A 57,327-nucleotide genomic window follows, 5' to 3' on the forward strand; every position below is an offset into this window, starting at 1 on the left:
CCCTTGCAGACTGAGCACGTCTTCCCCACCCCACTCAAAGCTGGCTCTTTCCTAGACTTGTTTTTGACAAAAACCTGTGCTGCCCTGCTCCCCATCTCACTCCCAAAACTGTCTGCTGCCAAAACTCCACCAACATACACAGATTCTCCATCAACAACCTCCAATCAAGGATCAGACCTCCCTTTCCTTTCTGGGAGTATTATTGGGTTCTTCCCAGAAAAGCTCCAGGGCAACTCTCTGAAGTTTCGTATACACTACACTATTTTCATTAAGTACTCTTTTGCTCCTCAGTACAAATATTTCTGAACTGAGGCCAGTCCTGCTCTGCATTCATGCCCAAGCAGCACCTGCCTCTCCCCAAGGGCTGGATGGGGCTCTGCACCAGCTAGAAGCCCCAAGCATCTGTGGGTGTTGCATCAAATGAGCCCAGCCTTGCCTAGTCATCTGTGGTGGAAGCTTGTTAATAAAAGCCTGAGACAGGAGAGAGGCTTGTCTGAGAGGCAGTTGCACCGACAGCACCAACAAGCAGCTGGAGAGCATTCACTGGCCTCGCTGCTACAGCCCTGCAGCTCAGCGTTCAGTCATGCTACGGAGAGGCTTCCAGGCGGCAGTGATACTTGGTCACCATGGAACTCTTCCTGGTGCCACCCACCTCCTGCCCAGATTCAACCCTGCCTCAGCCTTCGGATCCTCCATGGAGTCCCTGGTGAGTGAGTTCTCAGTTCAACCAAATGCACAGCCCTTCTGGAGCCCAAGGATATAGCTGTTGTTGTTGTTGTTGTTGTTGTTGTTCCGTCGCTAAGCCGTGATTCTTTGTAACCCCATGGACTGTAGCCTGCCAGACTCCTCTGTCTATGGGACTCTTCAGGCAAGAAAACTGGAGCAAGCTGCCATTTCCCTTCTCCAAGGACCCTCCCGACCCAAGAATCAAACTCAAGTCTTCTTCATTGCAGGTGGACTCTTTGCCATCTGAGCCACCATGGGGACCAACCCAAATCTCCTCTTCCTAGATCATGGCCAGGGCAGGTGAGCATCTTGTTGGGAGCTATTTGATTTGGCAAAGGAAACCAAGTAGCCCAGCTCCCAAACTAAGACCACCAGGTCACTTTTCTCCTGATCTGAATCTTGTGTGGCCACCCATCACTTTCCTCCTCGGGGCTCAGACTGTTGGGACATCCGCACGTGACAGATGCTGTGTGTGGCCTTAGCAAACAGCTGGTCTGTTGCCCATGGCTGCAGTTGGTGCATGAGCATGTGGTGCCACAGAGGACTCCTCTTCACCCCATAGAAGGTACCGCACCACTGCAGGTGCCCAAAACATGTTTCAGAAGAGCCCCCACTCCCCACTTCGCCGTTGTTACTCACTTCAGGGTGAGGACAGCTGTGGACAGAGCTGAAGTAGCCCCTGAGGTGCGTAATGATGGTCCTCACCTGTGGTCCCTCTCCCGCCCCCCCCCCACCCACCCCCTGAGGTAGACAGTTGCTCAGAATGAGCTCTGAGCTTCCCAGGTGGCATTATTGGTAAAGAATCCACCTGCCATGCAGGAGACAAAAAAGACACAGGTTCGATCCCTGGGTTAGGAAGATCCCCTGGAGGAAGGCACAGCAACCCACCCCAGTATTCTTGCCTGGAGAATTCCATGGACAGAGGAGCCTGGCGGGCTGTGGTCCATGGTGTCGCAAAGAGTCGACACAACTGAAGCAACTTAGCACACACAGAAAGAGCTCTAGGCCAACCATCAGCTCACATGCTCATAAGTTTGGCAACCTTAGCCATATTTCCTCAGTTTTCCCATCTGTACAGTGGGACTAATACTAGCCATTCTCAGCCTCAAAGAACAGCTCCAGGTGGTTTTCATTTTTGTTCTTGTTTGGCTGCATTGGGTGTTAGTTGCAGCACATGGGATCTTCTTTGCGACACACAGGATCTTTCATTCTGGCACTCCAACTCTCTAGTTGTGACACAGGCTCAGTATTGCAGCACACAGGCTTAGTTGCTCCTCAGCATGTGGGAATTTAATTCCCTGACCAGGGATTGAACCTTCAACCCCTCCATTGCAAGGTGGATTCTTAATCACTGAACCAGCAGGGAAGTCCCTTCTCAGGTTTTAAAACAGGGCAATTATACTGCACCATCAAAGAGCTGCTGCCTCTAATTGTCAGCCCCAATGCCTTTCCTTCCCTTCCTTTGCACATTAGTGTCCCCTAGCCTGATAGCTCAGTTGGTAAAGAATCCACCTGCAATGCAGATCAGATCAGATCAGTCACTCAGTCGTGTCTGACTCTTTGCGACCCCATGAATCGCAGCACGCCAGGCCTCCCTGTCCATCACCAACTCCCGGAGTTCACACAGATTCACACCCATCGAGTAAGTTATGCCATCCAGCCATCTCATCCTCTGTCGTCCCCTTCTCCTCCTGCCCCCAATCCCTCCCAGCATCAGAGTCTTTTCCAATGAGTCAACTCTTCTCATGAGGTGGCCAAAGTACTGGAGTTTCAGCTTTAGCATCATTCCTTCCAAAGAACACCCAGGGCCGATCTCCTTCAGAATGGACTGGTTGGATCTCCTTGCAGTCCAAGGGACTCTCAAGAGTCTTCTCCAACACCACAGCTCAAAAGCATCAATTCTTCAGCACTCAGCCTTCTTCACAGTCCAACTCTCACATCCATACATGACCACAGGAAAAACCATAGCCTTGACTAGACGGACCTTTGTTGGCAAAGTAATGTCTCTGCTTTTGAATATGCTATCTACGTTGGTCATAACTTTCCTTCCAAGGAGTAAGCGTCTTTTAATTTCATGGCTGCAATCACCATCTGCAGTGATTTTGGAGCCCAGAAAAATAAAGTCTGACACTGTTTCCACTGTTTCCCCATCTATTTCCCATGAAGTGATGGGACCAGATGCCATGATCTTCGTTTTCTGAATGTTGAGCTTTAAGCCAACTTTTTCACTCTCCACTTTCACTTTCATCAAGAGGCTTTTGAGTTCCTCTTCACTTTCTGCCATAAAGGTGGTGTCAGATATGCAGAGCATATCTGAGGTTATTGATATTTCTCCTGGCTATCTTGATTCCAGCTTGTGTTTCTTCCAGTCCAGCGTTTCTCACGATGTACTCTGCATATAAGTTAAATAAACAGGGTGACAATGCAGGAGACCCAGGTTCAATTCCTAGGTTGGGAAGATCCACTGGAGAAGGGATAGGCTACCCACTCCAGTATTCGTGGGCTTCCCTTGTGACTCAGCTCGTAAAGAATCCGCCTACAATGTGGGAGACCTGAGTTTGATCCCTGAGTTGGGAAGATCCCCTGGAGAAGGGAAAGGTTACCCATTCTGGCTTGGAGAATTCCATGGACATGGGGTCACAAAGAGTCAGACGTGACTGAGTGGTTTTCACTTTTTCCCTTGCCTGATCACTCTCAGGAGTCCCCAGGGGTCATTTCCCTCAACACTGACAGAAGGGATTGAGAAGCCCAAGAACCCAGGAGCTGGGTTACATTACGTACAGGTACCGCAGCCCAAACCACAGCCCACCTTCCAGAAAGCCATCTAGTCTCCCCAATCTTTCCTGCCCAGGTCTCAAGATTCTGTCAGGAGATGAAAAAGAGTAAGAATTATGCCCTCCCCAATGCCAGCTGGGGTCCAGACATGCTGAGCCTGTATCATGAATTCCTGGAGAAGACCAAGACCAATGGCTGGGTCAGAGTGCCTTCCTTCAGATCCAACAGAGACCACATCCAGGGGTTCAAGCTCCCACTAGACTTATCAGCTAACTCAGGTAAGGCCTGGCCTAAGAGCAGCCCTTGGCAGGCACATGCCCCAGCCCACTGGAATCAGTTCAGCCAGCCCCTTTTCCCAAGGCCAGAGACTTTTGGGGAGGAAATTCACAAGCTCTCTGCCAGTTCTCAGCCAGAAGTTCTTTCTGACAAGTCCACCTCTCACGATGCAGCCCCAGGCACATGGATGAGGAAAGCGTCCTCTCAGCCCCTGCCCCCTCCTCCCCTCCTCCTGGGGGATGAGAGCACCCTAGTAACCACCTGTGCTCTCAGCCCAGAGTGTACCCACCGGAGAACCGCTGCCTCAGCCCTCCACCCATCTCCCTTCTCACCAGGGATGCTTGCCTTACTGTCAAGCCTTATCCCAAGTCCTCCTCCCCACCCCACAAAGGTCTGAGGATTCCCCCTTGCCCACTGCAGACCTTCCACACCGTCCCTGTTCTGCTAAGCCCAGAGACTCCTGAAACACCCACATGTCAGAGCAATAGAGCTTTCCACTTTGATCTCTCTGCATGTGCATGGACTTGGACGGGTTAACATGTCTCTCTCACTCACATAAGTGTTCTTCAAACCAAGTGCCGACTGGATGGTCCATTCAGTTTATGGAAAAAACAAAGTTGCATCAAAAATTTTTGAAGACTTTGGTTTTCATCCAAGAAGGATATGGTTCTTATAGTTGCCTTGGGGGGAAAAAAAAAGCAGTCAGAACTTTGGGGGATTCATATCCACTTATTTTTCTGTTCGGTATTTTTATTTTGAACTACATGTGAATTAAATGCCTTACATTTTAATTTTCAATGTTTCAGTTCAGCTCAGCTCAGTCGCTCAGTTGTGTCCGACTCTTTGCGACCCCATGAATCGCAGCACGCCAGGCCTCCCTGTCCATCACCATCTCAGTGTTTAAGGTCTCTTAAAGTCTGACTTGTCTCTGACCCTACATCTACTCTCAGCCAGGGAACTTCGTGAGTGTTTCTTCCTCAAGATTCAGGGCTCCCAGAGGACAGGGCTGTGTCCCCTCAGACCGAAGACCTTGAGGACAGGTCAGAGCCTCACTCTCCAGTTGAAAACTCCCCAAGAGCAGAGCCCACATGTCCTCTGGTTCTCTCCTCAATGGTGTGCCAGAGGCCAGCTCCATCTTTGCTGCTGAATGACTGACCCTGCCTCCTGACTGGCCCCTCTGCCCTCACACACTCCCTCCTTCAGCTGTGTCACTGCCCATCTCTCCCCAGACAAGAGTGACGGGCGCCTCTTCACCAGGTGTATTGAGAGGGAAGGACAAGGCTACGAGTATGTCATCTTTTTCCAACCATCCGAGAAGAAGTCCATCTGTCTTTTCCAGCCGGGCCCCTACCTGGAGGGAGTCCCAGGGTAAGATAATGGGCTAACCCAGGGGGGACATCTTTGGCTGCTTCCTGGGCTTGGCCAAGGTGGTGCATTAGGCTCGGCCAGCCTCTGGGCTCTGTACCTCTGTCTAGGGAGGTGGGTGGAGAGTGGGAGGCACTGGGCTTCAGTCTCGCAGTGTCAGATGTGGAAGGATATTCTGTCATCTGGTTCAGTCCCCATTGGGCAGATAAGAGACAGTCTCCTTATTCCAGGCCTGGGAATTTTTCAGTAAGAAGGGGCCTTAGAAGCCACTCTGAGAGGAGTGTAGTGGACTCAGAAGATGACAAGGTCTGGAGTTAAGGGCCAGGCTTCCAGTCCTGCTCTGCCACTGCTTGTATGAAGACCCCAAGCAAGCAATTTAACCTCTGTCTCCTGGCCTTCAGTCTCCCGGAAAAGACAATGGCAACCCACTCCAGTATTCTTGCCTGGAAAATCCCATGGACAGAGGAGCCTGGTGGGCTACAGTCCATGGGGCTCTACAAAGAGTTGGACACAACTGAAATGACTTAGCATGCATGCACTTCAGTCTTGTTACCTAAATCTTGGGGCAGTAATATCTACCTCCCAGAACAGCTAAGAGAAATGAAGGGCCTCGGTTTATGGACTCATATGTATGGTTTATGTACTCATAAACCATAAAGCACAATACAGCTATCAGGCTATCTCTCCAAACTTCACCTTTGCCCAGTGGGCAAACTGAGACGCACAGAGGTAAATGATCTTGCCCAAGGTAGCACAGGCAGTTAAGGTCAGATCCAGGACTCTAACCCAGGAGGCGGGACTCCAAATCCATCGCTTCTTCTGTACTCCACTGCCTCCAAACCGGGAAGAGACCCAGGAAAGAACTCACACTGGGCGTAAATACATTCACGCTGGACATAAATACACATTCAGACGGGCCCTGAGCCTCTTGCTTAAGGACACTGGGTCACCAGGTCCACATTTGTCTGCCTTCTTGATCCCTGTTCCTGCTTTAGACAGTCACTGAAGGCTAACTGTGGAGTCAGAATCCTTGCAAGGGAGAGGAGAGAGGGGAGGGAAGGAGAAACGTAAGGGTCCCAAGACCTGAGACAGACTGAGTTGCAGTAAAACAGAATTCAAAGAGATTATTAGATGTCAGCACCTCTGCAGGCCACAGATTCTGACTGCATCCCTTTTGTCACCTTGGCCATCCTGAAGGTATCTTCCATGGGGACTTCCACATGAGTGCGTGCAGACACTGGGGGACTAGGTCAGAGCTCTACCCAGGCCACGGGTCCCCTCCCTTATGAAGAGGAAAACCCCCCAAAGGGGCAGGGATAGGGTGGAATGTGGCCTTTTATTTAGGGGCTCATGGAGGTGGGGCTGGAAAGGCAGAAGAGGACCCCTCGACACTGAGGCTAGAAGATTGAAGGGATCCAAGATGGGGTCAGCACTGAATTAGAAACACCCAGGTCAGTCTATCTCCCTGTGTAAGGAAAAATCTTGTACTTCCTGCTGTCTTTCTTTCCTGTGAGCCTCTTTCACTCTCACACAAAACACTTCACTTCTGACACTTCAGTCACCAAATGGCTGGAAGCTCTCCCAATACCAAGAAATTCTCTGTGACACCAACTGGGTGGGGAGCCTACGATAGAACTCCATTCTGACACTGTCTACCTGGAGATAGTGTCAGACCCCCCAGGTTAAAGGCTCAGTCCCACAAGACTGCTTCCACCCTTCTTTAGATGCCGATTGCTAGTGTAGGTGCACAGGTTACCCACAATTTCTGATCTGGCAGTAACTGATGGTTCCCAGTACACTTTACTCTGGTTGGATGAATTTACTAGAACCATTCACAGAACTCAAAGAAACACTTACTTATGTTTACCAGTTTATTAAAGATATTGTAAAGGATGAACAAGCTTCCTTAGTAGCTCAGTCAGTAAAGAATCTGCCTGAAGTCCAAGAGACCCAGGTTCAATCCCTGGGTGGGGAAGATCCCCTGGAGAAGGAAATGGCAATCCACTCCAGTATACTTGCCTGGAAAATCCTGTGGACAGAGGAGCCTAGCGGGCTACAGTCCATGGGGGTCACAGTCAGACACAACTGAGCAACTAAACCACCACCAAAGGATGAACATCCAGATGGAAGAAGTCTGTAAGAGAAGGTCTGGGAACACATCGTGAGTTCAAGAGCTTCTGTCCTTGTGGAGTTGTGGTGCATCATCTTCCTAGTGTGGATGTGTTTGACAACCCATACTAACTGGAATTCTTATGAAGGCTTCAACACATAGGTATGATCCATCATTAACTTCACTTTCAGCCCTTCTCCCTTCTCAACAGAACTAGAGGTTGTGGCGGCAGGACTGAAAATTCCAAGCTTCTAAATGGCAACCCACTCCAGTATTCTTGCCTAGAGAATCCTGTGGACAGAGGGGCCTGGGGGCTGCTGTCCATAGGATCACACAGAGTCGGACACAACTGAAGTGACTTAGCATGCATGCATGCATTGGAGAAGGAAATGGCAACCCACTTCAGTATTCTTTCCTGGAGAATCCCAGGGACAGAGGAGCCTCATGGGCTGCCGTCTATGGGGTCGCACAGAGTTGGACACAACTGAAGCGACTTAGCAGTAACAACAGCAATCATGGCTTGGTCTTTCTGGTAAAGAGCCCTCAACCAGGAGCTCACACAGAGTCACCTTGTTAGAACAAGAGACATTCCTATCACACAGGAAATTATGAGGGTTTCAGGAGCTCTGTGCCAGGACCCAGGGGCAGAGACCAAGATCCCCTGGAGAAGGCATAGGCTACCTACTCCAGTATTCCTGGGCTTCCCTTAAAAGAATCTGCCTGCAAAGCAGTAGACCTGGGTTCAATCCCTGGGTTGGGAAGATCCCCTGGAGGAGGGCACGGCAACTCACTCCAGTATTCTTGCCTGGAGAATCCCCATGAACAGAGGAGCCTGGTGGGCTACAGTCCATGGGGTCGCAAAGAGTCTGGCACAACTAAGCAACTAAGCACAGCATATATACATATTCTCTTATCTTACAAGTACCCGTCCAGCCCCAAGGCAATGAGGCAGGGTAGAATAACTGACCAAGAGCTACCCTGGAGCATCTTCACACTTGCCACTGGGTCCTGGGCCCTGAACAAAGAGGGAAGAGCAGGCGTACTGTTCTTTGGCTACAACTCTTCCCCTATTTCAAGCCATGTGGGAAGGGAACTGGCTTGAGGCGTATGTAAAGTTTTATAAACATTACCTCATTTGATTTGATGGGACACAAATTATTTTTATTCACAACTCACAGTGAGAAAACTAAGACTCAGAAAGGTTTAGCAACTTGCACAAGATCAAACAGGTAGTGAAGGTGGAGCAAGGAGTCAAACCAGGCGGGTGTGGTTGCATGGCCCCCAGTACTTTCCACCAAAGGGAGCAGAAGCAGGGGTGTGGGAAGCTGGCTGGTGGCAGGCACAGCAGGGTAACCCGTGATAGCACAGCAGGGAAGCTGACCTGGTCTGTGGAGAATCGGGGTCACACTGTTGAAAGTCAGAAACTGGAATCTCTTTCGAGTTATCTGCTTTCTAAAACTCGGTGCCTCTCTATTTTCCCCAACTTAACCAGCAATGGAGCTTTGGCATGAAGAAAGTCAGGTTACACAAGTGAGAACAAGAATTTGCACCCTCTAAATAAAGCAAGTGTTTGCAGCATCTGCTGAAGCTGGCTCTCAGCTTTCCACAGGCAGTGCCGCTCGGGAGTCCATCTTGTCATCACTGAATAGATCCTAGGTCAAGTTTCATGGTTACCCATCTTGAAAATGTGGGCTCAACACTGGCCAGAGTGACTGGTGAGGTGAGAGCTGCCCAAGGTCAGCTTAGAGACTAAAGCCCAAAAGTTCAGGGATTTTTCCATCCCCTGAAGGAGTGCACTTTTCCAAACTACAGTAATAGCTACCAGCAATTAGGTGATGAATCAAAAAAAGGCTTCTTCCATTCATTCTATCAGAAAAACGTTTTTTTCCTGGTGAAATACAATAATGGTATCAGTGGTTGCTAACACAGGCTGTAGTAACATGGAAGAAAAACCAGCTGATTTTGACTGGTTTGATCAGACAGGATCCAGATCCATTTCCTTTCCTTTCCTGGGGAAAGATGGAAGTGGGGGAGGCGGGGGTGGTGGTTTCTGTCTCTGGCCTTACTCCCTGCCCCTTCCCCCAGGTTTGTCCACGGAGGGTCCCTGGCAGCCTTGATAGATGAGACCTTTTCTAAAACTGCTTACCTGTCTGGAGAGGGGCTATTAACAGTAAATTTCAACATCAGGTTCAAAAAGTAAGTATGGGGTACTTCCCTGGCAGTCAAGTGGTTAATACACCTCACTTCCAATGCAGAGGGTGTGGGTTCAATCCCTGGTCAGAGAACTAAGACCCCACGTGCTACACGGTGTGGCCAAAAAATTAAACAAACAAACAAAAAATCAGATCATTTTTTTTAAAGTAAGTACAGATCTTTGGGGTGTGGGCCATTGAGGGGGCAGTTGGGGTGCAGAAGACCTGTCATGCTCCTTCCCCAGCCACACAGTCCCTTGGTCCCCTGGCCAGATCAGAACTTCTGCCATGCAACTCTGGTTGCTGGCAGATGGGCCCTGAGCCGGGAGCCATTTAAGTCCTTGAGACAAGGTAAGATGAAGAGAAGTTTGGGGGAGGACAGAGAGTTGAGGGGCAGGGCCCAGGGGCTTACATGAGCGGGGGCTAAGCCACCTCCTCTCCCAGCTTGATTCCCCTGGGCTCTCTGGCTGTGCTGAACGTCAACGTGGAAAAGATCGAGGATCAGAAGATGTACCTGTCCTGTGTCACCCAGAGCAGAGATCAGCAGACAGTTTACGCTAAAGCCTCAGGTAAAGAGGACCTCAGCCCCGGCCCCTGGCCCTGTCCTGCTGGCGCTATGCCCGGAACAAACAGAAGGGGGAATGCTAAGGATCCAATCACAAGGTGGGCTCCAACTTTTTAGAGTGGGATTGGGACCTGCTGTACACACAGGCAAAGTGAGGAAAAACCTAATTAGAACTTTTTTTCCCTGTATATGAGTGGCCCAGCGTGTCGCACAAAGACAGGACCCAGATACTGAGTAACTGGGTACCAAAGCTGTGAGCACCCCATCAGCTCCTGCCATCCGTGCCCTGGCCCCTGCCATTTGGCTCACCCTTCTCTTGCAGGCACTTTCCTCCAGATGCACCTGGAAGAGGATTCATCTCGACAATAGACACAGTGCCTTCAGGAGAGCCTAGCAACGACCACCTTGCCTACCAGGGACCCACCGCAGAGCAGGGAGGGGTGCTCAAGAAGTAATGGGTGAAGTGAAGGGGGGTGCTTTCCTTGCATAAATAAAGTCTCACAGCCCTGTTCTCAGTCCAAGATGCTCCTATAGTTGAAACTCAAGATTCTCCCGGGGCCTCCCACATACCCACTTTCCCATTCAGCACCAAGGGAAGCAGTGTACTGAGGCCTGCCAGGCGCTGGGTGAGGTGCCAGGCTCACAGTGATGAAAGACAAGGCCCTTGGTCTCAGCATGCACGGCGCAGGGTGGAGAGCAGAGCACCCCCGTCTGCTCCTCCCACCCCGAGGCCCTGGTTATGACACAAAGGAAGGAGAGATCAACTTTCCTCTAGGAAAGCAATCAGAGGTTTTCTAGAGGAAGCTGTGCTTGAACTGAGTCTCAAAAGTTAAGTGATGTCCACCAGGCAGGCAGGGAAGAGGAGGATATTCTGAACAGGGGCTAGTCCAGGCAAAGGTACAGTGACTTTGGAGAACAGCAAGGTGCTGAGTGGGCAGGAGTTTAGGGAAAGAGAAGGGGGCAGGGCAGGTGCAGGCCATGGAAGGTGCCTTAAACCGAGCAGTGGACCTTGAACTTTGTCTTATAGGAAACAGGGATCCTTTAAAGGGTTTGGGCTGGAGCATGGTATAAAGTTTTGTTTTTTGGAAAGATGACTCTGGTGACAATAAGAGGTCAGCAAGACTGAAGGTGGGAGCACTGGTTAGGAGATCCCTGTGGGGCTCCAAACAAGAGATAGTAAGGACCTAACATGGTTCAAAGCAATGAAGATGAAATATGAAAATATTGCAAAGAGTACAGTTTCTGGCTTGATGGTTCCAGGCAGCATCACTGGGCATACAGGGGAGCAGGCGTGAGGTGGAGGGAGATACTGAGGTCAACTTCTCACGAACTGAGCTTGAAGTACCCATGGAACCTCCACCATAGCGGGAGCAGCAGCAGGAGCCCTGGATATTATCATTTGGAGCTCAGAATTGATTACATACTGACTCAATCTGTAAGTCATCGATATAAAAACTGACATGGAATCCCACGGAGTAGATTATGCAGAATGAAAGTGAGGAGGAGCCAGAGAGCATGAGAGCCACAAGATGAAAGAGGAAGGAAGGACAGGAAAAAGGGTCAGTGACAGAACATGTGGCCACACTAAGGCTTAAAGCTGGGACAGAGAATCAAACACCCACTAAGGAGGCCAAGAATAGGACAGGTGGGAACGTCGTTAGATCAGCAATATCAAATGCTAACGAGAAAGCGGATAAGAATTAAAAAGAGGCCTTTGGACTTGGCAGTGAGGAAGGTGGTGGTCTTTTTTGCCAGGAGATAGGAGCAAAATCTAGATTGTGGTAGATGAAAAAATGAATGGGAATGACAAACTGAATGGAGATGAGTCTTTCTGGGAATTTTGTTGATGTTATTATGTTATTTAAAGAAAGAGATTTAAGTGTATTGAGGAGAGAGGTGTCATCTCGCAGAATAGCCATCTGGTCTTAGGGCTGGATCAAGAGCACAAATGGTGGACTTTCCTGGAGGTCCAAGGGATTCTTAACCAAGAATCCACCTGCCAATGCAGGGGACATGGATTTGATCCCTAGTCCTGGAAGATCCCACGTGCTGAGGGGCAACTAAGCCTGTGAGCCACAACTACTAAAACTCTGACGTCCACAAGTGGACACAAGTGGAGGCAGAAGAACATCAACATGACTCTGAGACCAGAAGGAAGGAGTTGGAGGTGGTACAGAGAAGGATTAGAAGTTGACAGGGGCACCTTGACTTTCTCAGTGAGGTAGGAGGCAAGGCCACCAGTGGAGAAAGAGGTCTGGAGGAAGGGCAATGATTTGCATAAGCCACAGTGAGGATCAGGAAAACAAATTGACCAATACATGGGGGCTAAGGCATGCTGAAGGCCCAGATACTGGTGAAAGGCAGGCCTCTGGAGTGGCACCAACCTGGAGTGAAAGAAAGGTGTGAAGCAGCCGGCAAAACCAAGGGGCCATGGCAGACACATCAGGTGAGAACAATGGTAAAGGAGGAAAAAGACTGATATGGCTGGTGCACATTTCTAGGGAGGAAAGGTTTGATGTGAGAACAGCTGTGTCATTATTCAGTCGCTCATTAGTGTCCAACTCTTTGTGACCGCATGGACTGCAGCACGCCAGGCTTCTCTGTCCATCACCAACTCCCAGAGTTTGCTCAAACTCATGTCGATTGAGTCGGTGATGCCATCCAACTATCTCACTTTCTGTCATCCCCTTCTCCTCCTGCCTTCAATCTTCCCCAGCATCAGGGTCTTTTCCAATGAGTCAGCTCTTCACATCAGGTGGCTAAAATATTGGAGCTTCAGCATCAGTTCTTCCAATGAATATCAGGGTTGATTTCCTTTAGGATGGACTGATTGGATCTCCTTGCAGTCCAAAGGAATCTCAAGAGTCTTCTCCAACACCACAGATCAAAAGCATCAGTTCCTTGGCACTCAACTTTCTTTACAGTACAACTCTCACATCCATACATGACTACTGGAAAAACCACAGCTTTGACTATATGGACCTTTGTCAACAAAGTAATGTCTCTGGTTTTTAATATGCTGTCTAGTTTTGTCATTGCTTTTCTTTCAAGGAGCAAGTGTCTTTTAATTTCGTGGCTGTAGTCACTGTCCACAGTGACTTGGGGCCCAAGAAAATAAAGTTGGTCATTATTTCCATTGTTTCCCCATCTATTTGCCATGAAGTGATGGGACTGGATGCCATGATCTTAGTTTTTTGAATGCTGAGTTTTAAGCCAGCTTTTTCACTCTCCTCTTTCACCTTCATCAAGAGGCTCTTTAAAAAAAAAAAAAAAGAGGCTCTTTAATTCCTCTTTGCTTTCTGCCATAAGAGCAGTGTCATTTGCCTATCTGAGGTTACTGACATTTCTCCGATAAGTCATGTCCAACTCTTTGCAACACCATGGACTATAACCTACCAAGCTTCTCTGTGCATGGGATTTCCCAGGCAAGAATACTAGAGTGGGTTGCCATTTCCTTCTCCAGGGGATCTTTCCTACCCAGGGATCAAAACCCCGTCTCCTGCATTGGCAGGCAGATCCTTACCACTGAGCCACCTGGGACACCCTTTATTAGGTATGGTGATGCCAAATGCTGAAACAGATAAAGCTTTGCATCTCCATAGTCTAACCCTTTTCGTAAATAGACTGTGGTTTTCATTCATGTTAGGTCTAGTGTTTGGTTTTTAGCAGTCATTCAGTAACCTGACTGACAAAAGCTGTCATCTTCAACACGCAATTTCCAAAGTCATCCTGGGTTGACGCCTAGTTGCCAAATGAGAGAAGAGAGGATCACAGGGAGGTTTTCAGAACCAAGCCTCACTGTGTTTCCTCAGTCACAAGACTCCGCCAAACTGAAAGGAAGGTTAGCTGGAAAATATGGTCTAACTCCATGTTGTGGAAGAAAGGGGAATGGGGTTGGTAAGTAGCTAGCCACCACTGCCTCAGTTTGAAAGGAGAATCAGCAGAGGAGGGTGAGTCTGTGTCCAAACTCTCATCCTGCCAAGTAAAGAATTCAAATTCAGGGGGTTCAGAGAAAACGAGGTTTTTGTGGCATGGAACAGGGTCAGAGAGTTGGACACAAATTCAGCAGTGGTGGGTGGATCAGGCTCTCTTTCTAGTAACTAGACCACATACTTCCTAAGTCATCAGTCTTGAATGACAAGCAAAAGATCAGTTGACATGGATTTGAAGGGACTTGATCCAGTGCCTTCCAAAAACTGGAGATTTACTAGAAGCCACAGCCAGAAACCTTGTGGCAGCTATTCCCTCCCCAACATACTCACATAAAAATCCTTTCTCAAGGACTTCCCTAGTGGCCCAGTGGTTAAGACTCTGCACTTCCAATGCAGGGGGCATGGATTTGATCCCCAGTTGGGGAACTAAGATCCGACATGCTGCATGTCACAGCAATAAAACAAAACAAAAAAACACCTTTCTCTTGTGCTTTCACGGTTGCCTTTGAAAACCAATTAAACCCAGAGTCTAAATCAGTGTACACCAAAAACCTATTGTCCTTTGTTATGATCAGTTCAGTTCAGTTCAATCACTCAGTTGTGTCTGACTCTTTGCGACCCCATGGACTGCAGCATGCCAGGCCTTCCTGTACATCACGAACTCCCAGAGTTTACCCAAACTCATGTCTATTGAGTCAGTGATGCCATCCAACCATCTAGGGCCTAATCTTCATTTATTTATTTTTTTAATATAAATTTATTTATTTTAATTAGAGGCTAATTGCTTTACAATATTGTGTTGGTTTTGCCATACATCAACATGAATCCACCACAGGTGTACACGTGTTCCCCATCCTGAACCCCCTCCCACCTCCCTCCCCACACCATCCCTCTGGGTCATCCCAGTGCACCAGCCCCGAGCATCCTGTCTCATGCATTGAAACCTGGACTGGGGATTCGTTTCACATATGATAATATACATGTTTCAATGCCATTCTCCCAAATCATCCCACCCTCGCCCTCTCCCACAGAGTCCAAAAGACTGTTCTATACATCTGTGTCTCTTGCTGTCTAGCATACAGGATTCTCATTACCATCTTTCAAAATTCCATATATATGCGTTAGTATACTGTATTGGTGTTTCTCTTTCTGGCTTACTTCACTCTGTATAATAGGCTCCATTTTCATCCACCTCCTTGGAACTGATTCAAATGTATTCTTTTTAATGACTGAGTAATACTCCATTGTGTATATATACCACAGCTTTCTTATCCATTCGTCTGCTGATGGACCTCTAGGTTGCTTCCATGTCCTGGAGATTATAAACAGTGCTGCAATGAACATTGGGGTACACTGTCTCTTTCAATTCTGGTTTCCTTGGTGTGTATGCCCAGCAGTGGGATTGCTGGGTCATAAGGCAGTTCTATTTCCAGTTTTTCAAGGAATCTTCACACTGTTCTCCATAGTGGCTATACTAGTTTGCATTCCCACCAACAGTGTAAGAGGGTTCCCTTTTCTCCACACCCTCTCCAACATTTACTGCTTGCAGACTTTTGGATAGCAGCCATTCTGACTGGCGTGAAATGGTACTTCATTGTGGTTTTGATTTGCATTTCTCTGATAATGAGTGATGTTGAGCATCTTTTCATGTGTTTGTTAGCCATCTGTATGTCTTCTTTGGAGAAATGTCTGTTTAGTTCTTTGGCCCACTTTTTGAATGGGTCGTTTATTTTTCTGGAATTGAGCTGCAGGAGTTGCTTGTATATTTTTGAGATTAACCCTTTGTCAGTTGCTTCATTTGCTATCATTTTCTCGCATTCTGAGGGCTGTCTTATCACCTTGTTTATAGTTTCCTTTGTTGTGCAGAAGCTTTTAATTTTAATTAGGTTCCATTTGTTTATTTTTGCTTTTATTTCCAATATTCTGGGAGGTGGGTCATAGAGGATCCTGCCGTGATTTATGTCGGAGAGTTTTTTGCCTATGTTCTCCTCTAGGAGCTTTATAGTTTCTGGTCTTATGTTTAGATCTTTAATCCATTTTGATTTTATTTTTGTGTATGGTGTTAGAAAGTGTTCTAGTTTCATTCTTTTACAAGTGGTTGACCAGTTTTCCCAGCACCACTTGTTAAAGAGATTGTCTTTTCTCCATTGTATATTCTTGCCTCCTTTGTCAAAAATAAGGTGTCCATAGGTGCGTGGATTTATCTCTGGGCTTTCTATTTTGTTCCATTGATCTATATTTCTGTCTTTGTGTCATTTAAACACTTCCAAGAGAAGAAATATATTCCATCTTTCCCATACAGTCAAGAAAAGGAAGAAAACCAAAACAGTTGTATTTGAAAACTCAAATATAACTTGCTTCTTTCTTTTCTCAGTTGGCAACTGGATGTCAACACTCAGGATGACTTTGGAAGACAAGTGCTGAGGATGGCAGAGGTTCGATACACCCTGTCACTTCTCCACTGGGGCCAGTTTCTAGCAGAAAACAAGCATAAGCTGCAAAACATACAGAAGTAGGAGGGTCTCAGGCAAGACCCACAGACAGGCTGGGAGTGACAGCCTTGATGGGAAAAGGCCTGGGGGGCAGGCAGGGATCTCCAGAATGGAAACAAGATCACCAGCTGCTGGAATGCTTCTCTAACATTGAGAGCATCGACAGATGCCTCTCTTCTCACAGAGGGTGAAGTATTGCAGCTTTCTAGGCAGAAACAAGGGGAGGTGCCACCTCCACACTTTAAAAGCCAATTCCATGTGTAGTGCATTCATCTGGAATGCAACTACTACTCAGGTAGATGGGGTGGAATCCAACAGGCCATCCAGCCAAATGTGGGAGCTTATTTTGCTTGAAGCAAAGGATATGTGTTCTCCAAATATCTGAATCAAGGGCCAAGAGAAACCAAAGAGTGAATAAAGCAATTATAAGACTAACCAGTTCCGAAAGCAAGGGCTATCAATAGCTCATATCAGCTCCCCCTAAGGTCTTCCTGAAACTAAGATCAGAGAGTTAGGTCATCATCAAGGGTCCTGGGTGAGGAGCCAGAGCTGCAAGACATAGTGTATCACCAGTCCTATCACCTGCCAGTACCTGCAGTGGGTGCGGGTGGCCAAGTTATGCTGCCTGAGGCCACTGCTTAAGGACAAGGGACAATTTAACCCGAAAGCCCAGGGAGTCTTGTAGTTGTCTGCTGACCTGAAGGAAAAGTCTCTCCCCTCTGTGTCTCTTCTTCTGGCTTGAACCCAGGAAAGCACTCTGTACTGCCCAGTCCTCTAAGTGTCCTTCTACAGTGGCACTGGCAAGAAAAAGGAGGTCAAAGTCCCAGGTCACCTATAAAGTTCTTGAGTGGCAGCAATGGTGCTGGGAGGGGGGGAAGCCACCCTGTGGGTCCTCATTCAACGAAGAAGCTCTGCTTAATAATGAAGACCCCTGGAGTACAAGAAAGAACAGAGGTTCTTTAAGATAGAAGATCTGGGTTCTAGTCTCATCTCTGCTACTCTTTGGCACATCATTTCTTTTGGGGTCTGTTTCCTGCTCTATAAAAATGAAAGAGTAGATGAGGTGACCTCCAAGTTCCAGGTCTGATGTCTTATTGTTCTAATTAAGTCAGCTTTCAGCTCCCTGATGTGCCAGTTATTTGAGTGAGTGCTCTCAGATCCCCACCCTCGTCCTACTCTGCTCGGACTGCAGAGGCCCAGTGCCTGCAATCTACATTTCCCAGTCTCCTTTGTCATCGGCTTTGAAAGGCTCTGGTGGCAGACTGGAAAGCGGGAAGTCGGGAGATGTAAGGGTATTTCTCACCCTTTTCTGTTTTGAGAGGCAACTCAAGTAGTGGCGTAGATCCTACGAGTAGTTTTGTAGATCCATGATTACAGATCCTGCTAGACAGCCCTCACCTTCCTATTTTGCCATTTTTATTTTTCCACCACCTTGGTGACAGGTTCCCTGTGATAAATGCCCTCTGTTGAACCACCTAACAGCTGCTTGCAACCCCATGGACTGTAGCCTGCCAGTCTCCTCTGACCATGGAATTCTCCAGGCAAGAATACTGGAGTGTGTAGCCATTTCCTTCTCCAGGGGATCTTCCTGACCTAGGGGTCGAACCCAGGTCTCCTGCATTGCAGGCAGATTCTTTATTGTCTGAGACACCAGAGAGAAGACTGTCTTCCTTACCAGACCCAGACTAATACAGTCAGATTGTGGATTGTCTACGGTCAGTTTACAGTCCCACTGGTGTACAGCCTAGCTAGTGTACAACCTTGCATGCCCCCTTAATTTAATATCTACCAAGAAGAGAAAACGGAAGGCAAGAGGAAGGAGGAAAATGAACAGTCAGAGATTGAGCACAATACTGGCTAAATCCAAATCTCTGCCCATTTCCCCGCTGCACACAACACAGCTGAGCACAGCTGGGGAAAACCTACACAACCTTCCTGTCCAGTCTCACTTGAAAGTCATGATCACTATCCTAAGTTACTGTTAGTTGCTCAGTCGCGTCCAGCTCTTTTCGACCCCGTGAACTGTAGCCTACCAGGCTCCTCTGTCCACGGAATTCTCCAGGCAAGAATACTGGAGTGGGTTGCCATTCCCTTCTTCAGGGGATCTTACTGACCCAGGGATCGAACCTGGATCTCCTGCACTGCAGGCAGATTCTTTACCATCCTCCTCCTCTCCCACTCTGCTGGGGCATCTGGGACTCAGTTGTTGGATGGCTTTTCTTTTCTACCTACAGTTTATCAAGTCTTCTGACTTTAAATTCCATTTACATTTCTCTCGGTGCCCACATTTATACTTCCAGTCTGGGCCTCTCCTTAAGCTCTGGATTCACACATCTACCTGCTTACTCAACATCTCCATTTTTTTAATTATTTATTCTTAACTGAAGGATAATTGCTTTATAATATTGTGTTGTTTTCTGCCATACATCAACATGAATCAGCCATAGCTATACATATGTCCCGGAGAAGGCAATGTCACCCCACTCCAGTACTCTTGCCTAGAAAATCCCACGGACGAAGGAGCCTGGAAGGCTGCAGTCCATGGGGTCGCTGAGGGTCGGACACGACTGAGCGACTTCACTTTCACTTTTCACTTTCATGCATTGGAGAAGGAAATGGCAACCCACTCCAGTGTTCTTGCCTGGAGAATCCCAGGGACGGGGGAGCCTGGTGGGCTGCCATCTACGGGGTCACACGGAGTCGGACACGACTGAAGCAACTTAGCAGCAGCAGCAACATACATATGTCCCCTCCCTCTTGAACCTCCCTCCTACCTCCCACCCAATTCCATCCCTCTAGTCAGTATCTCCATTTAGATGTCTAACAGACAGCTCAAGTTTAACTGATCTAAAATTGTTGCTCAGTCGCTCGGTTGTGTTTGACTCTTTGCATCCCCATGGACTGCAGCACACCAGGCTCCCCTGTCCTTCACCATCTCCCGGAGCTTGCTCATGCTCATGTCCAGTGAGTCAGTAATCCCATCCAACCATCTCGTCCTCTATCATCCCTTCTCCTCCTGCCTTCAATCTTTCCCAGAACCAGGGTCTTTTCTAATGAGTCAGCCCTTCACATCAGGTGGCCACAGTATTGGAGCTTCAGCTTCAGATCTAAAATTGAGCTCCTCATATTTTTCCCCTCAGCAAATGGCAACTCCATTCTTCCAACTGTTAGAGCCAAAAACCTTGGATAATTCTCTTTAGATAAGGATGGATCCATCATGAAATCCTGTTGATTCTATCTTCAGAATGTAGCCAGAAACTGACTACTACAATGCTGATCCACGCCCCAATCATCTTGTGCAAAGATTATTTCAATATTCTTTTATCTGTTTTCCCTACTTATGCCCTTATCCCTCTCATTCTACTCTCAACACAGCTGCTAGAGCAACCTTTTTAATGCATAAGTCAAGTGGTATCACTCCTTAGCTCACCACAAGGAAAAGCTAAAACTGTTACAGTGGCTTCAAGCCCCATAAGATTCTGACCTTACTATCTCTCTAAGGTCATCTTCCCATCATTCATTCTGTTCCAGCTACACTGGACTCTGCCCCCTTAAACACTCCAGGCATGCTTCTGCTGCAGGGACTTTGCATTTCAATTCCTTCTGCTTAGAATGCTTTCCTTTCTCCTTCCTTCATATCATTACTGAAATGTTACATTCTCAAGATGGCCATCCTTGACCCCACTATTTAAAATTGTATGCTCTCCTGACACCCTCTATGATCCTCCCCTACTTTAATTTTCTCCCCGACACTGATTTTCATCTGACAAGCTGTATTTTTTACTGATTCATTTTTGTCTATGGTTTTTCTTCTCCCACAAAAGTATAAATTCCATTTGGCCAGAAGATTTCTCTGTTCTCTGCTATATCCTCAGAGTCTAGTACACAGTGCCTGGCATGTGGTAGGTAGTCAATAACTGTGGATGGATGGATGAATGAAACTAAAGAATCAAACTTGCCTGAATCCTACCCTTCCTCTGAACTTATCACAGAAGACAAAAATGTCCTTATTGTCAAGTAAGATTGAATTGGGGTTTCTGTTTTCATGTGCTTGTAGCAGAAGTCAGTCTAACTGATACCCAAGTATGATCTTTTTCACTCTTTTAGTTTTAGGGTTTTTTTTGTTTGTTTGTTTTTGTTTTTTTTTTAATTTCTGTTTAATTCCCTGGGTCTTTGTTGCTATGCATGAACTTTCTCTAGTTGCAGTAAATGCGGGCTACTAGTTGCACTGCGTGGGCTTCTCATGGCAGTGGCTTCTCCTGTTGCAGAGCACAGGCTCTAAGTGCATGGGCTTCAGTAGTTACAACACAAGGGTTCAGTAATTGTGGCACATGGGCTTAGCTACCCCTCAGATTGTGGGCTCTTCGCGGACCAGGGATGGAACCCGTGTCCCCTGAATTGGCCAGTGGATTCTTAACCACTGGACCACCAGGAAAACCTCTATGTATGATCTTAACCTTCATGCTAACTCTGAAGTTTAGATACTTTCTCTCCGTTTTTCAGATGGGAAAGAAGAACTCCTGAGAGATTAAGTTACATGCCAGAGGTCATACATTTAGTAAGTCCCAGGGCTCAAATCCCCAGCCTGACTGATGCCACAGCTGCGAGTTCTTGGCTGCAGCATTCCACACAGACCACTGTCCCCAGAAACGACACCAAGGCTGAGCTAAGTCAGAAGCCTTTGGATTGAAGGGTCTGGGTGCTGCCAGTCATCTCCATAAAGGAAACTTTTGCTCCCTGAAGACTCTTAAGTATCAGATGTCAAAATAATAATCTTGTTCATTTCCCGAATTTCACAATTTGCCTTGTTGCTGTCCTTATCGTCTGTCTGCTTCCCCCTTCTATGTATCCCCAGCATTTAACACAATGAAGGGATAAATGAACTAATTCAGATACAATTCTGCTTGAAGTGAAAATGTTAGTCACTCAGTTGTGACTGACTCTTTGAGACCCCATGGACTGTAGCCCGCCAGGCTCCTCTGTCCATGGAATTCTCCAGGCAAGAATACTAGGGTGGGTAGCCTTTCCCTTCTCCAGAGAATCTTCCTGACCCAGGGATGGAACCCGGGTCTCCCGCATCGCAGGCAGATTCTTTACTGGCTGAGCCACCTGCTTAATATCATTCATTCATTCACAATTCTGATTGAGCATCTGACTTGTTCTAAGCACTGTCTTTGTGATGCTTACAGTCTACTAAGGGAAGAGGATATTAAACAGTCACAGAAATAAATCACACACACAAAAAAAGAAACTGAACAGGGCCATAAGGGAGAAGTATGGGGCACTATGAAAGCAGACAACAGAACATCCTAATTTCAATGGGAGAATGTCAGTGAGGACCTCCAGATCTGAAGGGTGAAGGGGAAGTGGTCCTCAAAGATGAATGTCCTAAGGCGGGAATGAAGGATGGTGAGCGTTCCTGAAGTACAGCTGATGGTCTCATCTTGCCAGTGGTGGCCTGTGTTTCCTAGAATCTGCCTTCAAGGACAGGAAGGAAGGGGGAGACACTATGTTTACAGTTTAACACACATCTGACAAGCCTGACCTCTGCTCACTGATGGAAACAGCTCTGTCCTCAGTGTCTCTATGTCCAGATATTTCCAGCTTGGTCACTTTTCCCTGGTCCAGTGTAATTCAAAGAACCAGTCACTGCAGTCACTGTGTTTGGGAGCAACTGGGATGTTTCCAGAACTAAACAATGGGGGCCAAGGCAGGATTCCAGCAGGGAGGGCTTTGCAGAAGTTACCGTTTGTGTGGTCAGGGCTGTAGGTTTCACCTAGGAGGGTTGGGTGGTGCCCGGGTAGCATTAAGGGATGGAGGCCACTGCAAACGAATGGCTGTCTCCCTTTTCACAGCAGCCCTCCCCAACTCCCAGCAGAGAAGGCCCCAGGGCACAGGGCTGGCTTGCTGCTAGAAACCTGAAGGAAAGAGTTAAGAAGGCCGGGCTGATGGACTCAAAGACAGAGCTGTGTTTATCCAGGAAAAGAGGTCGTACGTAGACAACGGAGGCCCCTGCCAGCTCCTCCCAGGACTGGGCTGGGGGAGCAAGCTGGAGAGGAAGTCGTTCCCCTCCCGGCTTCGAACGGCTCCTGGTCCGACGCCAGGACCCAGAGGCGGCCCACAGGTGAGGCCTGAACTCTGGGCGCCAGGCCGAGCCCACTGCTTTGGAGCTCAGACTCTCAGACAGAAAGTCAGAACATCGCACTCCCTGGGAGTGCGGTGAGCCGGGCGGTAAGCGCGCTGCGGAGGGCCTCCCGGAATCAGGTCAGAAGGTGACGGAGAATCAATGCTGTCTTTGTGCTCAGCGGTTTCCTAGGGAGAAAAGGAGTGGAGAGTGGGAGGGGCAGCCCAACTACTTGATCCGCTGCAGACTCGGGATGCGGTAGAACTGGGAGGTAGGGAGCCGGACAGCCAGGGCTTAAGTCGGGGGTGGCATCCTGTGCCCCCAAGAGGTGCTCTTCTTGAGCAGGCCGCGGGTGCTCTCGGGGCAGCAGTCAGATGTGCAGGCAGGTTGTTTCTGGCCTGGAACGACCCCGGAAGGCGAGGGAGGAGCAAGAGGATACAAGTGGGGCGAGGGACGAAGGATGGCTCAACCTGCAGAAACTTGCGCAGCCGCAAGGAACGGGAGCCAAGGGGTGGGGGTGGGGAGGGGAGTGGAGGGAGTCCCAAGCGGCGCCAGATCAGACCCTGGAGGAGAGCCCCAGTGTTCCGGAATGGGCATGGGAGAAGAGGGTAACACCCCCCCCCCCTCCCCTAGGGCCGCGGTGTCTCTTGAGGAGGAGAGTGAATATGAGGGAGTTTCAGCTCTGGGTCAGTGTTTGAGACTACAGACCTTTTGATAACGTGGTGTTAACTCGATTCTTCTAATAGGAGTCTAGGGTTCCAGTGGGTGCGTTAGGCCTTCTCACTCTGAAGTGGGTGTACATCTTTAGTACCAGTGAAAGCAGTGGGGGACTCTGTGTACTCGTATGTCCGAGGCCTGACTGTCTAGCCCTGGACTCCATTTCTCTCCGGACCCCCAGACTTTGTCGCCCTTTGTTTTTGCCGCTCAAAAAGGGCCTAGTGCGCCGGTTGGGCCCCCAAAGAAGGGAGCGGCAGCAGCTCACCCGGTGTACGTTTGCAGCATCATTCACCTTGGGCTCCCCTTCTTTCCTTGCCCAAGCCTCCACGCTGGACTCGGATCCTCTCGGCCTCGTGGAATTCGGACTTTCAGCACTCCACCACCACCGCCGCCGCCTCATGTGGCTCTTGGAGAAAGCTGGCTACAGGGCAGGGGCCGCGGAGCCCAGGGCCCGATGGGCGCCCTCCAGTTTGTTTCCTAAGCGCCGCACCCCGTGCCCGCTGGCTCACCCCTGCCCCAACGTCCTCACTCCGGATCGCATCCCACAGTTCTTTATCCCGCCGCGGCTCCGGGACCCAGGTGGCGCGCTGCCCCACAGCGGCGGGCGCGGCCTCCCCGCGACCTGTTCGCTGCCACACCTGGCGGGCCGCGAAGGCTGGGCCTTCCTGCCCGAGAGCCCGCACACGCGCCGGCGCGAGTCCCTGTTCCACTGGCCACCGCCCACCCCCGCCGGCGGGCTGCCCCCCGCGCCGTCCCGGCTGCACGTCTCCGCCCCGGACCTGCGCCTCTGCCAGGCCCCCGACAGCGACACGGCCTCGTCGCCGGATTCGTCGCCCTTCGGCTCGCCGCGGCCAGGCCCTGACCGGCCCCGGCCGCGCTCGCTGTCCCGGGTGCAGGCGAGCTCGGCGGGCAGTAGCCCACACGCCTCGCGCCGCGCGGGACCGCCCACGCCGCCCCTCTTCCACCTCGACTTCTTGTGCTGCCAACTGCGGCCGACCCAGGAGAGCGTGCTGCACCTCGAGCCCCGGGGAGGGCAGCTGCGGCTCTCCGCCGAGTACCCGGCCGGGCCCGGGCGGCTGCGGCTGCGCCTGGTGAGCGCTGAGGGCCTGCCGCGGTCGCGGGCCGGCCCCGGGAGCGGCGGCGGCGGCTGCTGCGTGGTGCTGAGGCTGCGGCCGCGCGCCCGGCCGCGGGGCCAGCGAAGCCGAGTGGTCAAATGCAGCACCAACCCCATCTTCAATGAGGACTTTTTCTTCGATGGGCTCGGCCCGCCGGACCTGGCCGCCCACAGTCTGAGGGCCAAGGTGCTGGACAGGGGCGCAGGATTCCGCAGGGACGTGCTGCTGGGGGAGTGTGAGACGCCCCTGATTGCCCTGCTGCCGCCCTTGGGTGCTGGGCTAGGTCCCGGGGCTTCCCTGGTGCCTGCCCATCTCAGCCTGTAGCCTGAGAGACTGTCTCTTCCTCAGGAGGGCTCCACCGGGTCTACAGTCTCCATTCTTTCCATCTGCCCAGCATGTATTTATTTTTGCAAATAAAATATCTGTCTCCCCTTGTTTGCACTTTGCGCTGTCAGATCTGCAGCCTGCCCTCCTCCCTCTGCCCTGGCCCTACAAGGGATGGAGGAAGTTCATTCAGGTTTTCTGATTTGGAGCAGACCTTAAGAAGTGGTTCTCAAACTTGAATTTGAGTATCACAATTACCAGACATCAGAAATGCTGGATGAGCTTGTTAAACACAGGGAAAGAATCCTGAGCTCTGTTCCTGACTCAGACACTAGTTCACTAGGTATGACCTGAGTGGGTCCGAAGTCCCTGCTCAACAAGGCCCCTATCCCTTCAGGGGGCCCTCCAATCACTGAAAAGCTCTGTGACTGAAGCCCGCATAACTCTCCTTCCCCTGGGGGTTCCTGGGGGGTGCACAGGGGAAATCAACACTCCCCACCCATCTAGCACCCCACTCACACCCACATCTGATCTGAAGAGAGAGATGAAATTTCTGGGTCTTGGGAGTGAGTCAGAGGATGTCAGACTAGCAAACTATGCCTTTAGGGATCCTCTCTCCTGCCTGCTCCTGCCATACCTAGGCCTCCCTGGGGAGTAAAGCCGCACTTGAGTGCTGAAAGACCAAGATATAAGGTCACAGGGATTGAGGTCCTGGGGGCAGAGGGGGTCCCACCGGACTGTGAGAGCTATTCTCATGGATGCTCAGAAAAGGCTACCCAGGTGAGTAGGGGCAGAATGTGGAAGATGGATACGTGTAGGTCACAGTGTATTTACCTCCTACCTGAACGTCCCTGACGTCAGCAGTGACCTTCTTCTCTCTCACCCCTCCTTCTCTGAAGCTGGTTCCTCTTGGCTCGGGGCAGGCTTGGAAGAGGAAAACAGGGAGGAGGAGAGGGAGGGAGGGAGACACCGTGCCAACCCAGCTTGTTTTTCCCACCCCCTTGGGCCATTTCTCACTTTGCCAAGTGCCCATAACCAGGGCCAAGCCTTCGTTACCTATATAAACCTCAGCATATATAATGCTAGCATTACACACACACACACACACACACACACACACACACACACACCCCATGCTCCTCCATTCTTTCTCCCTCCCCTGATTAGGTCCCTCCCCAATCCCCCAGGCCAGGGAAAATCCTGCTCCAGATGTCCACCAGGTGGTAGCATTGATCAACTAATATTAAGCACTAACAGCTACAAAAAATATGATCGCCATGAAATGGCAACCCACTCCAGTATTCTTGCCTGAAGAATCCTGTGAACAGAGGTGCCTGCTGGGCTGCTGTCTATGGGATCGCACAGAGTCGGACACGACTGAAGCAACTTAGCAGCAGCAGCAGCAGCATGCAAGGAATCTTATCCAACAACTTGTAAGCAACTCCCATGAGAGTTAAGTACTATTGTTAATATTGTTATCCAGTGTGACCTCAAGTTTTACTAATCCAGTGAGGGATAGAACTAGGATTTAAACCACAGTCTGGCCTTAGAGTCTGAGCTCTCAGTCACCTCACTATAGTGGTGCTGGAGAAGACTCTTTTGAGAGTCCCTTGGACAGCAAGATCAAACCAATCAATCCTACAGGAAATCAACCCTTAATATTCATTGCAGATGACACCATCTTATGGCAGAAAGCCATAAGAGAAAATAGCCTCTTGGTGCAAGTGAAAGAGGAGAGTGATAAAGCTGGCTTAAAACTCAACATTCAAAAAAAGAAGATCATGGCATCTGGTCCATTGAGTTCAGTCACTCAGTCGTGTCCAACTCTTTTTGACCCCAAGGACTGCAGCACGCCAGGTTTCCCTGTCCATCACCAACTCCGGAGCCTGCTCAAATTCATGTCCATCGAGCTGGTGATGCCATCTGACCATCTTATCCTCTGTTCTCCCCTTCTCCTCCTGCCTTCAATCTTTCCCAGCATCAGGGTCTTTTCCAATGAGTCATTTCTTCCCATCATGTGGCCAAAGTATTGGAGCTTCAGCCTCAGCATCAATCCTTCCAATGAATATTCAGGACTATTCAGGATTTCCTTTAGGATTGACTGATTTAATCTCCTTGCAGTCCAAGGGACTCTCAAGAGTCTTCTCCAACACCACAGTTCAAAAACATCAGTTCTTCAGTGATCAGCCTTCTTTATGATCCAACTCTCACATCCAACTCTCACTACTGGAAAGTCCAGAGTTTAGTTTTGACTAGACCTTTGTTAGCAAAGTAATGTCTCTGCTTTTTAATATGCTGTCTAGGTTGGTCATAGCTTTTCTTCCAAGGAGCAAGTGTCTTTTAATTTCATGGTTGCAGTCACCATCTGCAGTGATTTTGGAGCCCAAGAAAATAAAGTCTGTCACTGTTACTATTGTTTCCCTTCTATTTGCCATGAAGTGATGGGAGGAGAAGGGGACGACAGAGGATGAGATGGTTGGATGGCATCACCGATACAATGGACATGAGTTTGAGTAGGCTCCGGGAGTTGGTGATGGACAGGGAAGCCTGGTGTGCTGCAGTCCATGGGGTCGCACAGAGTCAGACACGACTGAGCAACTTAGCACATACACACATGGCAGGTGCTGGGCTTTGGATACAGCAGTGATCAGAACAGAAACGGGAGCTGTTACACAGAATGGAGTCAGTCCAAAACAGAAAGATAAATATTGATATCAACACATATATATGGAATCTGGAAAAATGGTAGCGATGGACTTATTTGCAGGGCAGCAATCGAGACTCAGGGCTTCGCAGGTGGAGCTAGTTGGTAAAGAACCCTAGAGAATCCCTTGGACAGAGGAGCCTTGGGGGCTACAGTCCATAGCGTGACAAAGAGTCTAACACAATTGAAGTGACTTAGCATGCAGGCACAATAGAGACACAGCATAAAGGACAAGCTTGTGGACACAGGGAAGGAAAGGAGAGGGTGGGATGAATTGAGAGGGTAGCACTGAAACATATACATTACCACATGTAAAATAGCTAGCTAATGGGTAGTTGCTATATGACACAGAGGGCTCAACCTGGAGCTCTGTGACAACCTAGAGGGGTGGGAGGGAGGTTCAAGAGAGAGGGGACATATGTATACCTATGGCTGATTCATGTTGATGTATGGCAGAAACCAACTCAATATTGAAAGCAATCATACTCCAATTAATAAATAAACACTGAAAAAAAACAGAAATGGGAATCAGACAAGTTACAAAATGAATAAGCAAAATGTAAAAATGTTACTTGGTAATCTGTTTTAGAGAAAATTGAAGCAGGAAAGGGGCAAAGGAAGGAAGTCAGACAGAGAGAAGAAGGGAGGAATGGAAAGAGAGAGAGAGACTGAAACATTTCTTTTAAACCACAGTACTTTGTACCCGTAGGTCCTGTATTTTACTCATTATGCCAGTTAATCATTGCAACCACTCAGAAAGGTGGGTTCTGTTCCTATTTGACCGAGCAGATAGATCGGAGAGGTTAAGTAAACCTGCCTGAGGAGCAGCCCTGGCTGCAGGGAAATTTCAGGACTGTGGCTTCCTCCTCACCTCCTACTGCTGCTCAGAGGTGCCTGAGAGGTGAGAATTCAAGTCCATTCCAGTCAGGAGCAGTTCACTCAGCGTCCACAGCGGCAACCTTCCCCTCCCCACACCCTGGGGACCACAGAGTCTCAGGAGGAACTTCCTGGCGAGCTAAAGCCACAAAAGCATGCCCTGGGGCCACTAAGATCCGAAGACTCCCTCCAGTGTGCAGACTGCTCTGGCCTCAAAGTATGTTCAGACACAAGTCTGGACTGATATTATTGTCCTCCTTTTATTTTTTTTAATTAACTTATTTATTTTAATTGGAGGCTAATTACTTTATAATATTGTAGTGGTTTTGCCATACATTGATGTGAATCAGCCATGGGCGTCCCTGTGTCCCCCATCCTGAACCTATTGTCCCCCTTTTAATGATGTGGTAATTGAGGCCTGATAATAGTAGGCTGCATTCTTATCTGTCTTTTGGCTCCAAAAATCAGAGCTCCTGCTTTTCAACACTCCTTGCTGCATCCAAGCCTTAATGACCACAAATGCTAACTGACAGGCAGGGGGACATGGAACGTTCAGGGCCAGGAACTAGGGCCACATTTCTACTGTCCCTCCACCTACAGTGGCCTTTGTGACAGGAAAGGGGAGAGCTGGTGACTGAGCTGTTTATAGAAGTGGGATGTCTTTTCTTTCATGGTTGAGGGGCCTGGGCCCCCTTCCCGAGTCACTCCAGTGCGTTGAGTTCTCCCCAGGCATGGACCTCTTAGGGAGGACCTAGAGGAAAGTGTTCCTAATCTCTGGGTCAGGCTTGCCAGAGGGGTGGGCCTCGAAGGATGGAGCTGAGGTAGTATGTGGCATGCAGGCTGCCCAGGTCCCCGTACTTTCCACCTTTCCACCCCAGGCCCCCCCAGGAGGGCAGGCCTGCCCTGAGCTTTAAGTGGTTTCTGTGGTTTAGGGGTGGGGAAGAAGGGAAAGAGAAGTTGGTGACTGTTCCCCAGTTCCAAGCCGCCACCACCACCCTCCACCCCCTCTAGGCTGCTTGCCCCTCACTTTCAGATTCCCCTGATAAGGGAACTTGGGCACGTGGCGGGTGAAATGATTCTCTGATCCCTATCAGCCTCTTCCTTGCATAAAAATGTGAGGAGGAAATAACCAATGCCCTGCTCTGAAAGAAGAGGCATTCTGGATTCCTCCAGAAAGGGGGCTGTGATTGGAGCAGAAGAGAGGAAGGGTAGGCACGAGGGGACTTCCCAAAAGGGTGAATTACCTTCTTGCCCCAGGGAGAAAGAACACCAGACATCCATGCTTAGGGCAAGGAAGGGGTAGAAATGTCCAGGAAGTGTGTAACTAGCTTAGGTCTAGGAGGACCCTGTCTTCCCAACCACCAGTCACTTCCTCCCCCACCTTACACAGTGACCCGAAGCGGCGGGGCTGAGAGAGGCAACCAGACCCGTGGTATCTGGGGCAGGCAGGGCTGCCTGGCTCCATGCCAGGGCCAAGTGCCCATTGCCAGGCGCTCTGCATGGCCTCTGCTCTGTGCCCATGCTTGGGAGATCAGGAAGGATCCTGAGAGACCCAGAGTCAGAAAGGAAAGGAGGCTTAAAGAAAAGAAAAGAGAGAGATGAAGCACAGAAAACAGAAGAGCCTCAGGCATGGGGGGTTGGCAGAGGGAAACACAGAGAGAGGGTCCTGAGTGGACGCAAAGCCAACTGTGGGTGGGGAGGGGCTGGCAGAGCAGCACTCCCAGTGCCCCTGGCCCCTGCCTCTCACTGGCTCCACTGATCTGTCTGGGGGTTCTTCAGAGAGCTTTGCTTACTGAAGCCTGCCCAAGGGGCTGCACCCCAAAACAGACCAACATCCTGTTCTGTGCAGAGAAGTGTACACAGATGCGTGGGCCATGCATTTACCAAAAGGACATGAGGATAATCAGAGTCTCAGAGACACAGACACACGCCCTCAGACTCTCGGTACGAGAAGGTCCCCAAAAGTTTCCACTTCACTCTTCCTCACTCCCTACCCCCTTGTCAACCATCCTGGGAGCTGGAAAGTCCTTCTCTACTTCTAACCTCTGTCCTGTAAGCTGCAGCCCTCGGAGACTCTGGGAGCCACCTGGGAATGGAGGTGCCGCTGGGAGCCGAGCGTGAAGCTCCAGGGTGGGGCATGAGTGGAGGATGGCGAGATGGGAAGGCAGGCCCAGGAGGGGACAGCTACCCGCCTCTCCACGCCAGGTGCCACGTGCACCACGTTGGGGGGAGTGGGCTGCAGTCACGAGGCTGAGGCATGTCTGGCTCCTGCTCTGCTGTTTACCAGCTGGGAGTGAAAGCAAGAGGAGGTGCCAGGGAGCCTCCCCACTGCAGCCTGGCCCCTGGCCAGCCGGCCTGTTGGGTAACCAGGAGAGCCAGGCCCAGCTAATCAAACTCTGGGCCGAGGCTGTGCAGAGGATCAGTGGCACCCAGGACCCTCAGAAGCTGTATCCTGTGGCCTCCCCAGAGCACTTCCTCCGTGGGGGCTGCCAGACTGGGGGTGGGGGGTCTCCTTCCTGCAACTACTGCATGAAGCATGTCTCCTCTCCTCTCCTCTCCCATTGCTCCTCTGCCTCAGCACACACCTCCAGGCCTGCCCCTAGCACCCAGCAGAGCAGGAGGCTGTGAAGGCATCAGGGAGCCAGGGAGTTCTAGGGAAAGTCAGCAAAGTGCAGAGGCTAAGCAGGCAGAGGCCTCAAGGAAACCAAGAACTGCTGGGATGAACCCGACCTCACCCTGTAGAGAAGGCACCATCCCCCAAATAAGCCATCCCATCTTCATCTCTTCCCTCCCCACCTCCCCTTCACCAGTCACCTGTCTTGGTGGCTCAGTGGTAAAGAATCTGCCTGCCAATGCAGGAGACACAAGTTGGATCCCTGGGTTAGGAAGATCCCCTGGAAGAGGAAATGGCAATCCACTCCAGTATTCTTACCAAGAAAATCCCAGTGACAGCGGAGCCTGGCAGGCTGCAGTCCATGGGGTTGCAAAAAGTCAGACACGACTGAGTGAGCATGCACGTCTTGGTCAAATAGAAAGCACATGATTCTAGAGTCACAAAGACCTGGGTTCAAATCACAGCTCAACCACTTACTGTCCTTGTACAATCCTTGGGCAAGTTGTGACTATCTTCGAGCATCATCTAGCTTATGAGCATCACATAGGTATCTGAAGCAACTATGCTTGCTCCATGGTGGACACTGGGAGGGTTGGAGAAAATCATGGATTTACAGAAAGTGACTGGCAAAGGGCCCAGCACACAGTAGGTGATGCAGAAAGGCCAGTGCCCTTCCTGTCACCTATTCTGTCTCTCCTCAAGGCCCCAGACTCTGTTCCTCCCATCTCTCCCTGTGTCCCCTCCTGATGTCGGGACGCTCTGCCAGCCACTCCTTTCCCCTGCCTGCTGTCGGGCCAGGTGCTCCCTCCTCCTCTCTCTTCCCTCCCCTGGGCCCTGCTCCCTGCCCTCCTGGGCAGCCAGGGCAGCAAGGACGGCACCAAGGGAGTTGCCCCATGGACAGGGCCCCACAGAGACATCACCGAGCCTCGCAGGGTAAGAGGCCCTGCAGCCTTACAGGCAGGTGGAAGGGGCTCCCAGGAGGTGCAGAGGAGAGATGGGAAGGGGCTGGTCGGGACGTTAGAGGGTTGGGGCAAGAGAAGAGAGGAGAGAAAGATGGGTTGGCAGGGGAAGGTAGGCTGGTGAGGCACGGCAGGTCTTGATAGAGACTGAAGGAGACATGGGAGGAAGGGCTGGGGACTAGACAGAGGAGAGAAAGAGGAAGGAGAAGCAGGAAGCACATGGAGGGGAAAGAAAGGGAGCCGTGAAGAAGGAAGAGACAGGTGGGCTGGGGCAGGAGAGGAGAGAAGAGAGTCAGGGAAACTGGAGGGAGGAAGGGCCAGCATGTGGGCAGGGTCTGGTTTCCAGTGAGAGCGCCCCCTGGGAGGAGGGGCAGACACTGCTCATCTGGCTGGGACCCCAGGCAGCAGTACGAGGCCGACCACTCCACCTTCTGTTCATTCAGCGACGGAGGAAGCTGTCCTGCCTCTAAAGATGACAAAGGTCAGGGAAGCAAGCAATAGAACCCTGTCCGGTGCCCACGCCCACCCCCAGCACTTTGCTCCCCACTGGCTCAGGGTGTGGGGTGGAGGATGCGGTTTCATTTCTGCAGAAAATGTGGGACGCTCGGCCAGGGGTAGCAGGGGGGGACCGGGGGGTGTGGAGAGTCAGGCAGTCCTTGGCCGCACGAAGGGTCTAACTCAGAGACCGCTCAGCAGGATCCCATGGCCACATGCTAGGTCAGGTGTGAGCCCTGAGGCAAAAAGTGGTGGGGCCACCTGGTGGAGGAAGAACTCCACTGCCGGGGCAAGCAAGGGGAGCTCCCCCACCCCAGGCCTGCTGTGAGGTTCAAGGCTAGAGGCTAGAGAGAGGGTGCCACGTCAGGGAGGAAGCTGGGTGGGGCCAGGCAGGATTGGCGGCAGGCGGGAGGGGCCGGATGGAGCCACTCCCTCTCTGCGCAGTCCTCCCCCAACCCTACCCCACCCCAGCTGAGCCCAGACCTTCAAGTCCATCACTCCCACCCAGTCCAGTGGAGGAACTGGCTTACGGGGGCATCTCCTGGGCACAGGGACAGTGTGTGAGCCGGGAGGGTGAGCAGAAGGGAAAGATGCTGAGCATTAGACAAGTGCTGTGCTTAGTCGCTCGGTGGTGTCCGACTCTTTGCGGCCGCATAAACTGTAGCCCACCAGGCTCCTCTTCCATGGGGATTCTCCACGCAAGAATACTAGAGGGGGTAGCTATACCCTCTTCCAGGCGATCTTCCCAACCCAGGGATCCAACCCAGGGATCCAACCCAGGTCTCCGGCATTGCAGGTCTCCCGGATTCTTTCCCATCTGAGTCACCAGGGAAGCCCACTGGGCAAGTAGAAGGAAAAAGTAACAGGAGAGCACAGTCAGAGGTCAGGGGAAATACAGGGGGCTTAAGGCAGGCCTGCAGCGTTTACTGAAATGAAAACTGGCCTTGCGCTCTGTGAGGAGCTGCTGTGTGGATGTACAAAATGCAGTAAGGTCTGGCAGGGGAAGCTTCTTCACAGGGACTCCTTCGGTAGGTGTTTAATAAAAGTTAACCATATGAATGAATGACATGCTCTTCCCTGCTCCAACCAGGCTCTAGCTGAAGGCTTCCCCCTCAGCAGCTGCTCCTCTGGAGGTCTGTGCCTCCCTGCCTCCCTCCCACATCAACCCATCTGTGCTCCCTACAGCCTTCTCTTCACCTGGACCAGCCACACACAGCAGGAGGCATTGCTTCTTCTGCAGGCTGGGGGGCCAGTGGAGCCAGAGCCTGCAGGAGGCAGTGTGTGTGCTGGGGATGTCTGTGCTTGCAGCTCTCCCTTCTTCCTTCTAAGCTCTCTCTTCTTCCTTCTAACACCCTCACTAGCCTACCCTCAACCCCTACACCTCAAAATTCCCAGGTGCTGCGGGCACAAACAAGCAACCAAGAGTTTTAACTCTGGCCGCTTGGCTCCGTGGTAAAGAATTCTCCTGACGATGCAGGAGACGCAGGTTTGATCCCTGAGTCAGGAAGATTCCCCTGGAGGAAAAAATGACAACGCACTCCAATATTCTTGCCAGCAAAGTCCCATGGACAGAGGAGCCTGGCAGGCTACAGTAGTAGGGTTGCAGAGTTGAACACGACTGAGCATGCTTGTGCAGCCAGCAGAATATTTACTGTGTATCTCTAAGGGGCAGGCACTACAAAATAACAATATGAACAAGGCAGACACAGTCCCTGCCTCCATAGGGCTTACTGTCTAGCAGGAAAGCTCCCTCTTCTTAGATCATGAACAGTTATAGCGGTGAGATGATGTGATGAGTGCCAGGAAATCAACTGCTGGAGCTGAGTGTGTCAGCACAAGGGCGGGAGGGCTTCTCTGGGGAAAAGACCTGATTGGGAACTTGGGGGATGAAAAGTTGTCTAGATTGAGGAGGGGCCAGGGAAGGGCCTTCCAGGCAGAAAGAATAATGTGGGGAAGTCCCAGAGTGGCGAGGAGCCTGGCACATTTCAGGATTTGAAGAGGCTTTGCATGACTGTAGGGCAGAGTGAAGAGAGCAGTGCAGTGGAGGTGGTCCCACCTTCTCAGACGCCAGGTTCTTCCAGGAAGGACTGGGGTAGGGGTGAGGGCCTGAGCATTGGGGAGGATCTCTTGATCCTCCGTGGTCCTCAACTTTTGGCCCTGACCCCCTCTCTTCTCCTTACAGAGCTGCTGGCTGCAAAGAAGACCCACACCTGTGAGTAGAGGATTGGGGCAGGAACTGGTGCTGGGGTGTGGAGAGATGGCAAAGAATTCAGCAAGGGCGCCAGGAGGTCCATGTAAAAGCAAGGCACATGCCTTGCATGCTCGGAGCTGGAGCAACCGGGCAGAGGTGACCAGGTCTGAAAGGAGGTGGAGCTGAAAAACCAGGGACATGGGGAGATGAGGAGGAGGAGTGATAAAACCTCAAGACTGGGGGGCAAAGGGAGGAGATAAGGGAGAAGCCTGAAAAGTGTGAGGGAATGTCGCAAAGAAGTAAGGAGAGCACAGTGAAAGGGAGCCACAGGAAGGAGAAGGAGCTGCTGGACAGAGGCACAGGAGATGCTGGGTGGGGCAGTGGGGGGTGGGCAGTGGTGGAGATCACTAGGTCAGGCAGGGAGATGCTGAGGCAGGGTGGCCTCAGGGACTCAGGGTGCCTGCACCAGGCTTTGTGGCAGCAGAGTCAGGTTTGCTGTGCATCTCTGTGGTTAACACATCCCAAGGCATGAACAAGCCTGGGGCCAGCCTGTGCAGAGCAGGAGAACAGGAAAGCCTTCATCTTGGTAGGAAACACATGGAGAGAAACACTCTGGGTCCTGGAGACATTGAAAGACTGAGGCTGCAACATGTGAGGAAGGGATTAGAGCCCAGGAAGGACTTACCAATGGATACTAGCAAGGAATACCTTCTCTTGGGAACTCTCAACTCATCAGATCTGTCCTCCTACTTCATAAGAGAGGCTACACCCCCAGAAAATGCACCCATTGCACCTTGGTCTCAAAGCTCATGTCCCATCAACGTGCCCTTCCAGGCCCAGGATGCCTTCTCAGAATCCTTGAACTGAGGAGGACCACTCCAGGGCATGAGTGGTCACCTGCCCTTCTCCATGGCCCTCCCTTGGACTGCCTACCAGTTCCTCCTGAGAGCTCACTGCAGTTCTTTCTGCTGCCATCATCGCCTAGAGCTCCCTGTTCCGAGCAGAGAGATCTCAGAAGGCCCAAGCATCACCCTCCTCCCTGAGCTGGTCAGATAGGGGCTGGGAGGCCACCAGGAGGCTACATCCTTCTGAGTGGGGGGTTGCTTTGCTCAGCACAATCCTGATCAGTGCCTCGCCTGCCCCTAGCCACAGGGCCCCACGGAAATGCTGAGCAGGGCCCTGGGAGGAAAGCGGGTCAAGGAGTGACGCGGGTGAGCTGAGGGAGGTGGGGGCCAGGGACCATATGTGGGTGGGGGGGAGAAGGGGGACTTTCGGAGCATCTGGAACTGGAAGAGGCTAAACGCCATTCCTACCCTCAACCCCTTACCACAGAAACCTCGGCCAGGACCACACCCCCTCACCCCCTTCCAACCCCCTGGCCCTGTGCAACCATACCTCCACCCCACCCCCACCCGTGAGGGTCCTCAGGAGAACATGGGCTGACAGCCCCTCCCCCACCCACTGCCAGCTCCTGAGTGCCCAAGGAAGGCCAGCGGGGAAAGGCCTGTGCCAGGCGCCATTAGAGTCCCAGCAAGATCAGAGGCCTCTTAGGAGGTTTGGCCCAGATAATCCAGGAAAGATTAATGCCTCCTCCAGGCCCGGAGACTCTGAAAAGTGGGCTCTGGAAGTGGAGACAGTCGTAAAAGGGGCCTCCAAGACAACCCCAGGAAGGGAGACGCCCAAGAGGGACTCCCAGACTGAGAGGGGCACCTGATTACTAAGGGGTCCTGAAGAGGGAACCCCGAGGCTGAGGTGCCCACAGAGCACCTCATATGAGGCTGAGAGGGCCTCTGAAGTTGATGGACCCCAGAGAAGGATTCCAAGACCAAGAAACTCTACAGAGACTCCCACAGCAGGAGACCCTCCTAAGCAGACCTGAACCAGAGAAAGCTTCCCATTTCTCAAGTGTAATCTGGGGTCAAACACCCTGATTTTGAGTCCTGACTCCACCACTTTGCTAGCTGTGTGACCTCAGACAAGTTACCTAACCTCTCTGTGTCTCACTGTCCTCATCTTTGAAGTAGGGATAATGGTACCTACAACATAAAGCTTTCTGTGAAGACTAGATCATCCACATAAAGCCTTAAGAACCATTTCTGGCACATGGTTAAGCATTATTATTAACATCATCTTCATTCCAAGTTCGGCAGTTTTGCTCCTAAGGAAATTTCTGACCGACTAACCCCTCCTACAGATAGTGGCATTTGTCTGATGGTTATTGCTGCTACTATAATCACTTATGCCCTAGCCCAGGGTATGTACCGTGTGCAGGGAGGGCATGAGCGTGGTGGGTGGTGGGCAGCCTCCCAGACTGCATCTCACTGAGCACGGCTGTTGGCAGTCCACAGGGTCGCAGGTGGCCCCAGGCAGACATTCTGTGACTTACCTCTAGAAATAGCCCCGTCCCTGGAGTCACCTGGCAAAGAGGGTCAGGCTCTCGGGGATCCTCGGGGGGAGGGGGAGTAAGGACCTGGCCCCAGGCTCATGTGAGCTCCATTCCGGCTCCCCAGCCAGAACTACCCTGGCGGGTGGAAACAGCTTTTACGCGTGTGGCTGTCGCCTGTGGTTTTGGAATTTTCCAACGCCCCCTGCGATTGGCTGCCCCGCCCCTCACACTCTGCCCCAGGCCCAGATTGGCCACATGGGGCGCCTGTCATCCTACCCGCTGCACCCCAGGGGGGGTTGGGGGGTGGAGTTGGGGGGGGTTGTCACTCGGCCACCTGTGTGGTGCAGATCTTAAACCCCCCGGCCCAGAAGCACTGGGGGAGAGCTAGGTGCAGAGCTGCGGACTGAGGCTCTGCCAAGAGGGCCTGGCCCCTACCCCTGCTGTCAGCTGCGCCCCATCCCTGGACCGCCCCGGCTGAGAAGGACAGGGAGCCCAGGCGGCAAAGCCCAGGACTCAGTCATGAGAAGTAAGTGAATGGGCCTCCTGGGAGCGGGGAAGCCTGGGGCCCATCATCATTCCCGGGCCTTCTGAAAAGGAGGGAACAGTGTGGGCAAAAGCCGAGCGCTCTTCCCTGGCAGGGTGTGTCCTGGTCAAGGCTAGGATCTGTTGGATGGAGTAGTCGTGGAGTCTCATTCCTCAAACGGTTCTCTTAGAGCAGTTGCAGTAAAGGGACTATTGAGGAACTCCTCTGTCATGGGCTCTGGCAAGGATCTCCCAGAGTAGGTGAGGTGCCCCGCGCTTTGTTTTACAAAAAGGGACTGAGACCCAGAGGGGCCCAGTGCTTCACCCCTAGATCACACAGCTGTAGTAGGTGGAGGCTGGTAATTAACAGGCAGCCCAAACTCGCTGTCCCGGCACCCACTGCAGTGTTTCCCTCCACGCCTCCAAACTACCTGTGGGCAGGGTGAGAAAGGAGGCCAGAGGAGCCGCTGTGCCCTGAAGCAGCGGGTTGGCGAGGGTAAAGACAGGGCAGCTGGCAGAGGGGGTCAGAACCCCAGCATCCAGGCCTCTGAGCCATCACACTCCCTGCCCACTGCAGGATCATGAGGACCAAGTGGAATCCAGCCAGGGTGGTGTGTGTGTGTGTGTGTGTGTGTGTGTATGAGAGACCCCTCATCCCAGGTTCAGACACCCATTTGATGAGTAGGATCAGGCAGTAGAGATGAGAGCAAAAAGCCTTCAACTTTACTGGCTTCCTGGCCCAAAGCCATGGGCCAACAGCTGGTGGGCAGATGTCTGGGGTCCCTGTGCCTTCCAGCAGAGCAGGGTGGGCAAATCGCCCTCATGTGGGGAGCCAGAGAACCTCCCAGAGCATAGGGTGAAGGACGAAAAGGGAAGCCCTGGACTCCTGTGGCCTGAGGCAGGAGGCACCCCCAGCCTCAACTGGGGGTCTTCCCACAACCCACAAAAGAGAGTCCATATTATACTGGAAAAACCCACGGGCTGAGTCTAAATACCAGCTTCTGAGCCACCTCTGTCCCTGACTAGCCTTGTCCTTAGGCAAGTCATTGCGCCCCCCTCTCTTATTTTAAAAAAAAGCTGAATTTAAAAACAAAACTAACTTCGGAGAAGCTCCCGTTCTGACCAAGCAGAGAGCGGTGGTCTCCAAGTGAAGCATCCCCCAGAGTAGTGGAGGGAACTTAGAGGAGACACGGAGAGGTGGCCAAGGAAAGGAAAGAGCTTCACCTCCACACTTGGGGTGGAGACTCCCGTGCAGGCGTCCAAGCGGGGGCGGCCAGGAGGGGTGAAGAGACCCAAACTTCAGTTTCCCTTCTGGCTTCTTCCCAGTAGCAGCAAAGGTTAGTCTTCCCAGAAATGGTCTCAAATCAGCCAATCCACCTTGGGAAGAAGCAATGGTCGGATGTGCTTCAGAGCCTGGCAGGAGGGCAGGAGAGCCCGGGACTGAACAGGGGAGACACTGAACAGAGCAGGTCTACGTGACAAACCCACCCCCACCAAGCTGGTAGGCTGGAGAGGGTCTCCTCCCATCTGGGGTTGGTGCCGCCGGTCCTTCTCACTTGGACGTCTCTGGGCACCTCATAGCCCCTCGTGAGTTCCAGCTACCTCCCTGTCCTCTGACCTTCTCTGGGGCGGGCAGAGCACTAGGGGCTTGGAACTGTGACCCACACAAAGACCAAGGTCCAGACACACCAGGAGCAGAAAACGGACCAGTGGCACTCCCCTGGTGGTCCAGTGGCTAGGACTCTGTGCTCCCAGTGCAGGGGGCCCAGGTTCGATCCCTGGTAAGGGAACTAGATCCCACGTGTTGAAAATAAAAGATTCTGCATGCTGCAACTAAGACCCAGTGCAGCCAAGTAAATTTAAAAAAAAGAAAAAGATGAAGAAGAAAGGAACCAGACCAAGAAATAAAGAGAGATGCAGAGGCCAAACTCAAATGACAGAAGATCTATGAAACACATGGGGAGAGAGTGATGTCTAGATAGAGCTACAACTGGAGAAATACCCGGAGAGGCAAAACATTACAACGTGTAGCCTGAGACAGGACTGAAGTGTAGAAGATGGAAAGGCACACAGACCCAGGGGGTGACAGAGAGAAAAGGAGGTGGGCAGGAGAGGGGAGACACTGAATATAGATCAGGTGTAGGAAGGCAGAAGTGGGAGGGATGGAATTTACAGAAGCTCCGAAAGAATGATAGGGTCTCTGCCATCATGACCTGCTGCCGAGGAGAGAGGAAACATCCATTAGCCAGAAGAGCTCCCCAGCCAGCCAGAGGGAGGGTGGCCCCGTCAGCTCACTCCGGGGCATGGCTGGAGTGGAAACAACAGACATAAGGCCCTGGCGTTAGGCCTGGATGGGGAGGTGGGAGGGCAAGGGCTATGAGGTTGCGTTCTCGTCTTTGTTGTGCCCTGATCTTCCTCAAGTCTGGTCATGATGAGGAGGACCCGTCAACCAGAAAGAAGTCCAAGTCCCGGGGTGCTGCAGACCTCACCCAGAGAGCTCAGGGCCATTCAAAGGGCCCCCTCCTTCCTCGAATCGCTGTTGTACCTTTGGCTTCTTCTCTCTGCCCATTCCTAACAGGACTCCCAAACACCTCCAGCTCAGGGCTTTAGAAGGTGGGAGCACCCCAGCCTGTCCCATCACCAAGAAACATGGGTATTGGTGTGGCTGCCCCTCCCAGGGGCTCCTTCCCGCTCCCCTGCCCCTGTCCCCTGATTCAGACGGGGAACAGGGACTTTCCCATGCTGAGAGCTCTCCTAGAGAGGCAGCCCTGGGGTCTCCTCCAATGACTAGTCCTTTCTGAGATCTCATCTCCACTCCTCCAGCTGCCCCCTCCCTGGGACTCCAGGCTCAGAAAGGATGGAGATATCCATCTAGGAGGAGGGATGGCAGCAGGGCTGGGCCACAGGGCCAGAGCCTGGGTCTTTCTGGGGGCCCTGGCCTTCCCACAGCAGCAGAGGCCCTCTGGAAAGGAGACTCGAGCCTCGGGAAGGCCGCTGGCGGTGCGTCTGGGCTCCTGCTCCTTACTGCTTCCTCCTGGTGATTCATCCCCTCCCCCCATCCCCTGGTTGTTTTCACTCAATTCTTTTGTTTCCCCTCCTTTCTCCTGTCCCAGACTGCGGGGGTGGCGGGGGCACCAGGAGGGGGTTTCAGGTGGCTGGCTGGCTTTCATAGCTTTTCAAAACCCCAGACTCTCCCTCGCCCACCTGAGTTTTAGCTTCACTACTTTCTCAGCCCTGGGACCTGGGTGTATCAGCAGAAAATTTTCACTAAGGGCAGACAGGAGCGTTCGCCAGGTACAGCGGCTTCTGTTCTGACCCCCACCCTGCCCTCCCCTTCCTGCTCTTTGCGGCGGGAGCCCACCGCCGTGGTTTCCAACTTTGCAGAAGCTGCGGGAACTGAGAGCTGAGAAAGGAGGGAGGCTGGTGACCGGCTGGGGTACACAGGGATCCCCTGGCCGGAGGTGTGGTCTCTGTGGGGAGAGGGACTGAGTTGGAGCTGGGGGGTGAGGGCCCCTGAGCTAAGAAAAGAGATACAGTCCTTTCTCACTCACTCACTCACTGGTTTCTGCAAAGAGGCCTGCCAGCATGCCTGACCTGAAAGCCAGACCACAGGCCAGAGGAGCTGTGGTCCTGTGAAGGGTCCTAAATCAGGAGCTCGGCTGGGGTGGGCGAACCATGGTTAAAGGCAGGAGGGGGCTGACACCACAGGAGAAGGTATGGGACAGAGGGAATAATGACTGGATCTTTAGACTAGACATGAGGCCCAGCTTTAGTTCCATGGGTGTCCTCCCTGAATTCTGGTCCTAGCCCACCCCCCTCACTTTGCACTTCCGCTGCAGCCAGTAAACATGCCCCCACCCACAATCTGCCTAGTGCATTTGAGTGTCTCATCCTTCTAGAGTGAAAGGCTCAATGGTTGGGGACACTGGCTCTCAGGTTACAGAGACCTGGGCTTGCATACCAGATCTCCCACTTCTGGTGAGGACCAGCAAGCTTGTGCAACCTTGGTCAAGCCACTCACTCTCCCCTGCTCGTTTTCTCGTTCTTAAAATGGGGACGATACAAAGAGTACCTACTTCACGGGATTATCGTGGTCATTAAATGAAAAATGTATGTAAAGCCTGGCACAGAGTAAGAATTCAGCCAATGCTTATGTCTATCATCCTTGTGTGTGCTCAGCTGCTCAGTCACGTCTGACTCTTTGCGACCCCATGAACTGTTGCCTGCCAGGCTCCACTGTCCGTGGAATTTCCCAGGCAAGAATACTGGGGTGGGTAGCCTCCAGGCTTTTCTGTCCATGGGATCAAAAATACTGCAGTAGTTTGCCATTTCCTTCTCCAAGGGATCTTCCTGACCCAGGGATCGAGCCCATGTCTCCTGTGTCTCCTGCATTGGCAGGTGGATTCTTGACCACTCTGCCACCTGGGAAGATGCCACCTGTCATCATCATCCTTAATCAATGTCCTTTGGAGAAAAAGAGAGAGAAAGAGGAGAGAGGAAAAGCCTAGCCTTGGGCAGATAGAGCACCAGGGGAAGATGAGGACCTCAGGGTGCCTCTGTCTGCACCTTTCTCTGCCAGAGCTGGGGTGGTTCTGGGGTTTGAGGGGAAAGATCCCCCTGGGTTGCAGCCCCTCCTTTGCTCCTACCACTTCCTCTCTGTGGCATAGGGCACCTGGACAGGGCCCAGGGCTGGCTTTCTAAGGTGGCACAGGGCCAAGCTCAGGATGCATTCAAAGAGCGCTATCAATGAATCTTGCAGCTGTGAGAAGGGTGAGATTAGAGGAGGCTGGAGGGAGGGGGACAGCCTACTTTGTCTCTACCGTATTTCCCCACATAGGAGGTGCTCAGAGGAGGCTCCCTGGGGATCCTTCAATCTCCAAAGCAGTCCAGAAGAGATTCATTTTCTTTTCCTAGTACTGTGTTGGAATGAAGTTTTAGAAGTCACACCGGTTGGCAGATAAAAGAATGGCTGGGGAGGAGACCACCAGCCCCACCCTTATGCCCCAGCAAGAGGCAGAAGCAGGAAGAGGGACTACATTCTTGCTACTCAGAAATGTAGGGTGAGGACCAGCAAGCTTGGGCACCAACCAAGAGCTTGTTCAAATGCAGAACCTGGGGCCCTCCGACTTCCTGAGTAGGGACCTGCATCTTAACTAGCTCCCTAGGGGATCTTGTTGGCGACTCAGAGGTCTAGGGTCATGCAATCACTAGGTGGTTTCAGGAGGTATCATGTGTATGTGGGCATGTCGTCTCCCTCCTTGGAATTGAGGGGCCCTGGGAGAGAACCTGGGGTCGCAAAGAGTCGGACACGACTGAGTGACTGAACTAAACTGAACTGAACTGGGAGAGAACCACAGTGAGCTACACAGATCTTCCTGAAGCAGCAGGCGAGGGCAGATAGAGTGAGGGCTGTTGTGGGAGCCATGCTGCAGGGGTTGACCTCGAGGCTCCTGACCTCTGCTTAGTTCTAGTTCCTGGCACTGTTAGGCCCTTAGGTGGTAAGTTCCTGGCAGGCCAGGCTCCTGGGAAACAGCTTGAGTAATCCTGTGATTACTCAGCTCCCCTCCCCAACCTGGGTTCCCACCAGCTACTGCTTCAGGGACAGGGCTCATGGGGGGAGGCTGCAAAGGTGAGGTATTCAAGGTGTTTTTCAGCTCCAGCTCACCCCACCGCCACCTCTGCCGGTCCTCTTCCCGTCCTCTCCCCGCCCCTCCTCCACAAGTCACACTCGTGTGCACCGGTACTTTCTCTTTGAGGTTTTGGGTAGATGGCATGGCCGGGGTACAGGTGGCAGGGCCAGGAGGGAGGAGCAGGATAAGAGGGCCTGACCGTGCTGACAGGGCCAGGCCTTGGGCATGGGGGGCAGGACACAAGTGTGGGTTTTTTCTGTGTTTCCGGGGCTCTCTCTCCATCTCTGCATCTGTCTCTGTCGTCTCCTGGTCCCGAATCTCTTGGTCTCTCTAGCTGAGAGGCTGGAGGGTCCAGCTCAAAACCCCTGACCCTGTGTGCCTGTCTCACTCTGTACCTCTGTCTCGGACTGTGGCTGGGGAGTGTGGGACTATGGTTGCTGGCCCGGTGGCTGGGGTCCAAACTCTGGTCTCCCCCAAACACGGGTATTTGTGAAGGTGGTCTGTGGCTGGCCACATCGTCCTATGAAAAGGGCAAGGTCTCAGTGACACTGTTGTGAGGTTCCTGGGGCTGGGACCAGCAGTGGGTCAGGCGGTAGGGCCGAGAGACGTGTCTGGGTCAGCCGTGTGGTCAGCGCATACACGCACACGGATGTGGCTCTTGGAGAAGGGAAGAGGCAGGGAGGCCTGTGGTTGAGTGCTGGGCTGGAGCCCAAGTTCCTACTGTGGCTTGGCCTAGTCTCCCTCCCGCTTACTTTTTGGGTGACCCACGATGGTTTCTGCCCTCTCTGGGCTTAGGGCCACTGAGGAGTGAGATCCCACAATGCTGGAGGGGAACTTGTGGGGGAGAGGCAAGAGCTGACTCCACAGGAGACAAGTACTTCTCTTGGGCCTCAAACGCCTTCAGGGTTCTCTTCCCACTGCTGTGCTCGATGGCAGCCAGCACACAGTGTTTCCAGCTGCAAAGCACTTTCCTCGGGTGAGTCCGTGTACCCCCTGTGCTAACACCCGTCACCCCCTGCACCGGCCACGAAGGCTGTGCTGACCCTGATTTTACTGACAAGGGCACTGAGACCTAGAGAATCCAGTGGCTAAGATGTGCAGGTGTCCCTGCATTCTCTGCCCCTTTTCTAGGTATCCAGTCCTCCCTTGTTCTCTCTTCCCTCCATTCATTCCCATCTGCTCTTAATTTACTGGAAAGAATCTGAAAGTTCTCTTGCCATCTGTCCTAGATGATCAGGACAGCCTATTGGGTGGGTGCTGGGCAGGCTAGTGGGACTGCCTGAGAACTCGAGTCAGGAGAGACTCGAGATCTAATGGACAGATTTCAGACACCCTGTCCCCCATGAGAGGCAGCTGCTTACTCTGACTCGGGTCTAGGCTAACCTGAGGGGATGATGGTTTAAGGGTGACAAAAACAATATTTGGGGGAGCAGTGGGCAAGCCATGGTCACCCTCCCCACCTCACATCAGCAGGCCCTACACCACAACCAGAGTCCAGGCCTAGGCCAGAAGAGAGTTCATAGCACTGGATTTGCCCTGCAGGCAGCGGCTGCTTCCTCTGACCCTTGGAATCAGAGATGAGGGGGAGCTGCGGTCCTAGACCACTTTTACATCCTGCTCCATCCCAGGCAGGAGAAGGCAATGGCAACCCACTCCAGTACTCTTGCCTGGACAATCCTATTGGCGGAGGAGCCTGGTGCGCTGCAGTCCATGGGGTCGCAAAGAGTCGGACACAACTGAGCAACTTCACTTTTCACTTTCATGCATTGGAGAAGGAAATGGCAACCCACTCCAGTGTTCTTGCCTGGAGAATCCCAGGGACAGGGGAGCCTGGTGGGCTGCCGTCTATGGGGTCGCACAGAGTCGGACACGACTGAAGCGACTTAGCAGCAGCAGCAGCCATCCCAGGCATTTTCCCTCAGAGGGGAGGCAGCAGGTCAGCAACGGCAGAGGAGAGAAGCGCATGCCCTTAGGAGTGATGAAAACACCTGAAAGGGAACCCATCCCTGCCCAGTCCGTCCAAAGATTGGCTGGTGGAGAGGCCGGCGGCTCATCCCTGAAACTTAGCAGGGAGCTGTGGGCATTGACAAGGATGGGGCAAAGTAGAAATGGACCTGGGGCCAGTAACCATCCACAGCGAAGGCACCAGGGAGGTAGATTACAATGAGCTTAATGGGAGAGGGGGAGGGTCCTGGCAGCCAGTCAACAAACACTAACACACAAATATGCACAGTGTACACACTGGCTCAAGCAGCTATGCCTGTTGCCTCGTGAATCACATATACCTTTCGTGTACACACACACACACACACACGCGCACACACGAGCACCCCTTCAAGCAGGCAACATGCCCACTGATGTGTGTGCCCCTGAAATCACAGACATGGATCAGCAGAATGGAAAGCTATGGGGAACTGGGAGATAGACCCAGCTCCTGAGTAAGCTAGCTTTGTGAACCTGGGCCAACCATCTGATCTCATCTGGCCTATTCCTTCCTTGGTAAAGGGGAAAAAAAGAGGTCTGAATGATCCGATGGTCTCTAGTCCCAGCCAGTGTTAACATTCATGATTTGGGCTCACACAGCTGGAGGCAGAGGCCCGCGTACACACACGTAAGCATCCATACACAGCCACCCTCTGCTCTGGGCCAGGAACCTGGGAGCTCTGTTTGATCCGCTCCCTGGCTCTCAGACATCCAGAAGAGCTGGCTTGCTGCCCCCACTTTCCTGGGCTCCATCTGGCTTCTCTCTACCCTCTCTGGGCCCCACCCTGTGACCCTGCCCTCTTGGCCCCCCAGTCTCCGCACAGCCCCTCCCTGAGCCTTCACAGCCCGGCTGAGGATGGCAGGCAGCTCTACCTGGCCCCCAGGTGCCTCCCGCCTGGTGCACCACATCTTCCCACCAGGCCCCACAGTCTGCCCTGGGGGGCCAAGCCCCAGTGTGGGGAGGGCAGCTCAGAGGAAGCCCCCTGGGCGGGAAGCAGGTGTTGTGAAGTAGTGAGGACTCCTAGGTCCCCAGGCGGGAGGGAGGCAACTAGAGCTTTTCATCTTGAAGGGCTGAGCAGGTGGCCTCTCTGCAGCTGCTTTCTCTGCCCCCATAGAACTGGTACAACCCCAGCCACTCCGCAAAACTAAAACAGCCTCCACAGATCCTTTGCTGAGTGGCATTTGGCATTCACTCCTTCGTCCATCTTATTGTTGTTGTTCAGTTGTTGTAGCCCGCCAGGCTCCTCTGTCCATGGGATTCTCCAGGTAAGAATACCGGAGTGGGTTGCCATTTTCATCTCCAGGGGATCTTCCCGACCCAGGGATTGAACCCACGTCTCCTGCTTGGCAGGTGGGTTCTTTACCACTGAGCCACCAGGGAAGCCCGGTCTCCCATCTTACAAGAGGACTGGGGTAGGGCAGCAGAGGATACACCACGTCCCTGGATCTGCCTCCCAGGTGCTGGGGTAGGCTGCACCAAAGGCTCCCAGGCTCACCTCTGCTCTTTCCTTCTTCCAGCACAAATTGAAGTGATTCCGTGTAAAATCTGTGGGGACAAGTCATCTGGGATCCACTACGGGGTTATCACCTGTGAGGGGTGCAAGGTGAGTGCTCGCTCATACACAGTCTCTTCAGAGGATAGGAGAGGGGGCTCGGCAGCCTCCGTACTGCCTGCAGGGCTGGTCTCCTGAGATGGCTAGGGAGCTGCCCGGTGGCGCCTTGCCTGGAGAGCCCTGTGCCAGAGGGCCTTGTCTTCAACTTGGGAAGCGACTGCAGGACAGATTATAATGGAGGAGAGAAAACTGAGGGGTCCTACGATCTGGAGGTCCTCAGACTGATCTCGGCCCTGCCAGGGCCAGCAGCCATGGTCTTCACCTGCCTTCCCCAGGGCTTCTTCCGCCGGAGCCAGCAGTGCAACGTGGCCTACTCCTGCACCCGCCAGCAGAACTGCCCCATCGACCGCACGAGCCGCAACCGATGCCAGCACTGCCGCCTGCAGAAGTGCCTGGCCCTGGGCATGTCCCGAGATGGTGAGGCCGAGTGGGCAGCCCCCCAGGGCTTCAGTCGCCAGAGCGGCGGCCTGACCAGACGGGTTCAGCGGCACCAGACCGGGGTTCAACAGCCTTCCGGGTCTCCGCCCTCCAAACTTCCCTCTGGCAGGCTCTGGTCTCTTCCACTGTCCAGCGTGGCAGTGGGCAGGCTGCCCTCATCAAAGGTCTTCACAGTCCCCAGCTTCAGGCTCTGCAACAACAACCCTTGTTTCCTCAAACTCCTAGGCCCTTTTCCCCTTCCTTGGGAGGGACTCTCCTCACCCGACTCGCCTCCAGCCCAGATCCCATCCCCATCCACAGTCCACATCTTTCCCCAGCTGCCCCCTTGCTCCAACTCCACCTGGCTCCCCGTACCCCTATCTCCAGCTTGGGACAAAGGGCTGTGACTATGAATGGGACCACAATCACCCTGAGAACAGCCCGGAAGGCTGAGGTTCACAAGGGCGGCTGTTCCTGGTGCCTTTCTCCCTTTCTCAGCCACTGCCCCCTTGGCAGCCCCCAAACTGCTCCCCCCTCCAACACCACAGAAGGAGCCCAGGGTGGGGCTGGGGGAGGCATGAGGTGATGGGGAGCCAGAAGGAGCCTGTCAGCACTTTTCAGCGCCCAAAATAACAAAGTGAAAGGAAACACGCAGGGTTGCAAAGGGGCAGGCGGGGTGAGGGGCTGTGCCCCCACACCTGGGAGGGGCGGTGGGGCGAGTGAAAAGGCAGGAAAGAGAGAGCAGAAGAGGATGTTCAGAAACAAGCCGCGGAGCCTGGGTTGGGCTGTGGTGAGTATCTAGGTCACCAGGGAGCCTGTAGGCCTGACCACAGGGAGACCTGTGTTCTCGGCTCTCCTCTTCCTCCCGACCCTCCTAGATTGGGCGAGGTGACCCCGATACAGCTTGAGGCTCCCTCCCCAGCCATCCCCAGCCCCATAGCAGGAGGCCGGGCTCCTCAGCCCAGACTCATTGCTCAAATTCTGCCACTTAGTCGAAGCTGGTTTCAAGCAGGGAGAGTTTGCTCAGAAGACTGATACGTCTGCTGATACATCTGGGCTGGACAGAGCCCAGAAGCAGACAGGAGTCGGCAGGAGTGGGTCTTGAACAGAAATGCCTGGAAGGCAAGCTCCCGGGCCAGACTGGAGAAGCTCTGCTCGGAGTGAGCTCTTCAAGGAGCAGCAAGTTAATCCTGTAATGGTCACAATGCCTATTGACTCTGCCCTGTGCCATGTCCTCCCGCCTCCAAAACTCCTGATCCCCCGACCTCTTTCAGCTGTCAAGTTTGGCCGCATGTCCAAGAAGCAAAGGGACAGCCTGCATGCAGAGGTGCAGAAACAGCTGCAGCAGCGGCAACAGCAGCAACGGGAACAAGCGGCCAAGACCCCTCCCGTGGGAGCCCAAGGAGCAGACACCCTCGCCTGCACCTTGGGGCTCCCGGATGGGCAGCTACCCCTGGGCTCCTCGCCTGACCTGCCAGAGGCCTCAGCCTGTCCCCCTAGTCTCCTGAGGGCTCCAGGCTGTGGGCCCTCCTACTCCAACAGCCTGGCCAAGACCGGGCTCAACGGGGCCTCGTACCACCTGGAATACAGCCCTGAGCGGGGCAAGGCTGAGGGCAGGGAGAACTTCTATGGCACAGGCAGCCAGCTGGCCCCAGACAGGGGTGGACTTCACTCTGAGGACCCCAGGCGTCCTGGGCCTGGGGAGCCAGGACGGGGCCTGGACAGCTACTTCACCCCCAGTTTCCGCAGCACCCCAGAGGTGCCTTATGCTTCCCTGACGGAGATTGGTAAGCAGCTGGGGAGGCGGAGAGTGTAGAAAGATGAGGGAGGAGCTTTCAAGAAAGGGGCCCTGTGGGACTTCCCTGGTGGTTAAAAGTCCACGTTTCCACTGCAGGGACATGGGTTCTATCCCTGGTCAGGGAACTAAGATCCCACATACTGTGCAGTGCGGGAAAAAAAATGGAGTGGGGGGCCCTAGTCAGCACCACATGTAAACCAAGCATACACAAGGGTCTAGGGGGAGGCAGAGCAGGTCTAGGCCAGGCAGAGGAGCGCCCTTGGTATGCGAAAGGTAGGAGCTGGCTGAGATGGAACCTCTGCCTTCCTCCCTTGGCCCCAGAGCACCTGGTGCAGAACGTTTGCAAGTCCTACCGGGACACGTGTCAGCTGCGGCTGGAGGACCTGCTCCGTCAGCGCTCCAATATCTTCTCACGAGAGGAGGTGGCTGGCTACCAGAGGAAGGTGAGGCCAGGACACCGCGCTGGGGAGGAAAGACTCCTGCCACTACCCAGGGAGTCCAGAGACAGCAACCTGCACACATGAGTGGGCTGGGCCGAGGCAGCGTATCCCAGAGAGACACAGTGTGCACCTGCTTTTAAGTACGCACCCTAGCAGATGGGTGAGAGCTTCTCCTTAGCTCCTGCCTATGGTTGTTTTACCTGGTCTTCATCGGTAAAGAATTTGCCTGCAATGGGGGAGACCTGGGTTCGATCCCTGGGTCAGAAAAATCCCCTGGAGAAGGCAATGGCAACCTACTCCAGTATTTTTGATCCCATGGACAGAAGAGGCTGGAGGGCTGTAGTCCATGGGGTCGCAAAGAGTTGAACACCAATGAGTAACACACACACACATATACACACACACACCCTATGTCCTTCACCACCCAGACCTAGAAGTACAGACCTCAGCATACTCTCCTTCCTCCTCCTCTATCAACAGTAGTCAGACTTCTCATTAGCATCTGTTTCAACACTCTTTCTCTGCCAGGCACTGTGCTGAACACTTTACATAAATTACCCTTGACCCTTACAACAACCACCCTATGAGGCTGCCACTCCTGCTTTTAATGGACTGAGAAAGTGAGCACAGAGGAGTTCGTAGATGTACTCCACGCCACAAGGTAGTGGAGCCAAAGGCAAATTTAGATCCACTGGGCCCCAAAGTGCATTGTGCTAAGAACAGGCTAAAAACACAAGTGCTGAGAACGTGGGGGGTACTTGCCGTTTTGTCTGGGCTCCCAGGGCATCAGTGGGGTCCCGGGGGTCCTAAAAGACAGCTCCAGTGGGACCTCCCTCCTCCTCTGCAGTCGATGTGGGAGATGTGGGGACGCTGTGCCCACCGACTCACCGAGGCCATTCAGTATGTGGTGGAGTTCGCTAAGAGGCTCCCGGGCTTTATGGAGCTCTGCCAGAACGACCAGATCGTGCTACTCAAAGCAGGTGCCCAGGGAGAGCGGGTGGGCTGCGGGGTAGGGGGCACCAGTGTGGAATGGGCGGGGCTGTGTGGAGGGAGGTGCCTTAGGGACCCAGGACACTGAAGGGAGACAGAGACAGATTCCTGGCTCTGTGTGACAACGCGCCTGCATTTCTCCCCACTCCCCAGGAGCCATGGAAGTGGTGCTGGTCAGGATGTGCCGGGCCTACAATGCTGACAATGACACAGTCTTTTTTGAAGGCAAATACGGTGGCGTGGAGCTGTTCCGAGCCTTGGGTGAGGGGCAGGGGGAGATGAGCAAGAGGAGTCCGAGGCCAACCCCATCTGAGGCTTCCAGACCCAGGGCGCCCTCTTTTCAGGACAGATTGCCCACTCTGCTCCAGACACCAAGGGGGTGGGTGTCCTTGGGCACCATGGCCTCAGCCACTTTGCTCACTATTTTGTTTCCACCCTCCCAGGCTGCAGTGAACTCATCAGCTCCATCTTTGACTTCTCCCGCTCCCTGAGTGCCTTGCGCTTTTCAGAGGACGAGATCGCCCTCTACACAGCCCTCGTCCTCATCAATGCCAGTGAGTGTCACTGGGCTTGGGCAAAGGACAGTCAGGCGGTGGGGGCACAAAAGGTACTGAAGAGTCTGGACCTTGTGTGCTGTGCTCAAACGGCCTTCGCAGGTGGCACTGGTGGAAAAGAACCCGCCCACCAGTGCAGGCGACATAAGACATGTGTGTTTCCATCCCTGGGTCGGGAAGATCCCCTGGAGGAGGAAATTGCAACCCACAGGCAGGCGGCGGGGGCACGACGGATACTGAAGGGTGTGGACCTTGGCTGTGGTTAAATCTGGGAAGGTATTTATAAAGCAGAATAAGCCCACCCAATGTTGCTGTAAAATAAGATGAGTCAAAATAAAGATCCAGAGGAGCCTGAGAAAAGGAAGAGAGACGTGCAGGTGGGGCTGGAGAAGTGGGGAGACATGAGGAAGAGAGGAAGTGAGCCACTTCCCTGAGAGCAATGAGGCTGCATGTGAGTCCCTGCCAGGGATTCCACTGTGGCTCCACACTGGAATCACCGGTGGAGCTTTAAAAAATGAATGCTGTGATTCTTACGTCATGGATCTCAGGTGCAGTCGGAACACCAGAATTTTTCACAGCCTCTCGTAGGTTATTGTAACGTGCCACCAAGCTTGAGAATCGCTGCTCTGTGTGAACTCATTTTAAGGCAACAAGCCATCGGGAATTCCCTGGCGGCCCAGTGGTTAGGACTCCACGCTTTCACTGCTGAGGGTGCGGGTTCAGCCCCTGGTGGGCAAACTAAGATCCCACAAGTCCTAGGACAGAGCCAAAAATAAAAACAAAAGGCTACCTGCCATCAGGGCAGGACTCTGGATGTCCACTCCACAGAATGGAGTGGGCTGGGTGAGCCAGCTGAATGCCAAGGATTCTGAGAACCTGGGGAAGTGGGTTGTGCTACTAACCTGAGTTTGGAGACCAAGTTATCAGTCCACTGGCTCTACCAATGAGTAGAGACTGAAACATGCCCCTTGACCTGGAAATAAAGACTGAAAAGAGGACTTCTGGTTATTTTATGGAGTCAGGACAAAAGTGGTTTGTCTCTTGAAGTTAGCCACAGACTGCTGCAGAAGCCCCAGTGCTGACCTAGGTGGCTGCACAAGGCCCATCTCCTCTCTGGGACCATCTTTACCAAGTCAGGGTGAAGGGGGAGATCTTTTCTTCCACACAGCAGAGTTTTAGTGGAGAGCACTGAATTAGCTATGTGAAATATCAGGTACCAGGGAGAAGGCAGCCTGGAATGGGGAGATCAGAATGTCTCATCTCTTTCATCTCTCCCCAGTTTTCCTTATAGAGAGCTACCCAAGACCCCCGCAGCTTACCAACTCCAAAACAATACACACCCACACCCCCTACACTGTCTCTCACTCAGCTCAGAAGATCTCTGTTCAGCACAGATGTCCAGAATGACACACCCTTTGGGGGAAGTTAATGTCCATGTTCTTTCTTGTTTTTGCTGTGGTCCCATCCCCTCCTTCAGACCGGCCAGGGCTCCAAGAGAAAAGAAAAGTAGAACAGCTGCAGTGCAATCTGGAGCTGGCCTTTCATCATCATCTCTGCAAGACTCATCGCCAAGGCATCCTGGCAAAGGTAGGAGCAGTCCCTGGGACAGAGGAGGTCAGGCCCGGCGCCAGATCTGTGACCTCAGGGTTTGCAAGGACCAGGGTCTGAGGGTCCAGAGGAGGAAGTGCCTGAGAGCTAAGTTGGACGAGAGAGCTTGTAACAGCACAGGACACGGGGACTGAGCAGCCACTTCTGTGTGGGTACAGATGAAAAGTTAGGGAGCCTGAAATTGGGAGGGACCTCCAGGGAACAATTCAGTTTAATAGAGCCACCGCTTACCAGCACCTGCTTGTACTGTGAGTGGAAAGATACAGAGATGCCGTCCTTACCCCCACCAGGAGTTTTTAACCTGCTGTGAAGAAGAGATTTGTATACCAATGACTAACGCAGAATAGGATGTGATACGGGATAAAATAATAATGTGATTAACAACGTGCTTTCCCAGATATACTCATCTTTGTGACAACTCAGTCAGTAAGAGAGATGTTAAAATCTCCCTGTAGTGATAACAAGACCTGAATGACTTGTTCAAGTTTACACAATCGTGGGTGATAAATGCAAGTCCCGGGGCTCTTTCTACTGCATCTCTGTGCGCCTGACATATTACTACAATAAGAAATATTGGGGAAATGTGACAGCATGGAATAGGGATTAAAAATAACTTGAGGGCAAAAGGAGAGGATCGTAAATGCTTCCTAGTGAAGGTGGCATTTAAACTAGGCCATGAAATATTTATTTTAACAGGCATTGAGGGGTGGGGTAGGCATTCCAGGCTTAGGGAACAATATGAGCAAAAATAAGGAGGCAAGACAATGTGTATATGGAGAATAGTTGGTGGAACATTTTGACTACATGCTAAGATTGGAAGCTGGGATAGATTGATGGGGGCAGGAAAGTAGCAGAAGACAACCTTAAAAATTAGGTCAGGGAGCAAATCAGAGAGGACTTTCAATGCCATATTAAAGAATTAAGACTTTATTTCCAGGCAATGGAGAGCACCAAAGGCTAGAGGAATGATATCATCAGAGCTATTTTTTAGGCAATTTAATTTGGAACCAATGTAAGGGGACCATTTATGGAATGGTTCAAGCAATGGACCCTTGCTGTGTGCCAGGCACTGTGCTGGGTGCTGAGAATACAGAAATGACTTAAATGACAGTCTCTGCCCTACATGAACCTCAAGTCTGGTAGAATAGTTCAGGAGGAGCACCAGCTGGGAGGGCAGTTGGAAAGCAAATCTGGTGGAATCCACCTTCGGAATGCATTGCCTCCCCACCGTCACCCTCTTGCTGTCAGCGCTCACTTGAACCATTAGAGAGGCCTCCGGCTGGACCCTGTCTGTCCCACTGCAGCCACACGGCACTCCTCAGTGCTCCTGTAGCTGCCACCGTGCTGACAATCAAAGCCAGAGTCTCTGTCGTGGCCAACTGGCCTCATGGCGTGACCCCCGACTTCTTTGCTTACCTCTTCTCCTTCCACTGCCCTCTCAGTCACCCATTCCAGCAGCACTGGCCTCCTTGCTATTCCTTGAACACATCAAGTTGCTTCTCAGGGCTTTTGCACCTGCTGCCCCAGGTGCCTGGATGCTTCTTCCCCTCGTTTTCCAAACAACCTGCTCCATCCCTTTATTCTGGACAGCTTTTCCCAGACCACCCCATCCAAAAAGCTTTCTGAAGTTTTCTAATATTTATTTTCTGGCTCCCTCACTAGAATATACAGTTAATAAAGGTAGAGATTTTATTTTATTCACTGATGCATCACCACAGCCCATCACAGTGCCTAGCCAAAAGGTTCTCAACACACATAATGAGAATGAATGAAAGAATGAATGAAATGAATGAAAGAATGTTGCAATAGCCCAAACAAATGCAAGATAAAGCAGGAGGAATGAGAAGAGGATGAATTTAAGAGGTATCAAGGGATCCCATGCTGCCTGCTCTTCCCTGACTGTCCCTTTCCTAGATACCTAACCTGGGGAGAAAGGGATGGTGGCTGGTGAGAGGTGCTTTTAAGCCTCACTTGGTGATACAGGAAATTGCAGAAGAGAAATGGTTTTCTCAGTCTTTCTCCGGTGAGGTCTCTCTGCCTCTGTCTCCTCACAGGTCTCTGGGCCTTTTTCATTCCCCTCCACTGGCTGAGTGCTGGCAATGTTGATTTACTATTTGCAGTGTTGGGTATCTGTTTGGAAAATGCTTAGTCCAAAGAAACAGTTATTGAGCATTTGCCATGTGCAAGCAGTAAGATAGGTGCAGAGGATACAGAGAGAGTAGGGAGGAGAGGGAGGGAGAGAGACTCGAGGAGCTTAAATCTAGGCTGGAGAGATAGACAAATTGGATCATTTTCCTAAAATGGGATTTAAGTGCTACACAGAGGGAAGCCCAAAGGAAGGGACCCTTAATCCAGGGAAATAGTCCTAGAGGAGGTAACACTGAAGGTGCTAGAATTAGCCAAGCACAGAAGAATTGAAAAGGCATTCCAGGTAAGGGGAACAGCATCAACGAAGGCAAACAGGCGCCTAACAGTGTGTAAGAGAGTCACAGACTTTCACTATTATAAAAGCATGGGGACTTCCCTGATGGTCCAGCGATTAAGATGTCATGCTTCCAGTGCAGAGGGCATGGGTTCAATCCCTGGTCAGGGAATTAAGATCCCACATGCCACATGGCGTGGCAAAAAGATTTTTTTAAAAAGCATAAGAGAGTGAGAGAGTCCTGAACAGGGCTCATTTAAGGAGTAGCAGGAACACCATTTGGGGGTTCAGCCAGAAAACATGTTCCTGTCCCATTGCGGTTCTCGCGTGCTTCCAGTTCTTTGAATACAGACCTACCCCTACCAATGGGATCTGGCTGACCCCCAAGTGCTGAGTGTGCAGGGAGGGAGTACAGAGGGTTATCCCAGCCCAGGAAGGATGGGAGGACTTCTCTGACCTGGGGACAGAGCTGCAGTACTCACCCTTCTTCCCATGAACCCACCTCCAGCTGCCACCCAAGGGGAAGCTGCGGAGCCTGTGTAGCCAGCACGTGGAAAAGCTGCAAACCTTCCAGCATCTCCACCCTATCGTGGTCCAAGCTGCTTTCCCTCCACTCTACAAGGAACTCTTCAGCACTGAAATTGAGTCACCCGAGGGCCTGTCCAAGTGATCTGGAGGAGGGACTCCGTTCTCTTCCCTAGAGCCTGCTGGCTCACCTTTCCCTTGGTCTTTTCCTTTCCTGTGGCCCCTGGAGGGTGGTCTCTGACTATATGGGGGGATGGGTGAACAAACGCTGAGACTGGGTTTCAGCCCACCGGTCTGCCTGGCAGCAGGCCAAGAGCCAGAGGGTCGGGATTGAGGGACTCCGTCCCCAGCCTCAGCTTTGTCCGGACTCCTTTCCCATGCCCTGTCACCCCCAGCTTCTGGGAGGCCTGGGGTGGGATACAAGGACCTCTCAGAGGACCTAGGTATCCTCAGGACAATAAGGGGTTCCAGGACACCCTGGATGAATGGAACTCAACTCTGGACTCAGAAGCTAAGAATAGGACTTTGAAATACCTCATTGCACTTCCCTGGGGGCTTTGGCTGGGGTGGTGCCACAAGCTTGGAGACTGGCGGCCGGAGCCCAGAAGGACCTGCATATAACACGAATCTGCGTCACCAGGTTTTCTGCCTGACCCCTCCTCCCAGCTCAGCAAGGAAATGGTTAGGCACTCGGGGGTCTTGAAAAAAAAAAAAAAACTGGATATGTGAAGGGTAAGGATCGGATGGGAGTAAGGGAGGGGCTGGGGATGATAATTTTATGGGCTTTGGATATAGGGATAGGGTATGATGAAGACCAAGAACATCACAGATAGACAGTTAGAACTCAGACTTCTTTTGTGCACTTTAAAAATAGACTTTAGGGATTACCCAAATCTGTCAGAGACACACATCCACAGACAGGTGAAACATACTCACACACTCAACCTGCAGTCATGTGGCTCTGTAGACACATTTAATCTGACACAATCTGTCTCCCTTGAGGTCACAGCTCAGAGGAGCTTAGCGGCCCCAGGGAAGAGTCCCCATCCTGAGGGACCCCAGAACATTTCACCTGGTGCTCTAGTTCCCCAGTCTTAGGCCAGGGGCGGCCCAAACTCTATGCCAGCCCCAGCTGTCTTCGGTTGCAAGAAATCCTAAAAGAAGAGGTAGCTGGACACTGATCAGTCACAGGGCCAAGAACAGACCCTTGGAGTTCTAGTTGTCTGGTCCCCACCCTGCAGCCCTGCTCTTGTTATGAGAAAGGAAGCAGATGCAATTCCAGCACTCTCTCCGTGGATACCGCTGGGTCCAGCAAGGTGGAGAAGACCGTGATCTTGCCCGAGAACTTCTCTTGGTTTTATAAACAGCTGTGTTCCTGCTTGGAGGGAAACAGCAGGTGGTCAGGAGGTTTGGTTTTTTTCTTTTTTTTCTCTCAGGGGAGTGTAAACATAAACTCCAACCTGTGCCATTCTTTATAAAATGATTTCAAAGGCAAGAGGTGTGTGTGCCAGGTGGGAGGAGCCTTAATGAAGGTTATCCTAGTGCTGCTCTGAAATCTCATTCTGCATGAGGACCCAGGTTCCTAGCCCAGGCAGCCATCAACATTGTAAGGATGCTAGCCCCCCTCCCTGAGCCGTCCCCCATAGAGGTGAGGGAGCTGACTATCAGGAACAACCCCCCTCCCCCACTGAAGCAATCTCAGACTAAGCACCACAGCAGGCATTCTGGACTGAGAACTTTCCCCCCAAATGATACCCACAGGGGACATTTAGAATGAGAGGTGGCACAGAATCGCCCAGCATTTGGGAGACTGAAAGACAACCCTATGGAGAATGCCTGGCCGGCCCCAGAGCTCCTGGGGGAGTCAGGATGTCCGAGAGACTGTGG

The 57,327-nt window shown here is 52.2% G+C and overlaps 3 protein-coding genes and 1 long non-coding RNA gene across 11 annotated transcripts; 3 read left to right on the forward strand and 1 right to left on the reverse strand.

Annotated features, from left to right (window-relative positions):
- Positions 1-247: 247 nt before the first annotated feature.
- On the forward strand, positions 248-10,530 carry THEM5 (thioesterase superfamily member 5). The gene is made up of 6 exons (XM_061406445.1): positions 248-706; positions 3,578-3,779; positions 5,007-5,145; positions 9,338-9,448; positions 9,889-10,013; positions 10,332-10,530. Exons 1-6 carry the CDS (start codon positions 584-586, stop codon positions 10,376-10,378), a joined length of 747 nt encoding a protein of 248 aa, XP_061262429.1. The 5' UTR covers positions 248-583; the 3' UTR covers positions 10,379-10,530.
- A 10,723-nt stretch (positions 10,531-21,253) lies between these two features.
- Positions 21,254-24,824, forward strand: C2CD4D (C2 calcium dependent domain containing 4D). Of its 3 annotated transcripts, none has more exons than XM_061406400.1 (2): positions 21,254-22,705; positions 23,596-24,824. In XM_061406400.1, the coding sequence occupies exon 2, from the start codon at positions 23,673-23,675 to the stop codon at positions 24,711-24,713; it is 1,041 nt and encodes a 346-aa protein (XP_061262384.1). In that variant the 5' UTR covers positions 21,254-22,705; positions 23,596-23,672; the 3' UTR covers positions 24,714-24,824. The 3 variants fall into 3 exon arrangements, with proteins under 3 accessions (XP_061262384.1, XP_061262391.1, XP_061262397.1); XM_061406407.1 differs by having other exon boundaries at positions 21,254-22,697; XM_061406413.1 differs by having other exon boundaries at positions 21,254-22,557.
- Positions 21,261-23,604, reverse strand: LOC133241233 (uncharacterized). The gene is made up of 2 exons (XR_009734560.1): positions 23,266-23,604; positions 21,261-22,745 (listed from the first exon to the last, which is right to left on the reverse strand). It is a non-coding gene; the product is annotated as an uncharacterized LOC133241233 (long non-coding RNA).
- Positions 24,825-31,544: 6,720 nt separating the features above from the next.
- RORC (RAR related orphan receptor C) lies at positions 31,545-56,390 on the forward strand. Of its 6 annotated transcripts, none has more exons than XM_061406311.1 (12): positions 31,545-31,840; positions 32,310-32,347; positions 34,544-34,573; positions 46,592-46,677; positions 46,962-47,103; positions 48,378-48,890; positions 49,223-49,344; positions 50,189-50,321; positions 50,485-50,592; positions 50,775-50,885; positions 52,363-52,472; positions 55,424-56,390. In XM_061406311.1, the coding sequence occupies exons 1-12, from the start codon at positions 31,560-31,562 to the stop codon at positions 55,583-55,585; spliced, it is 1,836 nt and encodes a 611-aa protein (XP_061262295.1). In that variant the 5' UTR covers positions 31,545-31,559; the 3' UTR covers positions 55,586-56,390. The 6 variants fall into 6 exon arrangements, with proteins under 6 accessions (XP_061262295.1, XP_061262304.1, XP_061262324.1 ...); XM_061406320.1 differs by having other exon boundaries at positions 50,485-50,556; XM_061406340.1 differs by lacking the exon at positions 32,310-32,347 and having other exon boundaries at positions 31,753-31,840.
- The last annotated feature ends 937 nt before the right edge of the window (positions 56,391-57,327 follow it).

The sequence above is a fragment of the Bos javanicus genome, chromosome 3, assembly GCF_032452875.1.
Source record: "Bos javanicus breed banteng chromosome 3, ARS-OSU_banteng_1.0, whole genome shotgun sequence".
In the NCBI taxonomy this organism is placed as follows: Eukaryota; Metazoa; Chordata; class Mammalia; order Artiodactyla; family Bovidae; genus Bos; species Bos javanicus.

Bases quoted from the DNA above. Each gene is read 5' to 3' on its own strand.
- RORC (XM_061406311.1), top strand. From the start codon at position 31,560: ATGCAGAAAGGCCAGTGCCCTTCCTGTCACCTATTCTGTCTCTCCTCA. The intron at 46,678-46,961 runs GTGAGTGCTCGC...TGCCTTCCCCAG, and splicing joins TCACCTGTGAGGGGTGCAAG to GGCTTCTTCCGCCGGAGCCA. The intron at 48,891-49,222 runs GTAAGCAGCTGG...CCTTGGCCCCAG, and splicing joins TGCTTCCCTGACGGAGATTG to AGCACCTGGTGCAGAACGTT.
- THEM5 (XM_061406445.1), top strand. From the start codon at position 584: ATGCTACGGAGAGGCTTCCAGGCGGCAGTGATACTTGGTCACCATGGA. The intron at 707-3,577 runs GTGAGTGAGTTC...TTTCCTGCCCAG, and splicing joins GATCCTCCATGGAGTCCCTG to GTCTCAAGATTCTGTCAGGA. The intron at 9,449-9,888 runs GTAAGTATGGGG...CTCCTCTCCCAG, and splicing joins TTCAACATCAGGTTCAAAAA to CTTGATTCCCCTGGGCTCTC.
- C2CD4D (XM_061406400.1), top strand. From the start codon at position 23,673: ATGTGGCTCTTGGAGAAAGCTGGCTACAGGGCAGGGGCCGCGGAGCCC.